Source organism: Cupressus sempervirens, chromosome 3, assembly GCF_028749045.1.
Source record: "Cupressus sempervirens isolate cs-2001-9-10 chromosome 3, ASM2874904v1, whole genome shotgun sequence".
NCBI lineage: Eukaryota > Viridiplantae > Streptophyta > Pinopsida > Cupressales > Cupressaceae > Cupressus > Cupressus sempervirens.
Window position 1 is genome coordinate 438,665,022 of NC_143120.1, and position 72,089 is coordinate 438,737,110.

General features: G+C 36.8%; 1 protein-coding gene across 2 annotated transcripts; it reads left to right on the top strand.

The window, feature by feature from the left end:
- The first annotated feature begins 5,057 nt into the window (after positions 1 to 5,057).
- Positions 5,058 to 55,647, top strand: LOC149566941 (transcription termination factor MTERF4, chloroplastic-like). Of its 2 annotated transcripts, none has more exons than XR_016362317.1 (4): positions 5,058 to 5,249; positions 24,859 to 25,034; positions 25,464 to 25,550; positions 55,412 to 55,647. XR_016362317.1 is itself a non-coding variant. In XM_089820159.1 (4 exons), the coding sequence occupies exon 1, from the start codon at positions 5,487 to 5,489 to the stop codon at positions 7,290 to 7,292; it is 1,806 nt and encodes a 601-aa protein (XP_089676285.1). In that variant the 5' UTR covers positions 5,058 to 5,486; the 3' UTR covers positions 7,293 to 7,582; positions 24,859 to 25,034; positions 25,464 to 25,550; positions 55,412 to 55,647. The 2 variants fall into 2 exon arrangements, 1 of the variants encoding a protein (XP_089676285.1); XM_089820159.1 differs by having other exon boundaries at positions 5,058 to 7,582.
- The last annotated feature ends 16,442 nt before the right edge of the window (positions 55,648 to 72,089 follow it).

Sequence of the window (72,089 nt, forward strand, 5' to 3'; positions counted from 1 at the left end):
AATTTCCTATAAATAAGCTAAGTTGTTGAGAAATAGTCCCTACACATTTGTTTGTTTGGCTTCTAGTTCAATTAGTTTAAATGATTAAATCTTTGCAAATCTTCAACATAAATGCAAGTTTGTGTCAAAAAAGTTATCATGTGTGTGAAGTTGATGGAAAAGGGAATACCATTGATCATGACAAGACATCTATTTACTATCCATTGCAAGTGGTATAGGGTGGAAGGAAATATGTCACCATTCTAGAGACCTGAATAAGGTTGAGGCTTCATTCTAGATGTTTGGCCCAAAATAAACCTTCAACCATTGATATATTGTCATTGGATGATAGTTTGTAGATGGATGTTATCGGTTACACATGTATGTTGAAAATATGAAATGTTATTAGAAACATTTCCCAAAAAGCCATTACTTCATACATCAACTCCTACTTGCATGTGGCATGTGTAGTACATACTGTGTATTACTACTAACCAGTAAGTACTTACTAGAAAATGAAATCACGATTCACAAAAATTTGGAAAGTAATAATTAAATACATCATCCAATTATTGTAAAATAATTAGAGCCAAAAGAAAACACCATGCCCACTAAAATATCAAATGCCAACAAAAAAGGGCTTACTTTACATTATATTCTTTGTATTTGTTTTATATTTTATCTTCATATATATAGTATACCAAAAACAGTTGTGGTTTCTGTCAAAAAGGGAAGAGACAAAGCTTTGAACCCTTACATTTCAAATTCATACACTTTTGATTATATGTTTTACAAAATGAACCCTAACTAAACCAAAGATTCTTCATGTAACACTTCTTTTATCCTTCACAACATCCCAAAAAGTGTTGAAGTTCCAATTTTGTTGTTCTGTTGCATTTGCAATTTGTTCTTCAAAATTAATAGTGTTGAGACCCATTTCAATCAACATCACTTAGAGGTTTATCTTTTCTTGCTCCTTTTCAAGCTCTTTAATGTGTCCCTAGGATTAGCAGAGAGAACCTGCAAAGCTGCAATAAGCCCAGTAGTAAGATCACTTTGTTCCTCATCCTCCTCCATAGTCAAATTTGGGTTGACAATAGGTCTTGGATTTTCATTCAATGATCCCTCTTCTACAGGTAGTCCCATTTTTGGCAACCAACTATGTTTCTGATAATGACAACCACTGAGCAGGATGTTTGCAATTTAAAGAATGTTTTTTTAAACCAGATTCCACTATGCCATAAATGCAATAGGACATTCACATATGTGTCATCCTATAGAAACCTCAATTTCTTATCACTCTTTGATTTAATATTGAGTGTAATCTCTTGATAATTTGACAACTAATTTGAAAAATATACAATTAATTTCTAGTCATTGATTCATTGAGTAATCACATCATTTTCTAACACATTCACCAACACATTACATATGTTTTTTCAATAGACGAGAAGAATCACCTAATGAAATATTTTTTTTCCAATAAACGTGAAAAATCTCCTAATCATTTTTTTTTCACTAAATGGGAAAAATTACCTAATTCAATTTATATGTATATTTCCAATAAATAGGAAAAATCACCATATACAATATATATAATTTTTCTCTCAAAAGGACAAAATCACCTTGATTTTATGAAATTTTGTAATGGTCGGAGAAAAATCGCATCTAACATTAAACTTTTCCTAACATAAAAAAAAATTCGCCAATAGAAATTAAATTCCTCCCCCCCTCCCCAAAAAAAAAAACTAATGTTGGATTCGCCACGAATTTATATTTTTTTTCTAAGAGGGGGTTTATTAAAGTTATCCTTGGTCTCATCCTCCGGGTAATTTTGTTCATGCAATTGTACCAAGATGCCCTATTCTACATATCAGGGATAAAAACCTTTACAACAAGGAATGCCCAAAGATGGAAACAAGCATTTCATTTCTTCTTAGATGGAGGGGTACTATGGAGGACTTGAACAAGGAATGACTTCTTAATTACCTTAGAGCATTCGATTCTTTCATCAAACTAGGAGTAGACTTCTCAGATCTAAGCAAACTGGAATTCTCTCTGCCAAATTGTAACAAGTCCATCGGGAGAAAACTACCTTTGTTCTATCTCCAAAGCCTAAGGAATTCGACATAGAAGAAGTGGAAGACTAATCATGGTTTTTTGGAAGATTGTGGGATGCTCCTGATTGTATTGGATTAGTTCTTAACTCTTTTTGCTTCTCTAGCATCTGATATATATGTTTGTTTTTGTCTTGCTTATAAATACTTCTCGTATGATTGATTGTTTTTGTCTTGCTTATAAATACTTCTCGTATGATTGATAGGTCTAGTTTTTGCTGTTTAGTTCCCTTTAACAAGAAGCTATCCAAATAATGTATGTAGATCTTCTCCCCAGATTAGGTTGGGCAGTTGATTTAGACCTCAATACAAATGAAAAGGAATTTGTAAGAATCAGGAAAGCAAGTTGTTTGCTAACTAACTATTTTCTTTATTAGGAATTTCTTATAAATTTGCTTTCTTATAACATGAATCAGATAGTATAAATCTTGAAAGATTGGGATTTTGCATCTTTATAGTGTCTTGGTGGAAATTAGATAGAAAAATTAAAATCATTTTGTTGAGAGATATAGTAATTCTACTCCATATTCAGGCTAAATATCGTACATCGTCATTTGAAATATATCAATTGAAAAATGAAATAATAATATTAAAATTGAGTAATGGCACCCCTGTGTGTAACAATGAACATTAAAACATTAAGTACTCATTTAGGCAGGTTTAAATGAGTATACTATTCTAAACATGAGGCAAAAAGAAACACTAGTGATATTTGATTATGCTAAAATTTCAAATAGGAAGCTTTGGTTATAAATGTGCTTAACTAATATTTTGAAAGACTAATGTGTTATTTGAGCTTGGAGTTTCTTAAGATGTAGGAAGATAGGGAGAAGGTCTATATTAAGAACATCAGGTAGAATGGAATAGGACCAACACTGCAAACAAATTATTAAATAAAGGAAAGAAATGCCCAAAGTAGAAACTTAAAGGTGGAAAACTTAAATTGGTTCACACAAGAAAAAATAAGGTGAACACTTTAGGATAGAAAGGGACATCTTTGGAATAATCTTAAAATCGAGGTATGCCCATTTTAAAATTGTATTATATAAGACTTTAGTCCTGGGCAAGACTTGAGGTTTTCATTTATGTTCTTTCCTACTAGTGCCTATTTCAATGGAGACTCTATCATTTGATTTATTAATTTAAAATAATTTACAAGGCCTCGACTGTTTACCGATTTTAAAAAGAAAAAGAAAAAAAAAGAGCACATGCTAAACTAAATATAACTTGAGAGTGATTTTATTTAATTGACACTTTTTAAGGTCCAAATGTGAAAAATCAGCCATCATGTCTAAAATTGAAATTAGACAATTTCAGTTTAAATTCTAATTCATTTACAAACTAAACCAATAGAGTTCAAGAATATGCATCTCTTACGATAATTGCCATTAAATCTCAAAATATTTTAGCATCATAAAATAAAACAATAATTTTTTATGGAGCAAAAGATTAAATGACCAAAATCCAATTAAAACTTCAAATTACTAATCAAATGCATATAGGTACATAATATATTGTAGGAAAAAACTATGGACAATGTAATGGAGAATGACCAAAATCTAATAAAAACTTCAAAATAGACACAACAACGACAACAAAAGTAAAATAGAGTAATCAATGAAGAAGAAGAAGAATTAAGCAACTAAGATGAAATTCCTAAATTTACAAAATAAGTACTAAATGTCCTAACACAGGATGATAGTTACAACTTACTAGCATCAAGAATGGCCACAATCTAATCAAGGATGAGTAGTGACACTTTCACATAGATTTTCAAACAACACTAGTACACTTGAATTCACTTCTAAAAGTAATCTACTAAATGCGATCTCCTTCATTCATTCAGCCTTTGACATTGATATAAGTAAACACATATCAAATTGAAGAAGAAAACAATGGAAAACAAAAAAAAAAGCTTACAATACATTTTGCCAAAATGATAAGATAATGGATTTGATGTTCATATGGTTTATTTATATTTTTATTATAAAATGTTATTTTATATTTACTTATAGTTGTGATATTTGATTTATAAGTCTCAGCTTTTTCTAATTTTGAACAAGATGAAAAACATTTAAAAAAGAGAGGTAACATATTATTTTGAGATTGATTTTCACTATTAAAAACTTCAAATTAGTAATCAAATGCACACAAGTACATAATATATTGTAGGAAAAAACTATGGACAATGTAATGGAGAATGACCAAAATCTAATAAAACTTCAAAGTAGACACAACAATGACAACAAAATCAAAATAGAGTAATCAACGAAGAAGAATAAGAATTAAGCAACTAAGATGAAATTCCTAAATTTACAAAATAAGTACTAAATGTCCTAACACAGGATGATAGTTACAACTTCCTAGCATCAAGAATGGCCACACTCTAATCAAGGACGAGTAGTGACACTTTCACATAGATTTTCAAACAACACTATTACACTTGAATTCGCTTCTAAAAGTAATCTACTAAATGCGATCTCCTTCATTCATTCGGCCTTTGACATTGATATAAGTAAACACATATCAAATTGAAGAAGAAAACAATGGAAAACGAAAAAAAAGCTTACAATATGTTTTGCCAAAATGATAAGATAATGGATTTGATGTCCATATGGTTGTATTTATATTTTTATTATAAAATGTTATTTTATATTTACTTACAGTTGTGATATTTTATTTATAAGTTTCAACATTTTCTAATTTTGAACAAGATGAAAAACATAAAAAAAGAAATGAGGTAACATATTATTTTGAGATTGATTTTCACTATTTTGGAGACAAAGCCGATTGACTTAAAATTAAATCATTTAATCACTAAATAAAAGGCTAACAATCTATTAAATGATGCAAGTACTAATAAAAACAAAATAATATACTTATCGACTTGCATATAAATTTCTAGTCTTACAAAATAATTTAAAACCACTAAACCCTTTTGGCAAACGCAGATATATTGTTAAAACCTTTGGTATGGATATATTGTTAAAACCTTTGGTCTTTCAAAATAATCCCTCTTTGCGAACAGAGAAATATTGCTAAAACCCTGACGGGTTCTCGACGGTGTTTCAGAAACCAGAATGATGGGGATCGAGTTTTGCTCCTCATAACTATAGTGGAAGATTGGCATTTCACGCTAACTTCACGATCCTGGTATTTCCCACCTATATACTGAATCTCTGCGTGTATTCTCTTTCTCTATTTGTTAGCTAAGTAATGCTCACGCGACACGCAAAAAATGGATTAGTTAGAAATGTAAAGTACACATAATGCGCTTGAAGAGTTTACTGTTACGATAATTGCGCATATCGGAGTATATTGCATAATGGGAGTGGAATATATGGTATTTGTTATAATGCTCGAATAAAAATTCTGTCCTAGACTGCAGTGATGTTAGCAATTTGTCAATGTTGTTGGCATAACATGGCTAAATTCCGGCGATGGCTTTTGCCATATAATCTAAGTGCTTACAATCATATTGCCTTTCGTGCAAAGTCAGGTTTGGAAGTTTTAGCATATAATTTCAGTTCAGGCCCTTTTCCATTGTCAAATCCTCACCCAAATGAAGAAACTAAATATATAGCCGCATTGGCGGTTAAATCAGGAAATAAATCTATTTGGGTGTTAGATACAGCAGACATGCCAGGATCATCCACAAGAATAAGCATGCCAAGTAAAAGTTACCCACTTCAAACACATTGGATGTCAATACCAGGATGGAACATTCCAACGAACTGCACTTCAGCAAGAAAAAGATCAATTTGCAGCTTGCAAAGCAGCCTGCTGGATAGAAAAAATGTCGTTTGTAGATTAATCAGTAGAGCAGCTTCTAGCCAGTCAAAGAAGCCTACTGAGTATAAGCTGCCATCTGTCACATGGGGTGTTATATTTGGGCGGAAAGAGAAGCTTGTTTCTAAGGTGATTATTTGCGATTACTTGAAAAGCCTAGGAATAGTGCCGGATGAGTTAGAAGATATAGAGCTTCCTTCAACAGTAGATGTTATGCGAGAGAGAGTTGAATTTCTGCAGAGAATAGGTCTCAACATAGATGATATTAATCAGTATCCTCTCATGCTGGGCTGCAGTGTGAGGAAAAACATGGCCCCTGTACTGGACTATTTGGATAATAAAGTGGGTATACGAAGACAAGACATGGCCAATTTTTTAAGAAAATATCCTCAAGTGTTACATGCTAGCATTGTTGTAGATCTTATGCCAGTTATCAGATTTCTTAAAGGTCTTGATGTCGAGCGAGATGACATTCCATATGTCTTACTCAAGTATCCTGAACTTCTTGGATTTAAGCTTGATGGGACAATGAGCACTTCAGTTTGTTACTTAGTTAGTAGTGGGGTGAGGCCTAGAGATATTGGACCAATGGTGACACAATATCCTCACATCTTGGGTATGCGAGTTCAGACAGTGATCAAACCATTTATAGAGTACCTTATAAGTCTAGGACTTCCAAGACAAGTTGTGGCCAGAATGATTGAGAAAAGACCATATATTCTTGCATATGATATGGAGCAATCAATGAAACCCAATGTGGAGAGCCTGCTTACTTTTGGTGTACGAAAAGAGGCTCTTCCTTCTGTGATAGCACAGTATCCACAAATTCTTGGGACCACATTGAAGCCAAAATTGTTTTCCCAACAATATTTTTTCAATTTTAATATCAAGGTAGATCCAGCAGACTTTGGTAGAATTGTGGAGAAACTGCCACACATTGTCAGCCTTCCTCAGGCGTCAATTCTAAAACGAGTTGAATTTTTGAGAGGGCGTGGTTTCTCAGATGATGATATAACTAAAATGGTGGTTGCTTGCCCCCAATTGCTTGTCATAAGTGTGGAAGTCATGAAACATAGCTTTTATTATTTTAAGACTGAGATGAAGAGGTCTCTGCAAGAACTTGTAGAATTTCCTGCTTACTTTACTTACAATCTGGAATTCAGAATTAAGCCGCGTTTTCATAGAATGTCAAGGAAGGGCATCAGTGGCAGTCTAGACTGGATCCTCAATTGCAGTGATCAAAGGTTTGAAGAAAGGCTAGAATCTAACTACATTGAAATTGAGGAAAACGGCCCATCATTCTGTATGGGAGGACTCCTGAAGCTACCAGGGGATGATGTTGATTCAGGAGAGGAAGATGAGGAAAGTGAGGAGGAAGTATTCTACAGACGGACAGTTACTCTTTAGTGATAGGCGAATTGCTTCCTGTTGCACTTGACAAATTTTGTAACGGATGCTTTTCTCATTTAAAAAAAAAAGAAAATAGGTTATATCAAGTTCATTTCACCATAGTTCTATGTTAAAGCCTTTATTCTTGTGCTCCAGGATATCATTTTAGTGGCAACATCATAGGTGTAAGAGCTCAGATTATAAAATAAAAATGTCTGATTGTCTCTTATACCATATATAAAAAAAGGAATCAAGATTCTGAGCCAGGTGGGATTGCCTGTAGAAAGTAACCTTTGTTGTTCAACCAGGTAATTCCCACTAAATTCAAGCTTCCTGATTTTCTTTGAGGAGTTGTTAGACCGTACTTCTTATATCTGTGTGTGGAGTTGAATGGTTAAATTTAACACTCAAATCTTTTGTGCTGATGCTTATTGACAATTTAAATTTCTACTTCTACTGCTGGCAGTCTTCACACTAGTCAAGCTCAGATGATATTTTCCAGGAGATCTTTTATTTCTTTTGAGAATTTTTTTATTAAATTTTGTGTTTACAGATAAGGATGATATGAAACCAGATAGGTTATAAAGCGGGAAAGTTCATTAATATATTAAGAACGAAGAATTTGTTAAATTAATTGAATTTTTATTGTTTTATGAGTTTAAAAAGATGGGTCATGCTGGTAAAGAAGACAATTCATGAAATGATATTAAAAAGGTAGGTTGCATTCCTTGTGAATTTTCATGATGGTTAGTCATAGCTTTGTATAATTGGTATAATACTATAACTAACTTCTGGATTTTACAATGTGTGACAATGTAGACGTGACAATTGTTAGTCACAAATGCTGGAAACTGACATCAAGCAACTGAGATATAACTTGTTGGTGAATCATAGCCATGATATGTGACACTTATGAGATCATAAACACTATTATTGTAGCTGCATTAATATTAGTTTAAATTTTCTTATCATAAAGCCGTCTGGAACAAGTTAGAGTTGTTAGCTTTTGTAAAATATAGAAACTAATGGGAGTTGAGTTTGTCTTCTAGCAGGGTTGATTTAAGCAAGAAATTGAACTTACAGTGAATTTGATGAGAATCACTAGGGAATATCACAAGAAGAGCAGAAGTGTGAGCCTGTCACTTTCAGCATTTGCTGCTAATGTAGTGCTATGCACGATTAATTCTTTAAAGATCTCAAACCAGTCGTTTATCTACTCTAGATTATGTTGCCTGTCTGGGTTCTTGGCTCTTGTGAAATATAGAAACTGGCGGGAGTTGAGTTTGTCTGCTAGTGGGGTTGATTTAAGCAAGAAATTGAACTTACAGTGAAGAAAAAAATTAGTCCTTGATGAGAATCACTAGGGAATATCACAAGAAGAGCAGAAGTGTGAGCCTGTCACTTTCAGCATTTGCTGCTAATGTAGTGCTATCCATGATTAATTCTTTAAAGAACTCAAACCAGTCGTTTATCTATTCTAAATTATGTTGCCGGTCTGGGTTCTTGGCTCAGCAATTTTTCCACCCCAGGTGGTTGTTTTTGGCTTTACGATATATGGAAAATATTACCATAGCATCCCTTGAACTCTCGTCATCTTGATGATGGATCATGGAGTATGATCCGAAACATAGATGTTAAAAATTGTCACCTATCCCTCCCAGAAGCATATCTGCATTACAAATAAATATGTTAACTATAAATTCAATATAGAAATATTCGAGTAAAATGAGAAACATTATATATATATGTATTATTGAACGGAAATACTGTTAGAAAAATATGACTCATGAACATTTGATGCAACGAAGGCTGCTATGTGAACCACCCACAATAATTAGCATCAAGTAAAGGCTAAGGAACCAAAGAGCCATATGCAGAGGTATCTGTTCTGGTTGCAGCTGTATTTCCCATGTTAATGTCTATGTATATTTGCCAGTTGAGTATATTGTCAAATCTTTTTGTTTTCAGACAGTGCATATTAGCTGATGTAGTGATTGAATGATTAGTACTAGATAAAATACACCTATACAGTTTTGAGAAGAAAATCACCAGAGCTCAACTGCAATTAAAAAAGGAAACACATTTATTTGGAGAAAATTGACAGTGCTCAACTGCAATTAAAAAAGGAAACACATGAGCTATATTTTGTCCTAAAACTCCGTTCTTTTAAAACAATATTTTTCCAGTGTTTGCCCTTTGTATACCTAGGATTTGTCCCGTGTATGTTTGATACATGCCTGGGTTGAAACCAATCTCAGATACACTGGAGGGGTGGGGGGTACCCAGGAAGGACCCATACCCAGATAGAATGGGTCATAGGTACATCCCAAGGAATGGGCAAACGTAGTATCATAACTCTAAAGATTAAATGCATGTGTATTATTAACCTTTTTTTTCTGTTTCAATTTAATGAATGGGACAATGCTGAAATTGCCATTGCTGTTGTGCCCCCTTTTTGGGATTAAAATAATCAATAAAATATTTTTCGGATTGGCCTGGTCATTTGTAAATTTTTGTTAGGGCTTGAAAATACAACTTTAAAAGGACCACTGTTTTTCATTCATGATCGTTCTACTCATCTTCTGTATCCAATTTTCAGATTTGAGCTGTGTTCAATCTAGTTATCCAAGACAAGAACCTTTGTACCCAAGATTGAGTGATTTCATTTGAAATCCACAATTATGCTGATTTGTGGAGGATCTGAAGACATTTTCATTTTTTTTCAGATTGCAGGAATTGGGTATAACACGCCCTATAGACTGCAGTACGCTGGGTAAACTTTTTAACATGACAGCATGATATGTCCTTTGGTACCACGTGAGTTTGGAGACTGGATCTCATGACCTTGTGCTTTACCACAGAAAGCTCCCACCAATCAAGCCAGGCCCCCAGCCTGAAGACAGTTTCAAGTTGCTATAGTAATGTTGCAATGTTTTTTGCAACTAAATGCAAGTTTTGGTTTCAAGGCATGATTGAGAGTTACTAGGTAGAGCTCTAGAATTTTGGCGGATTTTTGAACTTCCACTTGGACAGATCTGACTTATATCCCCCATGACAGTAGTGCATCATTATTGCAAGGTGGAAGTCAGTCATATAGGGCAGAAATTCAGTTATCCAGCTGCTGCTTTTTATTAGAGTCTGTAGATTTATTTCTATTTCTAACGGTCATTCCTCTTCTATGCTTCAAAATTCTCTCTATGTTCATTATATTCAGAATGTTTCTATTTCTCTTTCTTTGTTCGTTATAGAAACATTCTTGTGCATACTTGTATACATAGATCATGATCTTTGTTTAATAACACATTCATTATTTTACCATAACATGGTATTAGAGCTACTTTTTTCGAAAAATAATAATATCATTATTGAAATTTCTTGAGTTAATTTATGAAATAGGTTTTGAAAATCTTTAATTTCCTAATGAAATTTTCTTATAAGATTTTTGACATCCTTTGCCTAGGTGTGTTCAAAGATTTGTTTGCAGAATTTTTTCTTCATATCTGATGAGGGTTGTTTTGTAATCATTGTCTCTTAGAATTGCAATCTTGATGTTAATTGCGTTGCTCTCTCTCTCAGACGCTCCTTTGCTCAAAGACACATTTTTTGGCTCTTTTTAGTATCTAGGGCACACACAACTCCCTTATTCTGCTAAAACCTTGTGGGCATTTCATAGCTCAACTTGGTTGGTCTCAAAATTTTGTAAGTGCATTGTTTCTATGCCTCAATTTTTGACCAACGGGTTCAAAATTTTACATGAGATTCTTTTTGGGGTTTTTAATCTCTCTTTTAGGTGTTCATTTTTTCTGAGTCTTCTGTCAATTTGCCTCAAAATTCGTGCCTTTTCAGATATTCACATTTTTTCCATCAAAATGTGTCATGGCATCTCTCACCAATCTTCTATTGGAAGTTAGTCAACGATCCAACGAAAAGAACTACAACACCTAGATGCAAAGTGATGACAAATTTTTGAGTACTGTTGCCTTGAGGCGATTGTTCTAGATATCGAGACTTGTCCTACCGCCGTCGATGCTACTCAAGAGAAGTTTGATGAGCGTAATCATAAAGTTGTTATGCTCAGTAAACTTTCAGTTACTAATGATAGGCTATCTTAAGTGCTGTCTGAAAAGATAGCCATAGAGATTTTGATTACACTGAAGGAGTCAGACAAAAGTAGAGCTTTCTTTCTCAAGCATCAACTATTCTATTATTATGGATGAGCACATGTCCTTATAGGAACATCTTTTGAATATTAAGGACCTCGGAGATCAGGTTGAAGCCATTGACCATACAATAGAGGAAGAGGATATGGTTGCCATTTCTTTGAAAAATCTTATACAATCCTATGAGCACTTTATTGAGATGCTCAATATTACTGCAACTTGATGGAACCCTAAATCTTTGCAAATTCAGAAGTCCTAACCCATCACCATAAAGCAAATTTCTCCATATTTTCAAGATCAGGATGAAGTAAATAATTACATATGCACCATATCCAACAGGTCATTATTACTAGGGAAACATTGCTTGATGAAAAGAGTAAGCAATTGCTAAGAAGGCTCATCGAAGAAAGTCATATCGAATAGGTTGTCAGCATAAGAATGATGCTCAATATGACTAGCTTTGTATTTTCCCAATATTTAATGAAGTTATCAGTGTACCTATTGCCGATAGGAATTCATTGGTAAAACCTTGGGCAATGAAAAGCATTAGAGTAACCTGGACAATGAAAGAGTAAGGAATTGACATAACCTGGCTCTTGTGCTGTCCAATCAGAATAAGGAGATATCTCTTCCAAATCAAGTGGACTAGGTAGTGCTGAACTCTGTGCCTTTTTTATGCACAACGTAAGATTATAGTGCACATAAACAAGGTCATTAAGTAGTCTTTGAATCATTTGTTACTTTTCTTTGTGTGGATGGACTCAAATAAGCTCCAATTGCGCTCACAATGGGATGCGCTACAAGGTTGACATAGGACTCTGAGAGCAAAATTCTTTAAATTGGGGGTATTGCCACCCCAACTTGCCCACCAACTATCTACAAAACAAAATATAATAAGTTATAAATCAATAAAAAAAGGTAATAAAAAAACACAACTTATCAATTTGTAAAAGTTTTAAAGTTTGACACTTTACTTGGTGCTTAAGTAGCTCTTGCTTTCTTTGCTAGCATAGAAGAGAACAAATTACCCCTTGATTCCACAGACTTCTTGTTCGGTCACAACAAGGTCTCTCTTCGCTTCCTTAGATATCATTCTCCCAATGCATTTAGAGAGACCTTTCATGACCTGTCCGTTAGGCTCTGAGTAGGAATCATCAACCCTAAAACAAATAGAAAATGATATCAAGTCTTACTACACAACCTTTAAAAGTAAAGTAAAACGAAGTTTTAGTAAAATCTCAAGGACGATCATAGTATCTGAATTTGGGGTTGAGGAAGTAGCTTGCTGCATGAATGGGTTGGTGGAGCATATTGTTCCACCTCCTATCAATTATTTCCCAAATGGGGTCAAATTTGTGTCTTTCTGCATGATAGTAATTTCTAACAGCCTCTTTGGCCTTATCCACGGCCTCATAAAGACCTCCCATTGGGGATTGTTGCCCATCACATATGCGCACGACTCTAACCAGAGGCATAGACATCTACATTTGAAATTTGAAAAATACAAATTAGTTAATAACATAGTAAGTTACAAATTAATATTGAAACTTGAATCATGCTTTTGTGCAAGACTCTAACCAGGGGCATAGATATCTACATTTGAAATTTGAAAAATACAAATTAGTTAATAACATAGTAAGTTACAAATTAATAATGAAACTTGAATCAACTAAAAATATAATGTTTTGATTCTTAAAGTTACGTCCACAATCTCCGTAGCCTTTGCAAAAAAAAATATCATCAAAGACTATTTGTGCCATAGCCTCTCCTTCGGGCTTCTTTGAGTAAGGTGAAGCAACCTAATTGACACACACAAACATTTGTTTCAGAGCCAATATGTGGTCGAGAATACTTTGCAACGTCAAGAACGCCGTTGCAAACCTTGTCATAGCGGGTCTCACCAAATCTTTTCCTATAGTGGTCTTTCTCATCAAATTGAGAACCCATGGGTGATTATAGATATATTTGGTGACTCACCTAGCATCTTCCACACCCAATCAAGTTTTCCTATGTCCTTCAAAAGAAGGTCAAGGACGTGATGCACAAGGTGACCAAAAAAGTGTGGGATGCCTCTCTTGGAGGATTTTACCTAAAGATTAGTAAAAAATCAATAATTAGTCACAAACTTTCCATATTTACATCAAATCTAAATTGAATAATACCATAGCATTACATTCATGATTCATATTGTAATTGAACATAAAAAATTAAAAGTACTTGCTGCCACATATGCTGCAGCATTATCTGTGATGGTTTGCACCACATTCTCTGCTCCCACCTCCACTACAACATTCTCCAACATTAAAGCCAATGTATGTGCATTTTTCACTTTGTTGGAGGCATCAACAGATTTCCAAAACACCACATCATCTTTACAAGCAACCAAGAAATTAATAATGGTTCTACTTGTTCCATTTGTCCACCCATCAGATAAAATGGTGTAACCATATTTCTTCCACTCTTTTTTTGGGTCATCTATCAATACTCTTGCCCTATCAACCGCATTGTCAAGCAACCTACAAAATTTAGGTGTAATAAAGTGTTAGTAAAAAATAGGAAATAACAATTAAGATTTAAAATACAACAACTAATTGAAGTGAATCACAATTATTTACAATTACTAAATAATAAAATACTAACCTTTTACTCAAATCCTTGCAAGAAAGTGGCTTGTACCCTTTGCCTAATATTGATATGCATTCACCAAATTCAACCAATAGGGACTATCAGCCACATACATTGAGATATTGTTGAAAAACCAAAACTCAGTTTTTGCAATATCAGTTTGGTCATGCGCGTCCTTCTTCCATCCAGTGCCCTCTAATGATGGTTGTGATCCAACTGTGTTCCTGGACACAATATAACTCCCTATCCCTGATGCAGATGGTGATGAAGAACTAGGAAATGTAGAAGAAGTGGAAGTGGCAAAAGAGACACTTTGTTTGTGGATCCACGGGACATGAAAAGATCCTGGTATGTTCTCAAGTTTTTCTTCTTGCATATCAAAACTAGCTCCTTGAGATTCAGCTATGGCTGCCCTCATAGCCAATTTCACCCTCTCCCTATTCAATTTTTTCTCTTTAGCAGCTGCAAGTAGGGCATTGATGAATCTTTTTTATTCTTCAGTCACCTTGAGACAAGGATTTGAATCATGTTTCTTTATGCCTGCAAGGTGGTATTTGAAGTGGTTTATGCCTCCAGAAATAAGTTTTTCACATGGAATGGATATAACCTTCCCAACATCATTTGGAGCTTTATAGGCAAACCACTATGCCTTATCTCTTGCATTTCTAGGCTGAGTGCCTATATATCCAGATGGGCATGGTGTTTGTGGCCACTCTTCTTGCGGATTTATCATGCTTTTTTAATGCTTAAACACTGCCCTACACATAAATTTATAGAAAAATGAATAAACAAAGTTAGAACTTAGAAGTTAGATCTATGAGTATGACGTAACAAACTAAACGAACAACTAGGGTTTGTTTTTAGAAAATCTTACATATTCTTCAATTTTTTTTTGTCAAACATAGAGCTAAATGGCTTTCAAATGATTCAAACATAGAGTTAAAATGCTTTTAAATGATTTGAATTCATTTACAAGCAACAAAAAACAATAGAACATTTTTTAAACTTATAAAAAGTTTTTCAACTATGATAAAAAGTTAAAACAATCTCAACAAATCTACCTGGAAAGAGATTTGTCTTCTAAAACCGGTTAGAATCCTCTACAAATCCACTCAAATCCGCTTTGAATCACTTGCAATCACCTAAAAATGCCTCCAAGCCATCTTCTCTCCATGCCTCAAGCCTTTAGAATGCACAAATGCAATTGGCGTTGCAAAAAGACCTATTTTTTGCCCTATATTGCTGGGCTAGCATGCGGGCTACTGTCTCCACGAGTATTTAAAAATAACTCTCTGAGTAATCGGCGGGCGAAGTACTCGACTGAGCTCAAAAACTTGGTGAGTGTTGGAAACTTGCCAAATACTTGATGAGTGTTCCAACTATGCATCTGAGATTTGTTTAGCCTATTGTGTCTTGTCTAATTGGTCTTTCGCTGTGAGAGTTAAATTCAATTAGACTAGTTGTGAGGATTATTATATAATTTCATAGCATTAGAAGATGGCTAGTCTAATGTCCCCTTCTCCGCACTAGGCCTTATGGCGCCTTGTTGGTCTATCTTTCCATTTGGATAGGCTAACAACATTTAATTTGAGGATGCCAACCAGTCACAGGATTCTATTTGGTTTCATTGGGGAGATATTTAAGTGTGGAACTTCTATAGTTAAGTCACTTTATTTTATAAAGTTGATTTATAAAGTTACTTTATCACAACTTAAATGACTAAAAGACGAAATTGGCTTTTATCCCACATTGTCGAATTGTTTGTATTTCTCCTCACATCGAGGTTATAAAAACAAGGAGCTATATTGGGATTCACCCATGAAATATATCAATATCTTGAAAAACAAAAGCTTGGTTGCTTAGATGTGATTGGTTTTCTCTCAAGGATGAAACCCCTTAATGGGAGTTGTGGAGATTGGACGTAGCCCTAGAAATCTCTACTAAGTTTATTAGAATTAGGTACGAATTGTGCAGACTCTTTTATTGTGTTTAGTTGGATTTACTTCAGAAAGGAATGAGCTAGTTGTGGAGACACATGTCTCTCCTTACAATAGTTGGATAGCCGTATGAAGGGTTCATTTATAGAGTGAATGTGGAAGCTGGCATCACCACATATAGTAGACGGTAACATTGTAGACTTGACCCACTTCAAAGGATATTAGACATAATAGTTTAGGCCTAAACGTAGGATACAGGGCATTGTGGCTCACTTTCCTTCATCGCAGAGTTAGAGGGAGTCGATAAGGGCAGTCAGCTAACCCAAGAGAAATTCGGTGTGATACTGGTGCTTTACAGAGATAGCGGGTGTATAGGCATCCATCATAGGTGCAATAGTATATAGACATCTCACCACAAGCTGACAGGATAACTCTCACGGTATAGATAGTTAGTTACAATACTCCAAAGGGCTTGACCATCAACATTGACAAGTGTGCATGACCTTTAATCAATCAAACCCAACACCATGTGAACTGTGAAGACTCTCACGTGAACATCATGTGCCGACATTTGCACTTGTATGTCCACCGTTTACCTTCAATATTTGTTCTACTATTTAAAGCGTTATTTAAATGTGTTATGTCATGCATTATTAATGTAAACCCTTATGAAATGAAAGGTCGAGAGTGAGTCTAAATTAGTGATTAGATGTATGACTGTAGTACATTGTAAATTCTGAACTTAACATCTGAAACTACTCAATTATTTTGTACTATTATTGTTATATTGTGAGAGCATATTTAATCTTGTTGAGAGCCAACTGCAACAATTCATAGATAGTTATCTATTCATTTGATTGAGGCTAGTAGTATATGGGCTAGGATCTTTACAGTGGTATCAGAGCCACAAGACCTGCCTACTTGTGGGTAAAGTTTTGAGTTATAGGCTGGTTTAAATAGGAACAATGTCAGATAGGCATGAATAGGAAACATTATAAATTTAGTCAAATCCGACCTGAACAGGTAGGATCTTCATATCAGATTGACATTGAGGATAGTTATATAGTTGACGAGGAGCTAACCTTTGGGACAAACATATTGGTTGAACAGGTTTAGGTCTTTGAAATGGCTCACGAGAGGAATGAATAGGAATGAGAAGTGAGAGAAACCTTGTGGGCTATTAGAGATGGACCAAATAACATCGCTACTGCGCTTCAACAACTTACAGGTGTTATGCAACAACTAGCTCCGACTCACAAGAGAGCATCGAGTCATCACAGTGGAGGTGGTAGTGTGGCAGGATCACCTCGAGCTGCTAGGGCCCCCACACAAAACATTGACAGGCCACTGATGCCCATTTTTGCTGAGAATAATGCCGAGGAGGAAGTAGCACAATCCGTAGCACTAGGGTTACTTCCAGATAATGTTTATGGCTATGTACGATGAATGAGATCTGTTCCTTGATTAGATTAAACAGAATCTGACTTTTGTTCAATACATGAATCACAAAAGGGAGACAAAGAGACCATAGTAGGACATGAGGCCTAGGGCACAAAATAGGGACTTGAAGCATGCCATGAACAAGTTATCCCTTCCCACTTTTGATGGCAACAGTAAGACATCTGCTAGAGCTTGGATTCACAAGCTAGACGCCTACTTGACACTTAAGCCCATGTCGGAGACAAAAGCCATTAGATTCGACACAATGCATTTAGAGGGAGCAACATATGATTGGTGGCATCATGGGTTGGTCACGCAGGATTATGGTCTCATCACATCTTATGAGATTTTCAGCACTAAGTTGATCGCCCATTTTGATAGGAAGGACATTGAGGTCTACTACAGGGATTTGGTGTAGTTGCAACAGGGTGGATCTCTAGATGACTTCATTGATGAGTTCCAACAGATCTCGGTGATGGTTTCGGATATGATAGAACACCGTAAGGTAATGCTGTTCACTGAGGGCTTATAGGACAGATTTAGAGGTTTGGTCAAGGTCCTTAAACCAAACACTTTGGATGATGCTATTAAGATCGCACATGATCTATACTCACCTTCTTCGATACTACAACCTCCTAAGAAACCTTATAAAGGATCTATTTCGTTCTAGAAGAACAAGAACCAGCATAAGACTACCTCTCCCAGCTTGGACTTTGAGACACGGAATGAACTCAGGAGGAAGAAGCTATGCTTCACTTGTAGGGAGCCATGGACACAGGATCATAGATGCCTTGGCAAAGGTAAAACACATTATGTCGAGGTTCTGTCGGAAGAGGAGGATAAGCAGCAGGGGGGCAGCGATGTTGATGGTAGCGATGAGGAAGAGAGGAGCAACCTCCTAAAGAGAGGAAGAAGAAATCTACTTCGGAATAGTCTCCTCTCATAGCTTCCCTTTCTAGTGATCCCACGGGTCACCCCTTTCATTTGAAGGGTATAGTTAGAGGCCAGCATATTGTGTTTCTTTTAGATATAGGTGCATTACATAACTTCATAAACACGTGCTGGGTTTCAAAGAGAAAGTTATAGATCGATGACATACTCGAGTTCAAGGTTAGAGTGGCAGGAGGCGATAGACTGAGGTGCACAGGGAAAGTGGCAGGGCTATTGATTCACTTCAATGACTTTCTTCTAGAGGTAGATTTTTATGTTGTCGATTTGGATGGACTAGACGCCATGTTGGGAAGACAATGGTTGTAGACTATTGGTAGGTACACAGTTGATCATGATAAGATGCAGCTGGACTTGTTAGAGGACGATTGATAGGTGATTCTGAAGGCCATGCCAGAGAGTGAACCCAGGTTGATTTCAGCTTATAGGATGGAGGCTATTATGAGGCATGATGACATGGAGTGGGCAACACACTGTTTTATTTCCTCTAAGGCTACATTAGATTTAGGATAGCAGCTTCAGGTTGACATTCAGCCAGTGCTTGATAAGCACAAGAGGGTTTTTGAGGACATATCGACATTCTCCCAGATAGAGGGTTTGAGCATATCATTGAGTTGGAGGAGGGTGCCAAACCTGTCATTACCATTCCTTATCGTCATCCTAGGCACTATAAAGAAGAAATAGAAAGGACAATTAAGGAACTCTTAGACATGGGACATATCAGACCTAGCTCTAGTCCCTTTGCTTCTTCGGTAGTTTTGGTGAAGAAGAAGGATGACACTATTCGCATGTGTATTGATTACAGTGCTCTCAACAAGAGTACCATTAAGAACAGAGTATCCTATCCCTTGCATTGATGAGTTACTAGATGAATTACATGGGGTAGTCCATTTTCTCAAAGATAAATCTTAGATCTGGACACCATCAGATAATGGTTTGTGAGGGGGATGTGCATAAGACAGCTTTCCAATGTCACTATGGACACTATAAGTTCTTGGTTATGCCATTTGGGCTCACCAATGCACTTGCCACGTTTCAGTCATGTATGAACCATATTTTTAGAAAACAATTGTGCAAGAGCGTGTTGGTATTTTTTGATGATATCTTGGTTTTCAGCAGAACTTGGGAGGAGCATTTGCAACACCTAGATGAGGTACTTAGCATCATGGAGGAGCACTCATTGTTTGTGAGGAGTTGAAGTTTTAGGTGGACAGATGATGCAGAGGTGACCTTTGATAAACTCAAGAAGGTGATTAGCACGTCCGGTTTTGGCAAATTCCCGATTTCTCTCGCCCTTTTGTCCTCGAGTGTGATGCTTCAAGGAGCGGAATAGGCGCAGTTCTGATGTAGGATAGGCATCCGATAACTTATGAGAGTTGGAAGCTCAAAGACAGTGAGAGATTGTACTCCACCTATGACAAGGAAATGTTAGCCATTATGCATGCTTTAACCTAGTTTAGATTGTACTTGGTGGGTGACAAAAAGATAGTTTGTGATACTTTTTAGAACAAAAGGATCTTAATGGAAGACAACAAAAGTGGGTCAGCAAGACTCAGGCAAATGATTTTGACATCGAGTATATCAAGGGTAAGAACAATATAGTTGCTGATGCGCTTTCTAAGAGACCTTCAATAGTAGAGTGTTCGTCATTTTCGAGATATCAGCAGATTGGAAGTCCCAGTTGTTGGTTGAGTATTCTAAGAATACTCAAGCTTGTTAGATCATGGATGGGCAGCTCCAGGACAACAGGTACAAGGCAATTGATGATGTGATTTTTTATGATGGGATCTATTTCGTACTAGAGTCTAAGCTCAAGGGAAAAATTATAGAGACTCTTCATGATGCACCATTAGACAGACACCCAGGTTTCTTCAAAACTTATAGGCAGGTTAGGGAAAGGTTTTCATGGAAGGGCTTTAAGGATGATGTCCTTCAGCATGTCAGAGAATGTCGGACTTGTTAGCAGAACAAGTCGGAGCACGAGTTTCCGACCGGATTATTACAGCCTCTTCCTATTCTAGCACAAATATGGGAGAGTATCTCCATGGACTTCATTATAGGATTACTGAGAATGCAAGGCAGAGATTCCATTTTCGTTGTTGTGGATAGATTGACTAAGTTCGCTCACCTTTTTTCTATAGTGGCAGATTGGTCAGCCTCTCAGGTAGCCAAGTTATTTTTATGAGAGGTTTTTCGTTTACATGGTCTCCCTCAAACCATTGTGAGCGATAGAGAGAGAAAATTTCTCAACACTTTTTGGCAGGAACTATTCAGATTGGTAGGTATGGAATTGACACCCAGCATGAGTTACCATCCACAAACAGATTGAGATAGTAAACAAATTGGTGGAAGGTTATCTCCATAACTATGTAGTGGGGCAATGAAAAGCTTGGGTTAAATGGTTATATCTAGGGGAGTACTGCTACAACTCCTACCACATGTCCATCCGGATGACACCGTTTCGAGCTCTCTACGACAGCGAACCTCTGTCGTTCGTAGATCTGGCTTTGCAGGATAGTAGAGCATCGCTAGCTGGAGATTGTATACTGGATCAGTAGGTCATTCTCAGATCTCTTCGAGAGAACATTCTACAGGCCCAGATTCAACAAAAGGTGTATGCTGATTGTCGTAGGACAGAGCAGAGTTTTGAATTAGGAGACATGGTTTACCTTCGTCTCCAACCTTATAGGCAGAGCTCCTTGAAGAAGAGTGGGTCCAAAAAGATTTAGCCTAGATTTTATGGTCCCTATCGCATTACTCGGAGGGTTGGAGAGTTTGCTTATGAGTTGGACTTGCCAAATGACAAAATAATTCATAACATTTTCCATGTTTCTTGCCTCAAGAAGGTGATTGGTCAGCATGTAGTGCCCTCTAGTGGATTGCCCCCACTTGATGTGGAAGGGAAGCTAGTTTTGATTCTAGCAGAGGTGATTGAGGTCAGAGAAAGGAAGTTGCGTAATAGGTCCATCAAGGAGTATCTAATTCACTGGAAGGATTTGCCATATGAAAATGCCACTTGGGAGGGCGAATCAATTCTGCAGCATCCAACACTGAGATTGCTTGAGGGCAAGCAATCCCGGGAAGGGAGGGCTGTAATGTCCCCTTCTTTGTGCTAGGCCTTATGGCGCCTTGTTGGTCTATCTTTCCATTTGGATAGGCTAACGACATTTAATTTGAGGATACCAGCCAGTCACAGGATTCTATTTGGTTTCATTGGGGAGAGATTTAAGTGTGGAACTCCTATAGTTAAGTCACTTTATTTTCTAAAGTTGATTTATAAAGTTACCATATGACAAAAGTGACTTAAGTGACTAAAAGATGAAATTGACTTTTATCCCACATTGCATAATTGTTTGTATTTCCCCTCACATCGAGGTTATAAAAGCAAGGGGCTACATTGGGATTCACCCATGAAATATATCAATATCTTGAAAAACAAAAGCTTGGTTGCTTAGATGTGACTAGTTTTCTCTTAAGGACGAAACCCTATAATGAGAGTTGTGGAGACTGGACGTAGCCCCAAAAATCTCTACTAAGTTTATTAGAATCAGGTAGGAATTGTGCAGACTCTTTTACTGTGTTCAGTTGGATTTACTTCAGAAAGAAATGAGTTAGTTGTGGAGACATGTCTCTCCTTACAATAGTTGGATAGGGTTCATTTACAGAGTGAATGTGGAAGTTGGCGTCACCACATACTGCATATGGAAATATTGCAGACTTGACTCACTTCAAAGGATATCAGACGTAATAGTGCAGGCCTGAACGTAGAATACAGGGCATTGCGGGTCTCTTTCCTTCATTACAGAGTTAGAGGGAGTCGGCAAGGGCAGTCAGCTAACCCAAGAGAAGCTCGGTGTGATACTGGTGCTTTACAGAGATAGCGGGTGTATAGGCATCCATCACAGGTGTGGCAGTATAGAGACATCTCACCACAGGCTGATAGGATAACTCTTACGATACACACAGTTGGTTACAATACTCCAAAGGGCTTGACCATCAGCAGCGGCAAGCATGCGTGACCTTTAATCAATCAAACCCAACTCCGTGTGAACTGTCAAGACTCTCACGTGAACACCACGTGTCAACATCTGCACTTGTATGTCCATCATTTACCTTCAATATTTGTTCTGCTGTTTAAAGCATTATTTAAATGTGTTATGTCATACATTATTAATGTAAACCCATATGAAATGAAGGGTCCAGAGTGAGTCTAAATTAGTGATTATATGTACGAGTGTAGTACATTGTAAATTCTGAACTTAACGTCTCAAACTACTCAATTATTTTGTACTGTTACTGTTATGTTGTGAGAACATTTTTAATCTTGTTGAGAGCCAACTGTATTTGATTAAGGCCAGTAGTATATGGACTGGGATCTTTATAGCTAGTTGACAAGTCCATTCAAGGGGTGGACTTAAAATTTGTCCTTAAGAGTTATACATGGAGTTGGGAAGTGGAAGACTCTATTGCCTAAACAAGGAGGAGGCACTGGTCTATTATATATAAAACATTCAAAATTAAGTCAGATCTTCGTAGGAAGATATCAAATCAAAAGATAGTTGTAGACAAAGAAGTGCAAATAACTAGGCTCAAAATTGAAAGGGGCTTAAGACTATCTTCAATTCATATGCCAAATTGAATTGGTCAAGTAACAAATAATACACAATAAATCTACCACTATATTGTCAATCAAAAGGAGAGAAGAAGCTTCAAAATATCAGGTATACCTACCTTGGTTTGTCAACTACAAGTTAGTTACTCCTGTTCGTTGGCCAGGTCAAGTGGTGAGTTTGAATATAGAATCAAGCATAATCTTAGAGCTTTCCAAGCTGTTGATTGGGGAACCAACACAACTAATGTTGACCTCTAATTTTCAGATTTGTGCACTAAACTCCTGCAGCAAGACTGATGGAAACAACAGTTTGGTAGGAGTGCTACTTCATCCTCCTCTGAACAAGCAAACATTTACAGCCAATCCTTTACAATGATAAAGGCCCATCCCAATTATCAACTCAGTCTCAGGATAGCTAAGAAGAGGCACAATTGGTGCAACTACTGCCACAAATTTGGTCATGTAATCCGAGATTGTAGGACCTGCATTGCTTTTGAAAAGTGGAAGCAAGGAGGGTTTCAGGCATAGGGCAATATTGCAAAACATGCAGAGGTCACTGATCAGCCTGAGTCTGCCTTTTATGCCTTCTGAGGATTCACTTGCAAACATTTGTTTTGAAGTTAGATTGACCATTAAGGGAGGATATTTAAGTTAAATCTCTCTATTTTTCTTTGTCTCTCTTTCATAGATTTATTTCTATTTCTAATGGTCACCCCTCTTCTATGTTTCCATATTCTCTCTCTATTCAATATGGAAACTCTTTTCTATTTCTCTCTTCATAATGTTTCTATTTCTCTGTCTTTGTTTGTTATAGAAACATTCTTGTGTATACTTAAGCTATCATTGATCAGAAAACAGTCATTTCAGTGAGGTGCCACCTTGCAAGAGAGAGAATTCAGAATCATTTGCCTTTTGTAGGTGTTTCCAAGGCATAGTAGGCCTTAATCAATGAATGCTTATGAAGTTATGAGTTAGCTTGCTGTACCATTAAACTAGGCTGGCATACCATTCAAATTTTTTAATTGATTGGTGATACAATCAGCAATTACGTCAGCATTTTTAGTCATTGTCAGCATTTCCAACAGCATTTTCTGTTATTATTGCCATCTTGGGAGCAGTCATTCAGCAGGATAACCCGATAACCCTCAGCACATTTCATACAAGAGGCTGTTAGTGTAGCTTTTTATTTTCCTAGTGCGATATTTATTTTCCCTTAGTCTTGGTCTTTTCCTACATTTTCATTAAGTTTTCTTAGATTAATAAAGTGAGTTATGTTAATTAATAACTAGGATATGACGAGGTGTACCATCCTTAAAGAGTGGTGCATTCCTTAAAGAGTGAAGCTTTTTCTATTTTTATGCTACTTTGGTGGTCACACTCAATTGGTTGGATTTACCATCTCTATCCTCTCTCTAGTTCTACATAAACCCATTACCTAGCTTATATTTTGCATTCTTGTTATTTTATTCTAGATTTTGAGATGCTTCTGCATTGCTGCAAGTAGCCATTTATTTGCAGCCTTTCCTTGAGCTCTTAATTAAATTTTGACATCTTGACATTTGCACCTCTCTTGCGATTGCAGGTTTGTGATTGCTTTATTATAGATTTATAGCTTCTCTATTATGCATCTGTTCCTGTTTCTTAAAATGCTATCTGAGCTTTGGTTTTGAGAGTTTTGAGTACTTGTAAAAGATTAAGATATTGAAGTTTCTTGTATAATGTTGTGAATTCTCTAATTTTTTTCTCTTGCCTTTTCATATGATCTTGAGAATTAGAAAGGTCAACAAAGACTGATTATCTTATATTTTCATGTGTATTTTGGCAAGACCTGACAATTGCAACTATTTTGGGTACAATGGCAGCATTTTCAATCATTCCATGGCATCTGGGAGGCTCAAGAAAATCAGATTTGCTTGTGTTTTGCTCAATTGAGCCACCATATAACACAGCAAACAAAAATTTGAAGTTCAGTTTCGGTGAACAACTTTTTTATGGGAGCATTTTTGGCTCAAATAAATGCAGCCATTTCACTTAGGAGGTTGGTTAGACAAATCTTGACTATGAAATTGTTTTTTCAGCTTGATCATTTTTAGGTAATTTCTATGGCTGGGAGATTGCATGGTCCCCATAACTATAGTAAAGTATGGTTGGGTTGGAAAATATTTTCAAAAGAAAAAAGTGCTTCACTCAACAATTGTCTATAGCATAGATTAAGATCTCTCTGAGAAGTGGCCACATCTCTACTTCTCGTGAGAACTTTTTCAAAACAAGAAAACTTAAGGTTTTTTGGCGAGAAATTCAAGCGGAGAAGATCTCAAATTCTCACCAATAAGTTGGCCATGTCTCTGCGATAAATCACGAATTTCTCGCAATAACTTAATTACTACTCTTGGGCAACATTAGTAAAATTGGGACACCCAGCGACTTGCCCATCCATTGTTTGTTTTACGATTTTGAGTGTTTGCAGGAGAGGAGAAGGGTTTCAGTAGAGAGAGTTTTTGGCAGCCTTGTAGATAGATCACAAGTGGATTAGAGGCAGATTTTGGATTCACAAGTAAGTTTTCTAAATTCTTTTTCTTTTTAGTGGGAAGGGGAAGAGGAAGATGTAGATTAGTTTCATATTTTACTTGACATTTGTATTTGCTTATCTTTTTACAAAGACAGCAGCATTCCACATGAGGATGCAACTTTGTTACATATTACATTTATATATATCTAGATCAGCTTGTTTGGCTTGTTTATTCATTTGCTGGCTCATTAGATGCCTATCCTTATTGAATTATGCCAAAAAATGCATTTCCAATTAAATTTACGTCATTTTAAAAATTCCCCATATTTTCTCGAGAAGTTGCTGATTTATCTCCAATATTTGCCGAGAACTTCATTTTTTGCCTTGCCGATAAGTCATAGAGAACAAGATTTTGAACTATGGTCTATAGATTGGGATCAATGCTTAACATACCTAAAAATTGCAAAAATTGCCATGAGTAAGCATAAGAACAACTACTATCTCTCTAATTTCGACCTTATGACCATAATGTCAAGGGTCAACAAGCAAACCACCAATTAATTGCAAAAAATGCCCAACCACATGTCAATGACAATTTGTTGACTAGTCGCCATACCACTTCTTAGTAGTCATTCTTGTTAGTGGTGCTGCCCAAGCACCACATCGGGCCACCAAGGATAGGCCATATTGGACATTATTTTCAATTTTGTATTATCTTTGCCTCAATGGTCAAGATTTGGCAAATGAGATATTGGCAAAAAGTTGAAGGCGAGCACTTCCCTTCCATGCAAGTCTCGATTCAAATTTTGTCTTCTTGGCGTCTCTTTTGCATTTCACTCTCCTTTTGTGCATTCACAACTAATTTTTCTTTTTGGTTAAAATGAATTAAACAATTCCAATTCTAACACCCTGCAACTATTGTGATTGGAAAAATAAAATGACATTCTTCTTGAAAAAATAAGGATTTTGTAGGGAAACAATGTAACTAGAAATTGAACCATTTAAATGTCAAAATGATTTAGTAAGTGCAATGAAACATTTGGAACCGTGTGTATGTCTAGATCTCCAGACTTGCTCTTTTATGTTGAGCCTATCTACACCAAATGAAACTTTGGACAACAACCCTTTAGTAAAGAAGATGAATTGAGAGATTATCAATTTAGTCCTTCAAGTTTTGATACTATATAAGGATTTCCTCACAAAACTAAATGCTCTAGGATTGCAATTGAAATAGTATGGAGTTGAGAAAGATGATTTATAGTTAATCTAGATATTTTCTCTAAACTCCTCACGACTGAACTTTGTTTCTACATTCTATGCTACTACTAAAAGTGCTTTGAGAGCTACTTGCGCAATGCCTTCCTTGATGTATTTGCTAATGAACTCACACAAGAATAGGATAAGTTGGTTCAAATGGGAACTAATAAATCTTCTATGTCTCATGCTTTGGCTGCAAATCAAGGCTCTAAAGATTAAAAAGATAATGAAAAACAAACTAAGAAACAAGGAGAGAACAAATAAAATGAATCTTTGTCCATGGACACTAATTCTTCTTCAAATCTAGGGAAACCCAAGAAGTAGAAGATTTAATGTGCATAGTAAACAACCTGGTCTTGATGAACATAAATGTTTGAATAACAAATTGACTACCTTGCACATCTTTTTGAGAAGATCAATAAAGGGGTCACCGAATCTCCATCTTCATCAATAAGAATTTACAAAGGAGAAGGCAAAAGGCCATGTTGGTTATGCTTCTACATCAAACAAAAATAAAGGATAAACTCTTTTTGATTCTAGAAGTATTGGATCAAGGAGAGGGCTTCTAAATTTCAGAGGTTCCCATCATGTGACTTCTATGCTATCCATGTTCACTTCTTTGTGTTATGCCTCCTATTTTGATGGGTAGTAGTAGGCTATAGCTATATGAATGTAATTGAGAAGGGATTTGTTGATGTTGGGGATATCACTTCCAATGATGTATTGTGCACATTGCACATCATTTGTCCAATAATATTCTTTGGACATTTATTAGATTTTTATGGTGGAGTAGGGAACATTGTTGAATTCACTCTTGATTGAGTTCTCATCAGAGATTTGGAGAGCATCTAGATTATTGCTATTGGGATGGTTAATTATGCATTTGGTTGTACAACTTTTTAGACATTATTCTTGATGTTTTCTCCTTTGGATGATAGTCTCACTTCTAATGGGTATCTTGATTTTGAGGGGACTTTGGTCACTTGAATTTGGGCCCTCTCACAAATGTTCTCGTTCTTGGACCTTGCATTCCATCTAGCCCATCTATTGTCGCTACTTCAAAAAGTTTGAAGTTCCTTCATCGAAAACTTCTAGTAACTTTTGGCATCAGGTAATACACACTCTTTTAGACATAACTTTGTGGGATGATGTCTTCATAGGTATTTTATGCTTGTTCGTGGAGTCTCGTATTGTAGATCTAGGAGCCACTATTGATTGCATGCATTTTCTCTTTGATGTGGATAATTATTTTTATAGTTCTTGCAAGGGAACACTCTAACCATCTTCTTGTGAGGGAACACTCTAACCATCTTCTTCATTCTCTACATGGTCATTCTTCACAGTATGACATGACTTTGGATACTTTGGAACAACATATAAAGTGTCATAAATGCTTTAGAATAACTTCGGGGGGGGGGGGGGGGGGGGGGGGTGAATCAGTTATTCAAGGTCCAAATGTTCTAATAGAACTTTTTCACTAATAATAGTGAGCCCTTCCAAACTAACCATGCATCCAAGTTGCTTAGTTATTTTAGCGAGTTACTGAAAAATCAACATGCAAGAATGAAACATGAAAGATCAACACATAACACAGTGATTTACGTGGAAACCCAATTTGGGAAAAACCATCAGTAACATGCTACTCCTTTCTCACTCTTCTGAAGTGATGCCTTGTGAAAGGCCTGCCCTGTCAAAGGCTACAAAACACACTATTAAATGTGACCCTGTTAAAGGATTTCAACCACCCTGTTAGAAGTGGGCCTGGTTAGAGAACTTTAGAACATTCACTTGGAATGCCACCCTGTTAAAGGATTTACAAATGATTATTAAACCAACCTAAGTCCATAGGATTTTACCCTAACTGATACAATTGCTAGAGAGTAACAATAAGGGCTTTTGACTTGATACAACTCACAACTTAACTTGCAGATTTCAGATCTCAATTCAGCTTCATCTCCTTGAGTCTCTATGCTCACTGTGCCAATGCAATCACCTCTGTGGTCACCTATCGAAGCAGAGTCTCTATACTCTATTCCTCTCTCTATACTCTGTTCCTCCCTCTCGATGTCTTCTCCTTAACACCGCATACTATCTCCAACCAACCACTTAACCACTTGGCAACTCTTGCTTCTTGACCTGTAACTCCTTAAATATAAGTTTGGAATACTTTTCCCTCTCTTCTTTTTAGTTTGAATGGATTAGGCAAGATTCAACGAATCTACCCCTTATCTTGTTCCTTCTAGAAACATCATGAAGAATTCTCCTGAATTCGCCCAAAAACGGTTTACCTAATATTCTGTGCCACCAGTTCATCATCCTTATCTTCCATCTGGTTCACAAACTTAAAGGTAACAAACTTGTCGGCCCAGATCTGGCAAATCTTTGACTTTTCAAATAATGCAGCAGCTCGGCACTATTGAGTTTCTGATGCTCGGCACATACTGTGTTACTCGGCACCATGTTTTACTGATGTTCAACACTTACTGTAGGTTCACTCGACATCAACTAAGTTTTCTGATACTCGGCACCTATTACTTGCTCGGCACCCTAACTTGCTTGACTCTTTCTGTTTCACTCGGCACACACTAGATTTTTTATTTGCTCGGCACTTATTGAAAATTTGCTCATCATGAACTAGCTTCCTCGGCACTCACTGATGAATTTAGTCAAGCTTTGCAGACAACTTTGTTAGAACTTATCTTTCTAGAGTTTCTAAGTGTGACCAACCTCTGTATCTTCAAGTGTATTGTCAATACATCATTTTACCAATGTCTTAACTGATCTTTGTACTTCATTACAAAACCATAACTCAACCTTTCCCTTAGGTGCTTTTGTTACATCTTATTGATTAAATCCTCTTCATCAATTAACTAAGTGATAGTACTTGGATCTTATAAGCAATTGTCAATTCCAACAAATAGCAGGTTTGACATCAGTGACAAAACAATGATTGAAAACATTATTTATCAACTATTTCCCTTCTTCTCAACAATCTCCCTCTTTGATAATGATCTTTTCAATCAGATTTCAACATAAAGGTCTTTTTTTCTTTTGAGAAGGTGCGTCTCTTAGAACTACTAATCTGATTGTGACAACTTTCAACATTCACATGGAGACCCTTGAGCAATTTTTAAAGACTTCATATATTTTGAGCTTTCTTCCTACATATTCTCTTAAGGAATGGGATGATCTCATGCATACACCTGTGGTATTGTTTCATCCTAATGGGAGGAACATTGTTTGAAATCATGGACCATCTTCTACATCCAATTTAGAGTAGCTACCACTTGCTGTACACATTATGGATGGGGGCTACTTGGTCTTTTCATTTCTTTTCTCTCTCTATTTACAAGGGAGGTGTCCTTGTTGTAGGAGGTTTTTTTCTTTTCTTTTTCTTATTTAGGCGGTGGGTGGGGTGGGTTGGGGGTAGGATTGGTGGGCATCATATTCTATACATGTGGGTACCTACGTGGCTTCATTTGTGGGGACCTATCATTATTGTTTCACCACCTAAGCCACATTAAGGAGCATTGTTAGTGTAGGTATTTATTTTCCCAATGGGATATTTGTTTCTCCTTAGTCTTAAGGTTTTTCTTAAGCTTTTATTACTAGGAAATGATGTTGAGGTGTCTCCATCTTAAAGGTGGAGCATTGCATTTCCTATTTTTAAACTACTTGGTGATCACACCCTATTTGTTGGATTTGCCACCTCCACCCACTTGCTAGTTCCATTTTTTTCTCAGTGAAGCTTCCTTACATCTTGATGATGGATCAAAGAGTGTGATTTGAAACATTGATGTGAAAATTAAACACAATCTAATCCAGAAGTAGCATTACCAACTAACCTGTATGTTGCATTCTAGTCATTCTATTCTGGACTTGAGACATTCTAGATATTCTTGCATCATTGTAAGCAGTCATTCTTGTGGAGCATTTTTGAGCTCCTAATGCAATTTTGTGATCTTGACATTTGCATATCTCTTGGAATGACAAGTCTGTAACTGCTTTATTTACATTTACTATTTAATAGCTTATCTCTTTCATAGAAAGATCTTGGTTATTCATCCGTTTTTTTTTTCAACACTGGCTATATAGCCTTTGGACATATAAAGGTGAAATAATGCTCTGAGGGTTTTTCAATGAGATTGTCATTCACCTAGGGTTTTCACTTTTGCAATTTCTGATTTTATCAGCAAATGAAGGTTTGAATTTGGTAATCAGTTGACTGTTGTTTGTTTTGTTTCAATTTATATCATAAAAATTAGAGAGTAGCATAAAATATTGTACTGGGGACATTACAATCACTCTAGCGGAATAGTATATTTTCTCAATTATTTCAAAAGCATGCATAGATACACTAAAATTCCATTTGTGGAATTATTACATACTAAGCCAAGCCTCTTACTTGAAATTCTTCATCACATAGTTAAATCAGAAATTCAGTTGCTGCATGTGTCAACTGCACTTTCATGAATGAACCAGGGTTCCAATATTCATATGAGTTGATTAATTTATTTGAGCCACATTCATAAAATATCAAATATTGTGGAAGAAATTATTAAGGTTGATTGTGGTCAGGGAGTTGTATGCTGATGACCGGGTTTTGATGAACACTTAGGTGGTTGTAAATTGATCTCTAGGTTGCCAAAACATTCCTACAGATAATATGGTCGATGTCATTCTTTACAAAATGTCTTTATGAAATTCATTTATCTTTCTACCGGAAATATTTTGAAGTTACATGGGATGCCTCATTTTGTCAAGTAGGTCTTGTGGTTGAATCATAAGGGATCTAATTGGCAAATGCTCTGAGGTCTAGCAAATGTTTTTAAGCATTGGGTTATTAAAAGTACTCAAGACAAGACTTCAATAGAAAAAGATGTAATAAGTACTTGACAGGACAGCTGAATTGGGATACAAAAGCACAAATCTGTTCCAGAAACAGCTGCTTCATCATCTTCCTCAAAAGTTGGACAGGCCTAGTGAATTCTGGATTGGAATGAACTAGTAAATTCTTTCATTTTTCTTTCAATACTTGGTCACATGGAATTATAGATGGTTTATTTGGTTTAATATCTGCAGTAACAAGAGTTGAGTATCTATGCACTAGTTCACACTTCGCATCCAATGTCTTAAGATTGCACAAAACTAGTAAATGATTTAAATACATTTGCCAAATTTGGCACTACAACTGTCTCCATGTGTCATCCTATTTGTTTTGTAGTTGGATCAAGGTTATAACTTTTTGGATTAAGTAGACCTTAAAGCACCCAATTTTCATTGAAATTTGTTGCTTGACTATTTCTGCCACTGAAGTATTAAGGCATTCTGCAGTAATATGCCTTTCTACAAGTATGAAAGAAACTAAGATTTTTTTTTTTTTTTTTCTTGGCTGTTTTAAAAACTTCTGGGCACCTAAGATCTGCATAAAAATGACATCTGAGCACCAAATTCTGGCAACATAAAGTTCACAAGATCCTTTCTGTAGGAGAGGATGAATTAAATTGATACAGCTCCTATGGGAAAATCTGTTTGGAGTTTTTGGTGGGGTTAGCAAATTGCATGGGGCATTCTCAGTCAATGTCAAATTTGGATACAATTCTTTCTTCATTAATCATGAACATCTATTTCTTCACTGGCCTCTCCAGGATCCTCAGCACACGAGTATCTCTCTTTTATAATTGAAGCATGTGATTTGTGTAAAAAAGAAGGAAGGGATGAACAAACAAGAGAGCTAAATATTTCAATTTGCATATTACCAGCCAAGAGTAGCTCAAGATGTTGAGCTTCCTCAGTCACAGATAAACTAATTTTGAGTTTCACAAGTACTTGGGTTTGAAAATCAGTCAAGCAAACCTGTACTTAGTGGGGATAACACCATTTGGAGTTGGGCATGAAAAATTGTTTGAGAAAATTGAAACAAACAATCTTCAATTCTGTAACTAACGCCATCCTACAAGATTGCTATTTTTGGTCATATGATGTATAGCACCTCTGTTTCTGTAATGTATAGCAACATCTTGGATGTAATGATGTCTTAGAATCATCCGAAGTTTAGATGAAAGACCTTTATATGATGTCAGTGTTGGTGCTTTTCTGTATAGACTGCATAGAATCTATTAGTACTTTGTTGTCATTTTGTGTGTGTTACCGTATCCTCAGGATCACCTTAAAAGATTAAAAGGGTGAGAAGGCTTATAGACGAATTTATTGTCTTTCTAATAAAAGAAAGTTATTTAGCAAAAAATGTTCTAACCTTACCAATTAACCTAAATCTTTATGCACCTTTAAACAATTTATCAAGCTCACAATTACATAGTCTTTTTAGAATTTCACTTCATTTTTCTGACATTAAATAATAATTCATCTGAGCCTCAATGTTATATAAATCAAGTATAACCATATTGCGCATTTCAACTATCAAAGATCAGATCTAGAACTCCATTAGGGTCTGTTATTCCTCTCCAAACTCTGTATCTTTGAAGATGAAAGACATTTCTAAAAAAATCTGGTTCAAAGCTTCAATATCCTCTGTACAGTTTTATCCATAGAAGCACTGGCATCCTCTGTACCAATCAGCTTACCCTGGTACACTACTCCTGCATGAAATAGTTTCAGATAGGCATAAGGACTCACTTCTAAGATCTCCCTAGCTTCATTGTAATTTGGACTAGGGTTTGGAACTTGTAATTGTGATGTTTTGCTTGATTCCATGTGTGTATATGCAAATCCATTAAGGATCATATTAATGAATTTAGTTATAAGTTTCTGTACAAGGTACATTGAATGCATTTGATTATGTTTTTGACTATCTTAGACTAATCCCTATCAGGCAAATTGTGCAAGGGACGTTGTCTAAGTTGTAGGCATTAGGGAGCAAAGTGAAGTGGATTTTGTTGTTCCACAGAGAATAAGAGAGTCTACTACTAACTTTGTTCAAAGACCTTGAAATGAATGTCCTGTCTTGACCATAGGTCTTACTAAATTAGATGACGTTTAATATGGTTCATTCATTGATCAGTTGAGATTGCAGATCTTGCTTAAATCCTTACTACTGACACGAGGAACCTATTCCCTGTCTATTTTGAACTCATTTGCTTACGGATGTGCCTTAATTCGTTTGCAATAACCTCAAATAACAAATAATATAGAATTAAATAATCAAAACATTTTTATAATAAATATTATTAAACACGAATATGTAAAGAAATAAATCTACTTCTCTCTCCAGTGATCCCCTTTTTAAAAATCAGAAAAGGGGAAAAAGGAACTTTTAGGGGCTGGGGAAGGATAATGGCCTTAATTAATGGCTTGGCTGACAAACACTATGGCACCCAAGGGGAGACCATGCTTGCCCATTAAATGTACCTTTGTGCCTCTGCAAACAGGATGCCTAGCCCTGGGAATAAGGAAAATTGACTTGGGTGCCAAAGGAGGATGTGAAAGAGAAATAAATAGGTTTTTGGAGGCATTATTATTTGGAGCTGAGGAAGCAAGGTGAGAGGAATGGAGCCATTCTTCTACAGCTCATTCAAAGGTCATCTTCAGGTGCCAAGTAGCCAAGTTGGGGATGCCAATACAGCAGATTCCCCTTCTTCCTTTTCTGTTTCTTTATTTTATTTTAATTGGTTTGCTTGGAAAGGGCTGTGCCCAGTTTAAATGATTGTTTCATGATGTATATATATGTTGGAGGGATGGGGTCTATTCCATAGGGTGAAGTAGTGGAAATGTCATTGGATGCTCATACCTAGATTGTTTGGACAAGTAGGCTCTATATTAGCTGTTTTGAACTACCTAAAGTTATATGCTGTGCCACTCAGAATCTTATCAAGTTAATACTTTATATTTAAGTTGCCAATTTGGGTGTGGATGCAAATGCACAACTTTTTTTTGGTTTTGATTATACATGTGTGTGTGTGTGTGTGTGTATGCAAAGAAATGCAAAAAGTATACAAAATTAAATCATTTGATAGGACGACACTTCATCATTGATCAAGATAAATCTTAAATGCCACTTGATAGCTCACAAATATTCAAATTAAAATAAGTAATAAGCCATATCATATACGTCTATGTTCATGATTCTAGTGCAAATCAGAAAATCATGACAACTACATAATCAAAATCTAGTTCATGATTCAATGTTCATCAATCAAGATTCAAGGTTCACCAATTAGAATCATAAGGATTCTTAAAAAGATTCTCATCATCTTGGATTGCTGCAAGTTCAAGTTCATCTGAACCCATAGCAGTTCCACTTGTACTAGATGCACCTTTTGTCATCATCATCACCATCATCTAGGATTGTACTTAGATTTTGAACTGTTGCATCCAAGTTGAGACACTTAGGGGCTACATCCCAAAGCTTGGCTGCCCCTTCCTTGTAGCGATCCTCCTTAGATCCAAGTTGGTATGTGTCATGTCCCCAATTTTTGGTGACAGTTCAATTTAATTAATTTAATTAATCTGGTTGTCCAAGGACGACTAATTAATTATTTTAATTAAATAAATAAATATTAAAAAATAACCTTATATTTAATAAAGTGACTTGGAAAATATTTAATAAAGTCACTTAAAAGATAAGATCAAAATTGTTCTAGAAGTCTCTGGAGAGGGTGGAGAGAAAAGAATAAATAGGCACCCCGGGGCTCCATTCGAATCAAGCAGTTGTTTATCTCTCTTTTGATTTTAAGATTGTGATTCAATCTCAGGTGCATTGTGGAACCTAGGGTTTTCGCAATTGTCACAGTTGGCCATTGAGAACGAAAACTCTCATTTGGTACGCAATTTTGAGGGTGTGAAATATCATCTGAATTATTGCAAATTGGAGGTGACACTCAGTCATTTCATCAGGGACAAAATCTGTGGCCTAAGGCCAAATCTTGCGATTCATTGATCATTGGAGGTTTAGTTAGGAAGGAATTAACTTATTCCTTATCAGGAATTAACTGGAGAGAGTCGAAGGGAAGCTGGAAGCACATTTGTGGTCATAAATTATAAAATATTCATTATCAGGATTGAGGGCCGAATGGAGGAGTTGGTATTGTGATAAGTTTCATAAGGAGTTCGAAGAGTAAGGGACATTTTTTGCATTTTATATAGACACCAGCAGTGAATCGACTCAGGGCAGAAGAGCGAATTGCTAGAATTATCCCCTCTAACAGCGCTGCCGAATACCATTGAGGTCATTTCAAGGAGCATGGAAGATTAGTTAAGGAGTTCGTGGGTCACCATCCAGCACCTCTGTATATTGATCAAGCCAGATTTCATTCACCTTGGACAGTCGGTGATGCTTATTACCGTGAGCTGTCTACCAATCCAGATGATTGACTTCAAGGAAACATGGCCGGTGAGTATCGAAAGGTGGAGCGTTTGCAAGTGCCAGAACTGACTTCCGCCTAAGATTGAAGAGGAACACGCAAAGGAGATCGAAACAGGAGAGCATTATAATCTGCGGTTTAGACAATACCAACAACGAGCATGTTATAGGAGATAATTGCCAAGTGCGGGTTTCATTATTGATGGCAAGGTTTTTGTTCTTGGGAATCTGAGGTTCTGTAACTTCTGGAGTTTGAATTGGAGGTGGTCCAGGTCTAATAAGCGGAGATTTGTCAGACTTCCTAGGCTCTCTGGGACTGCTCCATGAAAACTGTTATTCTTCATGTCCAGAGCTTGCAGGCTCGTTAATGTACTCAGATCTGGAATCTCTGCGTTTAGTCTGTTGAAGCTGAGATTCAATGTTTGAAGTTTAGATAAAGCGCCAAAGTTTTGGATCTGTCCAGTGAGCGAGTTATTGTGCAAGACCAATTTCTGTTGCATTTGGAGACCTTCTAGATCTTACTATAATTCATTACTTTCAGTCATTGCAATCAGTGTAAGACCTTGTTATTACATTTGAAGTTTGATCTTCTCTAAAAATTATGGGTTTCTCGATTATCATTATTACACTCATAATTTAGTGGCCTTTAGAGTAAGGGCTTCAGTGCTTGTTGGCTAACTGTTTGACGAAATGCCTAACCGTTGAAGTTTAAGTTTTGGGTGTAAAAAGGAGCAATACACATTGGGGTTATTTCAGTGGTATCAGAGCCTGTTTGCAAACTATTCGACGAACTTGAAGAACGTATTGGCACCTGTTGTATCAAAATCTGATTTGAATGAATATTTCTTAAAAGATTTTGTATTAAAGGATTTAGAATCGTTCCAGAAGTATTATTTTTTGGAATACCATAAATACTATATGGAATTACAAAGATACTCTTTGGAATTACAGAAAGTATTGAATAAGAATAAATACTCTTTGGAATTACAGAAAGTATTGAATAAGAATAAATACTCTTTGGAATTACAGAAAGTATTGAATACGAATAAATACTATTTGAAATTACAAAAATACTCTTTGGAATTACAGAGAGTATTGAATACGAATAAATACTATTTGAAATTACAAAAATACTCTTTGGAATTACAAAAAGTATTGAATATACTGTGGCAATTCGTCGAATAGTTTGCAAACAGGCTCTGATACCACTGAAATAACCCCAATGTGTATTGCTCCTTTTTACACCCAAAACTTAAACTTCAACGGTTAGGCATTTCGTCAAACAGTTAGCCAACAAGCACTGAAGCCCTTACTCTAAAGGCCACTAAATTATGAGTGTAATAATGATAATCGAGAAACCCATAATTTTTAGAGAAGATCAAACTTCAAATGTAATAACAAGGTCTTACACTGATTGCAATGACTGAAAGTAATGAATTATAGTAAGATCTAGAAGGTCTCCAAATGCAACAGAAATTGGTCTTGCACAATAACTCGCTCACTGGACAGATCCAAAACTTTGGCGCTTTATCTAAACTTCAAACATTGAATCTCAGCTTCAACAGACTAAACGCAGAGATTCCAGATCTGAGTACATTAACGAGCCTGCAAGCTCTGGACATGAAGAATAACAGTTTTCATGGAGCAGTCCTAGAGAGCCTAGGAAGTCTGACAAATCTCCGCTTATTAGACCTGGACCACCTCCAATTCAAACTCCAGAAGTTATAGAACCTCAGATTCCCAAGAACAAAAACCTTGCCATCAATAATGAAACCCGCACTTGGCAATTATCTCCTATAACATGCTCGTTGTTGGTATTGTCTAAACCGCAGATTATAATGCTCTCCTGTTTCGATCTCCTCTGCGTGTTCCTCTTCAATCTTAGGCGGAAGTCAGTTCTGGCACTTGCAAACGCTCCACCTTTCGATACTCACCGGCCATGTTTCCTTGAAGTCAATCATCTGGATTGGTAGACAGCTCACGGTAATAGGCATCAGCGACTGTCCAAGGTGAATGAAATCTGGCTTGATCAATATACAGAGGTGCTGGATGGTGACCCACGAACTCCTTAACTAATCTTCCATGCTCCTTGAAATGACCTCAATGGTATTCGGCAGCGCTGTTAGAGGGGATAATTCTAGCAATTCGCTCTTCTGCCCTGAGTCGATTCACTGCTGGTGTCTATATAAAATGTAGAAAATGTCCCTTACTCTTCGAACTCCTTATGAAACTTATCACAATACCAACTCCTCCATTCGGCCCTCAATCCTGATAATGAATATTTTATAATTTATGACCACAAATGTGCTTCCAGCTTCCCTTCGACTCTCTCCAGTTAATTCCTGATAAGGAATAAGTTAATTCCTTCCTAACTAAACCTCCAATGATCAATGAATCACAAGATTTGGCCTTAGGCCACAGATTTTGTCCCTGATGAAATGACTGAGTGTCACCTCCAATCTGCAATAATTCAGATGATATTTCACACCCTCAAAATTGCGTACCAAATGAGAGTTTTCGTTCTCAATGGCCAACTGTGACAATTGCGAAAACCCTAGGTTCCACAATGCACCTGAGATTGAATCACAATCTTATAATCAAAAGAGAGATAAACAACTGCTTGATTCGAATGGAGCCCCGGGGTGCCTATTTATTCTTTTCTCTCCACCCTCTCCAGAGACTTCTAGAACAATTTTGATCTTATCTTTTAAGTGACTTTATTAAATATTTTCCAAGTCACTTTATTAAATATAAGGTTATCTTTTAATATTTATTTATTTAATTAAAATAATTAATTAGTCGTCCTTGGACAACCAGATTAATTAAATTAATTAAATCGAACTGTCACCAAAAATTGGGGACATGACAGTCCGCCCTTCCTGAAATTGCTTGTCCCCAAGCAATGGCTGAACCATGAACCAATCATACTTCCTGGATCCCAAATGTAAATCTGTGTATCATCCCAATCCTCATCATACTCCCGTGGAGAAATCATCAATACCAGTATTTGAGAAACTGTACTCAACATCCAAACAACTGACAACTCTGATGAAATCATCTGAAAACCAACTGTAGATGTCAGTAGAAGAAACCATTCTGCGGAACTCAAGCCAACTGAAACATCAACTCTATCAAAACTCAAACCCCTGTCAGAATGACCCCTGTACCCAACTGCACTGTAGATATGACAGCAGCCATAGGTACCTGAAACACTGCTATCAGATCCAATCTCTGAAAAACTGCTCCGGGCGTGTCGATGCTGCAGGCCGAGTAACTTGCTACTACCAGTTTTATTTTCAAAAGATGGTGCTAATCTATCCCCTAATGGATGGTAAAAAACTGGAGCCAATCTACATCTGCGTGAAATAAAATCTTCTATCTTTGTGTCAAAAGAAAAATGATGAGCATACCCTACCGCATAACGTCGATAAGAACCTCCAAACTTTGTTGCTGGCTCATCATCACTGAACTGGGAATCAACATATGGCTCCAATCTCTGACTCTGAGTGACTGTAAGTCGGATAGGTCCCTGTGCACTCTGCTCAACAAACCCCTCCTCGAGATCCCTGTGAGGTAGCATAGTAGAAAGGACCCCTATAATCTTCTCAACCAATCTGTAAATAACACTAGTATCTTGGATGAGAACACCCTCTGTCACTTTATGCGAGTCCAAATGAACACATGCACTATCCAACAAATACTCCATGAACGGTTCAGTGCAGTAAAAATTATACGAGGAAGCATCAATATACTTCCCTGCACACCACAACTGATCCTCCTGTGAAGGTGGCATACCCAACTGTACCACACTGTCATTTATCAGAGAAGAATCAATCTGGAGACTTGACTCTACTGGTATCCCAAACTCATTAGGACCAACTTCTTCCAAACCCTGAACATGTGTGTCAGTCTCAACAATAAGCTCCTCAAAAGCAACTGTAGGAGTGTACTTACTGTCATCTACCTCAATAGACAAATGAACTGGGTCTGGGGCTAGTTTTGACCGCAAATGCTCCAACTCCACGGTCACCTCCTTCAACTGAAACTGCGACTTTTGTACATCTTGCCGTGTGTCCTCTAAAGCCTCAGTAGTCGCTATGAGCTCCTGGGAAAGCTCACTCGCCTCCTCTTCATGATCCAAGAGTGCCTCATAGGCTGTACTCCCCCACTCAACCAAGTGATCACGAACGGCTACCAATCGTAAATAATCCTGCTTCAAAATCCGAACAGCTTCACGCAAGGCATGAATCTCTGCCAAAGAAAAGTAACCACCACTGGACTCATCTATCATAGAAGAACTCCAACCAGTAACAGCCAACAACTAATGAGCAGTATCAAAATGCTCACAAGCGATAGCAATGTCTCGTTCACTAACTTTCAACTGGCTAATCACATGATGGCTCTGGCTAGACTGTCTTCTATAAACTCCCTCTGACGCATTGCCTAAAGGAGTATCTTCAAAGATACTGGTCTCTGGATTATTACCATCCATATTTTGCGAATCAACTCCAAAACTCATATCAACATCCAAAGTGTCAAAATTTGTAGTTCTGCTGTCAAGCTCTTCTGTACCTGAAGAAGCTGTCAAGGAGGCTGAATCTTCAAAACTGTTCACTTCATTCTCCCGGATGCCATCAAGGTCAAAACGATCCTGGGACTCATCTGTACATGCTTCCAAATATGAAAAATCTTCAACACCCTTCAGAAAGAATGGTCGTCTACATATATAAACCAAACCTAACACCGGTGTATAAAAACTAATACCAACTTCGGATGTTCTGCTGGCACAAGGAAAGACAACACCGTGTATTCCGCTGATCAAATCCATGATAGCATCCAAATAATCACGGCTACCATAAAGTGCTCTCCAGTCAACTAAATCCCAAATGCCCCTGAAACATTCTCGAGTCCATATCCGTAAACAAGGAACAGCTAGTAACTCAAGCAAACTCCTTACCTGAGTAATGTGACCAACTGGCTCTACGAACCTGTCTGACCTTGTCCTTGTATCCTGGATGTGAATGCTAGATGAATGCGCAACATTATCAGCAACCTCATATGATCCCTCTTCTGTCAAAAACTGAGTGCAAGATGAACTTAAGCTCAGCTCCATGTCGTGCTCATTCCTATGTCTCTCCCAGTCCAGTAATGCCAAAGTTGCTCGAGTGTCCTCAAGCTCGCAAGAAAGCTTGACAACTTCCTCCTCCTTCCTCCTCAAGGCATCTGAATAGTCTTTGGCAAGGCTTAGAAGATGGTCACGATCTGATAGAAGATGTAAATAGCTCAACTTCGTCGTTCCCATTCCTTCACCAATTGCATGTAAGTCACAACAAGAAGATTTTGCCTGAACTCCCTTATGTCTTCCTTGTAACTGAATCATCTGGATGTGCTCTTCTAACATCTCCCGCATCCTGTCATGATGAGATAAAGAAGCCACAATACTATCTTTGCTTACCTTCAGCTGGCTGGACAAATCATGTGAAGTATTGCCATTCTCATCCGCATGTGATGAAGCATCTAACTGAGCCTGGTAATCTCTCTCAGCAAAATCATGAATACTCAGTGTTTTCTCATTCCTACCTGGTATCTCATCATCAACATCCTTATCATCATCTGAACTCACTTCACTGTAATCATTGACTGTCGGAACCAAACTACCTTGAGTACCTGAGACATCACCCTTGGGAAGCTCGTATTCAACTGTCTCAACTTGAGTGTCAAGTTGACAGTTACTATCCATCAGCGTAATATCCTTCACCACTTCTTCCTGTGACCGAACTGAAACCTCTGATCGGTTGCACACTTGTTTCTCGAACTCCTCATTAAGGTTCCTAGTAACATCGCCCACTGTATCAGCTAGTGCTTTGCGAGAAGATTTTCCGAATCGAAATCCAGTTGACTTATTCACCTTAGTTGGGACAGACAGCCTGTCAATCATACGGTGGTGCTTATCCAACAGTTCAGACATGTTATGTCTGATTTTTCTGAGCTCATCCTGAATGTCTGAATAGTCCTCCTTTCCACAATTCCGACTCTGAATACGATGTCTATTACTTGTCCGAGATTGTGTCCTTGGAGACTTTGTGCTGTACCTGTCCATCTCGGTTGAAGTAAAGCGCTGATCACTCATGTAATTCGGTTCTCACCCCACAGGATGGCAAGAAAACCGCTCTGATACCACTGAAATGATCCTAGCTATAAAGGTCACTAAATCCTAATATTGTACTGTGGCAATTCGTCGAATAGTTTGCAAACAGGCTCTGATACCACTGAAATAACCCCAATGTGTATTGCTCCTTTTTACACCCAAAACTTAAACTTCAACGGTTAGGCATTTCGTCAAACAGTTAGCCAACAAGCACTGAAGCCCTTACTCTAAAGGCCACTAAATTATGAGTGTAATAATGATAATCGAGAAACCCATAATTTTTAGAGAAGATCAAACTTCAAATGTAATAACAAGGTCTTACACTGATTGCAATGACTGAAAGTAATGAATTATAGTAAGATCTAGAAGGTCTCCAAATGCAACAGAAATTGGTCTTGCACAATAACTCGCTCACTGGACAGATCCAAAACTTTGGCGCTTTATCTAAACTTCAAACATTGAATCTCAGCTTCAACAGACTAAACGCAGAGATTCCAGATCTGAGTACATTAACGAGCCTGCAAGCTCTGGACATGAAGAATAACAGTTTTCATGGAGCAGTCCTAGAGAGCCTAGGAAGTCTGACAAATCTCCGCTTATTAGACCTGGACCACCTCCAATTCAAACTCCAGAAGTTATAGAACCTCAGATTCCCAAGAACAAAAACCTTGCCATCAATAATGAAACCCGCACTTGGCAATTATCTCCTATAACATGCTCGTTGTTAGTATTGTCTAAACCGCAGATTATAATGCTCTCCTGTTTCAATCTCCTCTGCGTGTTCCTCTTCAATCTTAGGCGGAAGTCAGTTCTGGCACTTGCAAACGCTCCACCTTTCGATACTCACCGGCCATGTTTCCTTGAAGTCAATCATCTGGATTGGTAGACAGCTCACGGTAATAGGCATCAGTGACTGTCCAAGGTGAATGAAATCTGGCTTGATCAATATACAGAGGTGCTGGATGGTGACCCACGAACTCCTTAACTAATCTTCCATGCTCCTTGAAATGACCTCAATGGTATTCGGCAGCGCTGTTAGAGGGGATAATTCTAGCAATTCGCTCTTCTGCCCTGAGTCGATTCACTGCTGGTGTCTATATAAAATGCAGAAAATGTCCCTTACTCTTCGAACTCCTTATGAAACTTATCACAATACCAACTCCTCCATTCGGCCCTCAATCCTGATAATGAATATTTTATAATTTATGACCACAAATGTGCTTCCAGCTTCCCTTCGACTCTCTCCAGTTAATTCCTGATAAGGAATAAGTTAATTCCTTCCTAACTAAACCTCCAATGATCAATGAATCGCAAGATTTGGCCTTAGGCCACAGATTTTGTCCCTGATGAAATGACTGAGTGTCACCTCCAATCTGCAATAATTCAGATGATATTTCACACCCTCAAAATTGCGTACCAAATGAGAGTTTTCGTTCTCAATGGCCAACTGTGACAATTGCGAAAACCCTAGGTTCCACAATGCACCTGAGATTGAATCACAATCTTAAAATCAAAAGAGAGATAAACAACTGCTTGATTCGAATGGAGCCCTTGGGTGCCTATTTATTCTTTTCTCTCCACCCTCTCCAGAGACTTCTAGAACAATTTTGATCTTATCTTTTAAGTGACTTTATTAAATATTTTCCAAGTCACTTTATTAAATATAAGGTTATCTTTTAATATTTATTTATTTAATTAAAATAATTAATTAGTCGTCCTTGGACAACCAGATTAATTAAATTAATTAAATCGAACTGTCACCAAAAATTGGGGACATGACAGTATGAATGTAAACCAAGTCTTCATCGTTTTTTGAGCCCAATCGGTTGCACTTCACCGAGTGGATAAATGAGTATGTACCCCCATTTCGTTCAACAACTAAAGAACTTGCAACTTGAATAGTGTTCACAAAGTGAAACTGAAAAATGAAAAGCAAATTGCAGAATGTTTAGTGCTAAATTGTAGAATACAAGTGGTACACAAAAAGTCAAAAACTACTTACTTGTGAGAGGATTTTAATTGCGAGAGGTTGTAGATGCTTAAATGGTTGACCATACATGTACCCCCATGTGATAGCTCCCATGTTGTTTTGGTTCTTTATTGCAATTGGACTAAGTTTTCCTCCCAAAGCAAATAAGTCAAATTTTGTCAAATCTTTTTTTGTGCATTTCATCATCTTGAAAGAGTCTTCCAAAAACTTTGTAGCACCCATTAGCAACTTCTTCATCTGCATATGGTGCTGCTCTATTTGGCATAACAAGTATTTTCTCACCATAGTACCTCAAAGATAGGGCTTATGTAAGGAGGTGCAATGAGGTGGTCATCTTTTCCCAATGATGATGAGTGATGCTTTCCACCTTATTGCACAAGGTGTCACATTATGTGGAGTCATTCTCATGTGTTTGTATGACAAGTTTTATCTTCTTTGCCATTATGTCCATGCCATCATAGACATCCGCCAAACAAAGTTTATTTGTATTAGCAAAGGAAAGCATAGTCACGAAAGGCTTGGTGAAATCCAATACAAACTGCAGACAAGCCCACCAACTGTCATCGAAGACCAATGCCTTGACCTTTTGAGTCCTCTCTAAATAGCCTTCCATACAACCCTTTTGGTTGGAAATAACCATTTAGCTCAATGCCCCTTGCGGCTCGACAAGTCATCTTTTAACAATAGTATGAGATGCAAATTGGGTCTCAACAACTTAAGCAAGTTAATAATAATATGTCAATAAGTATAAGCAAAGTTATATACAATTTGATAATTGAAGATGTGACGCAGTGCAAGGCAGAGTATCTCTAAAGGAGATGTCCTAGCCCCCAGCTATACAACCACACAGCGGAAACACAACACCAAGAAACAACAAAGCAAGATCTGAAAATAATATATTCATAAAATATAACTGATTACATGCAATGTGCCGGGCTATAAGGCCTTCCCGGTTACGGCCAGATATAAAGCAAGTAATAGTTCTGCAAGATCCCTCAAGATCCAATCCAAACACTAGCTAGTCTAGATCCACACTTTGGTAGAAACCCCCAAGGAAGATCTCAACTTGTGCTCGCAAGCCCACCAATCAATCCCCTTGTTTTCCAAGCTGCAACTACTAGTTCTTCTCCAAATTCGCTCATCAAACTCCTCTTCTCCACGATGGATGAATACTAACTAATGACTTCCCCCCAACCCCTACTTATACCAATCTAAGCCACAAGTCGGCCCAGAACACAAATTAAATACAAATACATAAATTAAATGCCACAAGTCGGCTTGCAACAACAATTAAATGCCCAAAATCGATATCCGAGTAAAATCGCAATATCTCCTAGCTTCAAATGAATTAGAACTCATGCTTCGAACCATAGTTAGTACTCTAGGCCCTCTTCAATCCCTGAAATTTTCATCCTCTAACTCATTATAGAAAATTAGTTATACGGCTTGCAACAGGCACCAAATTCCTAAGCAAGGCCACGCTTCTCCTAGACCATGCCGAGCAACCAAAGACCATGCCGAGTAACCAAAGACGATGTCGAGCAACCAAAGAGAATGTCGAGTTCCCAAACCATGCCGAGCAACCAAAGACCATGCCGAGTTACCATAGACCATGCTGAGTAACCAAAAACCATGCTGAGTTCCCAGACCATGCTGAGCAACCAAAGACCATGCCGAGCACTAGTATCTGCCAAGCTCCACAACACTTAACCAAAATCCCTCCAAACATACATGATTGAAAGAAAACCCAAGATGCTCCTGCATCAGACACCCTAGGTTCAAAAAGATGTTCTAGTAACTGGAAGAACATCTTCTGGGATTCAGCACATAAATCCCAAACTGGTTCTTCACATACATATCCTCTGAGTCTTCAACTTGTACACGCCTTCCCTTGCTTTTCTTCTTCTTCACATCCACCACAGGTGTTCCACATGTCTGCTTTCGATGATGATCTCCATCCTTCTTAGAATCTGCCAACTCAACTCCGCTGCCAATACTCAGGTTCCTCCTACTGAGCTCTTCATTCTGCATAGGAATCAGGGAAAAATTTCTACTACCTTTCTCAATAGTAAACACATTCCTAACACAATCATGCACAACCCTGCAATCATACTACCAAGATCTACCAAGTAACACATGACAACTGTTCATATCCACAATATCACACAATACTTGATCCTTATACTATCCAATCTGAAAATCAACAAGGTATTGCTCCTTCACTCCCAAAGCATGCTCATCTTGCAACCAGCCAATCCTATAAGGATAAGGATGTCTCATTCTCTTCAAACCAAGTTTTTGAACCATCTCTTCAGCAACAAAGTTATCAGTACTATCACCATCCACAATCACTTTGTAGACTTTACCACCAGACTTACAACGAGTTTTGAATAAGCTAGTCCTCTGACAAGAATCCAATATCCTCTCACCAACTAGTACTTGCTGAGCTAGCAAACTCTCTCCTTGCTTAGGCTGACTATCCTGGATTGCAACCTCATTCACAAAAATAGCTGTCCTACCAATTGGACATTCAAAAGATCTATTCCCTTCTTGACCACACTTGAAACAATTGCCTTTGAATCCGCCTCCACCTGTCCTCCTTTTTTGATCAACGGGTTTTGGTTCACCCTCTGCTTTTGGTTTAGCTTGTGCTAAGCTATCCTGCTTATCCTTCCCTCGGGAACTACTTTGATTCTTCCTCTTTAGCTTCTCCTCTGCCCTCAAAGCATACTGATAAGCATCCTCAACTGAAGAAATATTTAGCATGTCAACCTCATCCTGAATATTGAATCTCAAACCATTAATATACCGAGCTACCTTCTCTTTTGACAATTCTCTATGCCTAGACCGAATAGTCAACTTGTAGAACTCCTCTGTATAATCTTTCATAGTCATATCCTTCTGTTTTAGATTCTGCAACCTCTTAAACAACTCAAGTTCATAATCAGTAGGAATAAACTTAGACTTCAACTTAGTCACCATCAATTTCCATTTAGTGATCTTCATTTCACCTTCCTCTTCTCTGTTTCTTTATAGTTCCTTCCACCAAAGAGCAGCATGTGCCTTCAACTTAGTTTGTGCCAACCTTACTCTAAGTGGATCCTCAATATCCTCAAGCTCAAAGTATGCTTCCAATTCACCTATCCAATCAATCGGGTTTTCAGAATTCAAAGTACTCGAAAAATTAGAAACCTCCATCTTATGCTTCAGCTTCAACTGAGATCTAGGTCGAGCAAACTCACCAACCCTATTTCCCATAGGTCTTTCCACATGATCAGTTCTGGCCTCACCACTTGATTCAACAAATTCAAAGTCTTCAATAGCTTCCTCATAACCATCTTCAGTACCCACATGTCTAGGCACACCACCCAAAGCATTTACAATTTCAGCAATCATGTCACTCTTCATCGATGTAATCTCAGATCTGAACTCTGCTCTCATCTTCTCTGAGATCCGTTCTTCTACAGTATCAGTAAGATCAACAATTGCCCTAGGGTCCAATCTTTTTGGAGGCATCTTCCAAATTTTAGCAAACCCTAAGCAACAAATCCACCAACCAAAAGTTCAATCAATCGCAAGATCAACCTTCGTTAACCCAAGTCTTGGTGCAAACTGCTTTAGCTTCGGCGATCTATCTACACACTCAGGAAAAACCTTTGCTCTGATACCACCTAACGCAGTGCAAGACATGAGTATCCTCAAAGGGGATGTCCTAGCCCCCAGCTATACAACCACACAACGGAAACACAACACCAAGAAACAACAAAGCAAGATCTGAAAATAATATATTCATAAAATATAACTGATTACATGCAACGTGCCGGGCTGTAAGGCCTTCCCGGTTACGACCAGATACAAAGCAAGTAATAGTTTTGCAAGATCCCTCAAAATCCAATCCAAACACTAGCTAGTCTAGATCCACACTCTAGTAGAAACCCCCAAGGAAGATCTCAACTTGTGCTCGCAAGCGCAACAATCAATCCCTTGTTTTCCAAGCTGCAGCTATTAGCTCTTCTCCGAATTCGCTCTTCAAGCTCCTCTTCTCCACGATGGATGAATAATAACTAATGACTTCCTCCCAACCCCTACTTATACCAATCTAAGCCACAAGTCGGCCCATAACACAAATTAAATGCCCAAAATCGATATCTGAGTAAAATTGCTATGTCTCCTAGCTATGAATGAATTAGAACTTGTGCTTTGAACTATAGTTAGTACTCAAGGCCCTCTTCAATCCCTGAAATTTTCATCCTCTAACTCATTATAAAAAATTAGTTATATGGCCTGCAACACGCACCAAATTCCTAAGCAAGGCCGAGCTCCTCCCAGACCATGCCGAGCAACCAAAGACCATGCCGAGTAACCAAAGACCATGCCGAGTCCCAAGACCATGCCAAGCAACCATAGACCATGCCAAGCAACCAAAGACCATGCTGAGTTCCTAGAGCATGCCGAGCAACAAAGACCATTCCGAGTTACCAAAGACCATGCCAAGTAACCAAAGACCATGCTGAGTTCCCAGACCATGCCGAGCAACCATAGACCATGCCGAGTCCCAAGACCATGCCGAGCAACCATAGACCATGCTGAGCAACTAAAGAAGCTCCACAACACTTAACCAAAATCCCTCCAAACATGTAGGATTGAAAGCAAACCCAAGATGCTCCTGCATCAAGATGACACAAAATTTGTTAAAATTAATGAAGAAAATTAAATTTAGTAATTACAATTTACCTTCAACAATTGCTCTTAATATTGATTATGACATTTGATGTTTTGTCACAAATATCTATATCTCCTCTCCTTTTTGGTATATTTGTTTCAGCTGATCTAGTTGAGTGCCAATTTGTTGCATGACCAAGTTCAGAATATACGGAGCATGGTGTCCAAAAAATATGGTCATACTAACCCTCAACCATAGCACCTCCTACAATTTTTGGCATTGTCTATAATCATTTGGACCACATTCTCACTACCCACCATCTCTACAACTTCAATGAGAATTCTGGAATCGAACTATGCATATTTCATTTCACCTTCACAATCAGTCGCCCTAAAAAACATTGACCCTTTGGGAAACACTGCAATCACATTAATCAATTGCTGATTTTTTTGTATCCTTCCATCCATCATAGACAATAGAAACATCCAAAGTTTTCCAAGAATTTCTAATTGGTTGAAGAGATCTTTTTGTAGAAGTTCTTTCCTTTTGCAATAGGTTGGTATGCATCTTTTCATACCTGAGACTTGTGTATTCTGTAAAGACCCTTGCTCAAACTGATCACAATTGCCCTTATTTGGTACTTGCTATTTTGTCAAACAGTGCATGTGCAACCTTGTGACTTGCTGATATAGCATTTCCGTTTGAAGTTGCTTGATAGAAATGGTTGCTAAGATTTTTTTTTTAAAAAACTTCTATGATTACTATGCAAGCTCCTCAATATGATGCTACCTTTTTATGCATAAAATACTAAGGAAATATGATGCATTTACAGCCAAGACATTTTTACAAACACTTGACATGCAATCTGAACTGTGCTGCTGAAGATTAAGACTGGATATGTAAAATTTCATTAAACATTTGGCAACTATACTGCTGGAAGTAAATAACTGATTTTAGGAACTGTTGAGCAATAAATTAACTTGATGAAGCAAAAACAGTGCCAATATGTAGCCCTTCTTAGAACAATTGCATCTTCAGATTTGGCAAACTATTTGGTACCAAGAAACTACTTACAAAATTATGCAATGCTGGGACTGATTACAAAGATCTATCAAGCTCATTGAACAAGGTGTACAGTGATTATATAGCTGGGTACAAAACTGAGACTGAATTCAACAAACATTGCAAACCCTCATTATTCCTACTGATATTTAGCTATTGCAATGATAATAGAAGAACCTGGTACTGATGTAACTGTAGACGGTCATATGCTGATGAAGAAGAACAAATTTGCACTTCCCCAAACTGTCCTTTGCTGCAGGTCGTACACTGTTCTGAAGCAGGCTGTACAGTACGGCACTGTAGTGAAAATGCATTAATTTTTGCCTTAAACACTAGCAGTCAAAAATGGTACAGACTGAAATGCCCAGGCTATTGGAATGCTTTAAGAATGATTGCATGAGATTTGGACCAATATTGATGACCCAATGATGATAAAATGTAATCCCAGCTAGACCTCAGAAAATCACCAGTTGATATCAGATTTGTAATGAATCTTTCCCAGCTAGACCTCAGAAAATCACCAGTTGATATCAGATTTGTAATGAATCTTCTTGTGAAGCCCTCCAATTGAACAATGATGCAATCCCTCACCAAAAAGAACTCCAAAAATATCAAACCTCAATCCAAGTCGGAAACTCAATGAAGCTCAACATGAAATGGCCGAATACCACTTCCAATGTGCAACCCTTCAAAAGGTCTTTCACTTCCTCAGTTATGCAATCTCTTGAGAGGTATCGTTCTCAAGGATTATGCTGAATATTTGCAGACCTAGATGGTGCCACAAATGCTCATAGAGAGAGGTAGTAGAATCATCAAATCCAATGTGTCCAAATGAGAGGCCAAACCCTCTATTTATTCACTTTCCTAAGAAGTTACTAAGAACTTCTAGAAGCATCCTTATATAATCCCATTATAATGCACTTTTATAATAAATAAATTTAAAAGAAAAGAAAAGAAAAGAAAAGTGCAATCTCAACTTAAAATTATAACATGTAGGTCGCGAATAAAAAGTAATGATAAAATAATATCTCCAAGAGCATAATAAGCCATCCAATCCTCAAATAAACGCCAGAATGACTCTCTCATCACAACCACCGGTCTACGAGAGTGATGTCAACCAAAATGGGGACATTACATATTCAGATGGTGCTTTATTGATGGTTGCCACTATCTCCTTCCGTTATGGTGATCTCACCAAGTTGAACAGAAGTCCATTAGCATAAAGGCAACATGCAATGGCTTGATCAACAAGCTCTTTTGTCTCCATTTTAGATGCTGTGTCCATTGGACCTCTTTTGCAGGCTCTAATTTATACTTCTTCCTCTTCCTCTTTTAGTTTAGGTATTTGCAAGAATGGAAGTTTGGAGGATACAATTGGTTCAGTGGGCAATTGCATTTTTCTCCTTTCTGGATAGAGGTTGATAAGAAGTTTGTTTTGATCTTTTAACCAATTTATCAACCTGTTCTTGTTCTTTTAAAAAATTCTCTATTTGTGCAGTAGACATCCCCTTCCCATCTTTGCTTCCTTTGCACATTCCGATTCCTTTGCCAAAAAGAACCAAGAAATGAAGTTTGACCTGAGAATACGAGCTATTGAATGGCTTACTTGATTTGCTTACATTACACTTCTAAAGATCTCTGAAACCTATGATATTCTTGTGGCGTGTGTCCATAAAGCAGATCCTACATCAATTTTTGAATTTGTTGGCTCCTTGCACTCCCATTAAACTTTGGCTACCACTAACAACCATTCTTACACAATACAATCTAATTTCTTGCAATTATAAAAAATTAAAGAAATAAAAATAAGAAAAAAAACTATGAACTTTAAACATACAAGTGCAAAAAGGGATACAAAAATATTAAGATAGTTAACCAAACTTGTTTCTTTATTTCCCATTCTTTAAAAAATACATCAAAATCTCAAAAAAGTTCATTATAGAACTCAAGAATGGGAGCAACTGCTTACCTTAGATGCTTAGATCTTCTCTATGAAAAAGCAATGTGGCACCTCATGAATGATCCTCAAAAATAATCTCCTTACCCTCAAAATGCTCAAATGAGGACCAAATGAAAAGAGAGCCTAGCTGAAAACAAAATCAGATGAAAAAACAACGAATTACCTCCATTAGAGCCATTTTAGGGTTTAGAGGAAAAAAATGATATAGGCACATGTTTTAAGTCACTTTAAGTTGTGGTTTTTGCTTTCTAATGTCAATATTGGAGTTTTTTGTGGCTGGAAGCTTCCAGATGCACACATGAAGCACATCTAGGGCTACAGTGCATCCATAGGCCTTGGATGCGCCCCTTGGAGGCATCCAAGCGCTTCCGCGTCCGCCTCCATGCACCTCCCCCTCTGTAGCTAGTCTTCCAAGGAGTGCATCGGCTACTAAGCTTTATATTATAAGGCCATGGTAGTTTAAGATTCAAGGTTGCCTCTTAAGGTCTAATTGTCAGTTAATTGATTCTGCTGTCCTACAAAGTTCAACAAGGGATTCCTTTCGCAATCTTGTATCATTCCAAGGGATGGACCTTTAGATTAAAATTACTGTAATGCCCCTTTATTTAAACCAGTGCTAATAACTGAGTGAACAGTCCTAGATGAAGCAAGCCATAGGACTTCGGTTTGGCATATCTCATTACAAGAGAGTTTTCCCCATTTGTAGAACAAGTTGCTTATAGGAGCCAATTTCCATGGCAACTCAAGATGGTTGGAATAACAGGCTCTAAGTGTTGTATACTTAAATAAGATGTAGCTTGCGTCTTTCCTTATGAAATGATCATCGAAACAGTAAATTTTGTGACGTGCTTAAAGATGAGCTTATTGCTGCTCCAGCTTGATGACAGCTAGAAAGCACATTCTATAGGCAAACTGATTTGGCCATATCCTAGAGTTAGTTTGGCTTAAATGTGATGGATATTGGGATCTACTCATGAGCCTTGGATGGTTTTTACCAGTAGCAAGCAAGTCATAGAGCCGGTGGCGTGTAGGTGATGAATGCCATCTTCTACTGCTTAGCAGTCCTATGGACTACTGGTTGAAGACAACTAAAGATGAATAAAGTGAGTTTGAGATTGGGCTATTTCCTATATCCAAAATTTAGTATTTTTTTTCTTGTGTGATTGGGTTCCAAACTAGTAAGGAAGGAATATCTTAGCAAGGGTCAGTTATTGGTCAGCAACTACCCTACACTCATTAATAACCTCTCTCTCGGAGGTTCATAAAATCCACTGGATTGGGTGAATAGTGGCTCTTATCCATGCAGTTGAGATCACATTGCCTCTAGCCTGAACCATTAGCAATACAAAAAAGCTAAGGAACTAATTTTTAGGTAGACCGCAAAGGTGAAGTTTCTTTAATTATTGGTAACTATTATACATTATCTGAATATGGTTATGATTGTTAATTGGATATCCTACTTATATCCTTAAGTATTCTATTTGTTGCAGGAAGGTGTGAAATGTATTGCTTCCTATGGCCCAAAATGGGAAGGTAATGAGCAGGTCAAATCCTTGTATAAAAAACAAACCTTGTACTGATGATAAGATCAGGTTTAAAATTGTTGTACAACTGGAATATACATTTTCTTTTGCTAAATATTCTTCTTGTCAGTTGCGTGTTGGGCTATTAGGGAGGTTTAACCCGTATAAACCTTGTCAGGCTGCTGTAATAGAGCTGCAAGTGCACAAACTTCTGTTCGGGATATTAGGAATGTAACCAAAAAAATAGTAGTAACCAAGGAGGGGTTATTAGAAAGAGATAGTTTAGGCGTGGCATGTGAATTAGCAAGAAGCACAATTCTAAAGATAGGATCCCAACTCCAGGAGTATAAAAAACACCAAATTTAACTTTTAACATGTCCATTTGAGCGTGTTCATCCAATATGACACAATTTGTGACCCTTCGGCATCCGATAGAAAGCAAGGAAACAAATACAAAAAATTCCTACCCTCCCACAAGTTTCAGGGACAGGGATGGCAAGGGAGAACAGGGCGTGTTTCCAGTACAGGGGTACTATTGGACCATCTTTTAGGGACAGCAGGGGACTGCTATTAAAAAATAGGGGGCTTTTTAAAATTTTAGAGGAAATTTAAATATTAGAACTATAACGTTGATAAAGCATTCATCATGGACATTACAGAAACTTAATACATAACATTAGACTTAGTTGAGATTTCGCATAAGAATGACGAAAAGAATATATGAAGTTTAAATAGTTCATTGTCAGTGTGGATACATATTGTATAATAATTATATAATATGCATAGTTACTATACATATAAGAATTCTTCTTAGTGCTTCCAGAAACCAAAGAACACTAAACTGATAATTGAAATCGTTATATATATATATATATATATATATATAATACCAACAAACTGCTCTACAGCAGCTGTTGGCACTAACAACAATTATCAAAATTGAACGTTTGCCAGAATCCAAAGTAATTAAATTTCATATGTCAACACTTGTGCTATTAATAAAAATAAAGAAGGATGATTAGACATTTTCAGTTCATTTAATGTTTATTCTCTTAGAAAGGAATAAAAAGGGAGCAACTCACTCAAAACTCGACTTATCCATAGGCATTTATGATATCATCTGCTGGTATCGATTTTCCAAAGATATTCCATTAAAAACATGACAATTCATTCCAATGATTATATTGTTCTTATTTTGACATGGGATACATATTTCTTCATTTTATGGACGTTGATTATCCCCCTGCAAATATCAGTCATGTATTTTCAATTCTTAAACGACAAATTATCCTGTACAGCAAATCGCTTCATAAATTGCACCTTTTTTAAATTTAGAAACGTGTTTCACCTTTTTTTTTAAAATGCTAGTGCAATCGTTGTTGGGCTGTGGGGATGTTTACTTGTTCTTTGGACATGGGACACCTGGCCACCGCCCGGCCATCACATGCTGTACTGATAAATTCAAGAAACCCCAAATATAGAAGAGGATATCATTAAATGTTACGAAGTTTTCCTTTAGTTGGATTTTATTGTTGTTCGGTTGCAGGTATAGAAACGGAGAACAGGAATGCATATTGGGAATAGGAATGACTATTCCAATAACAACTATTTTTTGGATTGGGTATAAGCTCATTTTAGAGGCAAAATGGGAATACGTATTCTTATTCCCTATTCCAATTGATAAATCGAGCATAAAATAAAAAACACATTCCAAATTTTCTATTCCTATTCCAACAACCATACGGAAAATAGAAAACGTATCATCCCTACTGCTTTGGATACTTGAATTAACATCCATTTCTTGATTAGAAAGTTAAATTTTTATCAATAAAATTTTGTATTTATAGAGCTAAAATTTCCTTGGTGACTTTTTAAATTGTTTTGGTGTTTTATAAATCATAATTAGATGTTGCAGTAAATTAAATTGCAGTTGTGATTGTCGAGTCTATTGCTGCTAATACTAAATCTTTTGCTGTTTATATAGGAGGCTATCGACTATAATGGAGAAATCAGACACTAATAATAAGAAATCAGGCTCCCGAGAGCGTTGCCTCTTATTCAGCTTCAGATCTCCAAATTGTTGTGTGAATGGGTTCAGTAAATCGTTAGTTTTTTAATTAGTCTCAAAGTGATAATGAGCAAACGAATAAAATATCTATTGAAATTTGGAAAATGGTTGAGATTTCAAATATTTAAAGATAATGCTTTTATATCACAAAATTGACTTGGTATATTTTAAAAGGTAGAATTCAAGACTAAGATTAAAAAAAATGACATTGTGAAGGGACAATACATAATTCAGGTATTAAAAAATGACAATTTAGCTTGAGATTATGAAATTTAATCATCAAGAAAATTATCTTGAAACTTTAATATTTGTTGATAGCAAATATTACACTTTTTTGTTTACGAAAATTGATTTTGGTTTCAAAATTTGAAGTCCACTCACCACAACCGTTACCCTAGCTTTGTTGTTAATTCAAAAAATCATCAAAATGAGCTTAATGACAACTTAAACTTATGTTGGGAGAAGATAATCTTACCATTTCATGTTTGAATTCACACACGCACGCACGCACGCACGCATGCACGCCCGCCTGCCCGCCCGCCCGGAGCACTGAGCACTTGTATCTTTGAGGGATGCAATGGTTCTCCGGATAATCACACACACGCACACACATACAAAAAATCTTAACTAGCACTTGTATCTTTGAGGGATGCAATTGTTCTCTGGATAATATAATATATATTATAAATGTAGGGGTAGGGGGCCGACACTCGGGTTGATTCTGTTGACATGCTGCATGCACCATGTTATGCCTTGCCCCCTACAATAATATAGAAGGGGCCCTATATTTTAAGGGTAAGGGCCCCAAACAGATTATAAGGGATAAAGGAAGGGAAATCCCTAAGAACATGTTTATTATAATATATATTAAATGACAATATTGCATGGTAAAAATATGAAAAGTTGATTCCTTCATACATTTACATTGGACAACACAATGACACACATAGTTCATGTTTTGATTAAGAACTATTTGGATATTTTTAGAAACATGCCACATTGACTACTTTTCCCAAAGCTAAGTTGTTGAATAAAGAATGATGATAGTTGACATTGATGATGATTTTTTATAGTATGGAAATCATTGTTGGCAAACCATCTGACTAATCATTATATCAGTGACATTGTTTTACTCAAGTATCCAACCAATAAGCAATTATACCAACTAGTACACAACTAAGTGACTAAGGCAATTGGTGAATACACCAAACCATGAAAGTCCAAGCGGTAAAGGGCAATAGGTTTTGTCATTGGTGAACATGAAAGACATCAGTGAATAGTGAACTACCAGTACATGCAAAAGTGACGAAACTTGTCATGAGCCCTAATAATGATAGCTAATAGATAATAACTATGAGACATAAATTAATATGATATATCCTTAGTCTAATGATATAATATATTATTATAATAATAATATATTACTATTAACACATAATTGATGTATATATACAAAGTATTACATATAATTAATATACAATAATACTATTATAATAAATTGATCAAACAAATTCATTTACAAACATGTAGGCAATAATATATGAGACATAATCAATTAGCTAAATGAACTATGAATATAAGAAACAACAATTAATTGATAATACATATGAAACTTAATTTTATAATTAATTAATAATAATAGTCATAATCAATTATATAATTATAAACAAGATATAAGAAAGAAGAAATAAGAAATAATAATAATAGAAATTACAATCAATAATAAATTACTAATAAGCAAAGTAATATCTAAATTAACCCATATATTATTGATTGGTAAAATCAAATTAACAAAATATTAATTTAAACTAAATCCCCTAAAGAGTCACAAGGGGTTGCGATTGCAACAACATATAAATATTATATTAAAAAGGAAAGACATACATCACTCAATTTAAAGATTAAAAAATAAGAGATTGGAGAATGAGAAATAAAGATCCACTAGAAGTGAACAAATTAAACAAGGGGCGCATGTGCTAAAGTTCCTGCCTTCATGTTTTCATGGTTGACTAACTCGTGTTCTCATATGACTTTGTTTTAGATTGTTTCTTATTTCTCGCAGAGTCGTTACACCTTCGTAGCTTTTGATAAAATTGACATTTTAAAAGTATTTTTACCCCTCATTAGCTTTTTGATAAAATTGATAGTTTATGAAGTAATATAGTTTTACTCTTGTATTTCTAGAAAAAAATTCGAAAGGCCAATCAATTTGCATGCATTAATTACATTGAGCGATGTTCCTTACAACAACTCAGTGTAAATGAACTATTTGTGTACATGAAAAAGAATCAATTACAAACATTGATTTACGTATCTCTATTTCATGAAAAGAAACTAATTTAGTTATTTAATAACAATTAATCAATGGTGTCAGCTTTATAAGGATTTGAAATTTCATGGTAATGTTTTCAAAAAGAATTTTGTACAATTCCTAATCCAAAGTTTGCAGATATAAAATATATGATCCTCTCATCATACTACTTTTATCCATAGAAGAGTAGATTGTTAATAGGCATCCAAATACACATCTTCTCAATCATCCTATCTATTTTCATCTCCTTGCTTTGGAGGTAGGGCTTTTGTGTGCTCATTTTGTATAATTTGAAAGTTTTTCTTTAGAATAGAGCCTCTTCTTTCTATTTTATTTATTTAATTTGTTGACTTTCAATTTATGAAATATGAGTCCTCTTCCTAAAATCCATCCAACCATACATACACTAGTTTAAATATGCATGTACGTATGTATGTATATGTATATGTATATAACACACTACATCAATGTAAAACTAATAAGAAATATATATAACATAAGAATTAAGAAATATTTAACTCTGTATTTGAACTTGGTAAGGTAGTTAGTAAAATATAGTAACATTAAAGAAATAATATTTTACAAATTACAAAAATAAACATCAATGTAAAACTAATAATAAATATATTTAAAATAAGAAATATAAAACGCTTAACTCTATATTTGATTAAAATATCTAAATTATACAGCTTAAAAAACGTTTGACTCTATAAATTCATATGAGTTCTTCTTCAGAAACTATCTTGAATAATAAATATATTTAAAATAAAAAATAAAAAACATTTAACTCTATATTTGAACTTGGTAAGGAAAATAGATAGGGATAATTAATATTGATTAGACATTCATTTGTGAGGTGGAAGATAAAAATGATTTTTTTTTAAAAAGTTAATCCACTTGTTACAAATGTGGAAAAGATAAAGTTGTAATTAATGCATTCATTAATAGAGTTATTAGAAAATATTTGTATTTTTGTTGGAGAAAATTGAATTTTTTCATTGCCTTTTTTATCATGAGTCAATACAATTTTCAAAAAATTGGATTTTTCAATTTAAAAAAAAACATGCAAATTAATATAGCTTTTGCAAACATTAGTATATTTTCAAATTTTTAGATTAATGTAACTAATATGGAACTTCATGATTCCATTAGTTTCCTACCTTTGGGAGGAACTAATAATAAAACAAGAAATAGATAAATACCAACATAAAAAGAGGAACCCATATCCATCAAGCCATGTTTTTTAAGGAAGGACTGATCTATAAACAAGGCTAAATAAAAGGAAAGCCAAAATTATAAAGAGAGTAACTTTATGAAAGATAAGTAACTTTATTTTTTGGTTTACTATATTTTTCTCAATTTTATGAATAAGATAAAAATAACAAGACCACTATTTGTATAAACTTCAAATAAGTTATGAATCATTTTAATATTAGTAGACATTAAAATTATTATATAAAGAATATTAAATATGTTATTATTAGAAAATAAGTCTATATATAGTAGAATATGGTGTGAAACTATATACATGGTATGGATATTATATATACACATATATAAATTTATGTATGTTCAAAGTTTGTTGTAACATAATATATTAACTATAATGAATTAATTTAATATGTTGTATTCATGATGAACTATTTTAAGTATGACATGTTAAATAGATAAACATGCAATAGGAATTATGCGAAAATTCATGTAAAATAAGAATGTTAATTAATGAGGAAAAAGTAATATAGGTGAATTTAATTTGGTAATTACAAATTTTACATTAAAGAACAAATGGTAAATCCAACCCTATTCCATATTACTAGGAGAAAGGTACATTACAAAACTATCCATCGGTTAGTGCAAAGAATAGGTAAAGGTCATGAACCAATTTTGAGTAATTAGTAAATTGGTCATGAAGGAGGACAATTCAATGAACCTGGACAACATAAAAAATGTGTTACACTGATCAAGGAATTGAATGTGTCAATTCATAGAGAATTGTGTACATATTTGCATATGAATTCAATACATGTTTTGGTAAATGAAAATGGAGAAATATTTCACATTGGTAATGATAAATATTTCTAGGGATACCTCTGGCCTAATATATACTAGTTAGTGATAACAAAGTTGAAAAAGAAGAATCATCCAATTTCTAAGGATTATAGTAGTTCACAAGAAAAGAAGCCTAATAAGCCCACTTTTTACAATTGTGGAAAGCCTAAACACATTACTAATGTTAAATAACTCAAGAACTACTCATTTTGATGGTTATTGCTACGATTGTGATAAGTAAGATCATTGAGCTTATGAGTGCAGATCAAGACATAATAGTATATCATGTGAAGGGAGTTTCTATGGCTACTGTTACACATGCATCTATGGTCACATGATAGAACATTGTAGATTAAGAATATCCAACAAATTGGTGGGTATTCTAACAACAACAATAAACATGAATGTAATGTGCACTATTTTTGGGAACTATGGACACATAGCTGTGAAACACGAATTAAGAAACCCTAGAGTTGATGTTGGACCCTGGAGAATAACAATTATGACATGTTTTATTTGTCACAAGGTTGGATATCTAGCAAGAAATTGTCGATATGGGAACCGGTTAACCAAACAATAAAGACATGAAAGGTAAACAAATTGTTAACGATGAAGAAGTGAGAAATGAGATGAAGAAGATATGGGTGAAGAACGAAGGAAGAAAAACATCGATAGATAACTCACCATCCTTTGGCTCAAGGAGTTCATCTTCAAACTAGGAAAGTAAATTTTTTTTAAGGGTTGAATTTCATTGTTATATGTAACTGATCCCTTATAATAAAGAGTGGTAACATCTATTTGCATAGCGAGATTCGTGATAATTTTGATGAATCACATAAAGAGGAGCTATAAAAAGTGTTTGGTCATCACTTATTTTATCATTTGCAAAATTTATGTACTAATGCCATCAATTAGTATTGACAGTGGAGATAACTATCAATAAAAGTGTGATATTGGTAAACTCCATTCAATGTTATTTACCACCTAGCCGTTGAAGAACTTTTTGGAAAAATAAATAAGGACGCAGCTATCCTCCATCCAAATTGTACAGTTGACCAATTTTCAAGAAATCGAAAACAACATAGATTTTTCTGAAAATTTCAGCGTTTGATCTTCATGATCTGTGTAGTTTGTAGTTGAAAACAACAAAAAATATGGAAAAAATCACTACATTTCCCTGAATCTTGAAAAATAATAATTCAACTTTGTTTTGTCTTTAGTGTATTTTGGGTGGAGATTAGCCTATCCCAATAAATAATGGATCAATCTACTCATTACTACCTCGCATTTTCAAGAAGCGGCAGAGTGTGATTACCAATTGTGATTGATTGTGCGAATTATCAGTTGTGAATACTTACAGAGGATCAAATTATGAACTTGTGAACCCTAGTTGAGAGGTGACAATGTTTGAAGGTACTCGAGTTTGAGGGCAAGAACTAACTAAATCAACATTAAATCAATTGATACACTGAAATTGATCGAAATCACTAAAGAACTAGAACCAGAATACTAGCTGTATCTATTGAAAGCTGCATAAGTAAATAATACATGTGTCCTATCCCTAATTCCTTCTCGTGTACTGCTGCTTAAAAATATTATGATATTTATCCATTGCAAAATCGTCGAATTAAGTGATGCATAGACACAAGTATTTGGTGATCTGCGAGAATGGAATATTGAAGGATGAGTTGAAACAACTTAACAAATTGATATCTAAGGATATAGTCGAGGAACTTAACAAATCAAAATGAGATCACATAGCCATGACGATAAATGACATAGAAGATCAAGAGGTCTGCTTCACATCAATGATTATTGGTTATAAGATTTACAAGTCAAGTTGGTTAAACAATATACCTTGTGGATCCATTCATATAGCATACCAAATTGTGAAGGAAGGTGTTCGAGATGATCTAGAAGGGATGATGAAAACCCAACTGATGGTTAATTTGAAGAGAATTCAGCCTTGCAAGAAGCAAGAACTACAATATAGATAATTGTTGGTATGTATGTTCTTCTATGTGCAAAATTTCTTCCTCGGTAAAGGTACCGTAACTTGGCAAACAAATAGACCTGCATTATATCAAATCAATGAGTATATACACAAGTTAGGTGAAAACTCAAACAATGTTCTGTGGGGATACTTTGAGGATTTCAAGAAAGAATGCATATAAGATGCAAAATTCCCCCTCACATTATAGAGAAGTACATAGACACTATTTGTTTCTTAGTTAAAACTGAGTCTTGTGGAATCTAAGTTGTACAACCCAGAACTTCATGGGTACTTGTAATGGGATATGATTCCAGGCATTACCTGATTTCTTCTATAGACATTGTAAAATATCTTAAATGTTGATGACTAATAGTTTTGTTTGTAGATTTGGTCTAATTTGCAGGATTTCATTAAAAACTTTAAGTTTCTTGGGGATGTTTTATGTATGCGATTGTAGATTTTCAAACTTAGCAAGCACAAAACACAAAGTGTACATCCAAAATTGTTATATTGGGTCCTTTACAAAGCACACATTATAGGAAATATAAGTAATGTCAGATTTGTCTTTTTAATCATGTCTCTAAAAAGGTAGGCGTGTTACTTTAATAATATTTTAATCAAATGATCCATTTAAGGAGCCTTTGCTTTTACGTCTCAATTAAATAAAGCTTTCCACCATGTGCAAAGAAGGTTTGGCTCAATCCTAATAAGGACTTCTAGAGGAAGTTTTATTACAAATGCTCATTCTCTCACACCCCATAAAACATGGAAGTGTTTCATTTTATAACGAGTTAGACTAACCCTGGAAAAATTAGTTTCTATCTCACTTAGGGTTGTCCCTCACATGTCTATGCTAAAGCACTTGGGAGGAGGTGCCATTCTATGGATCTATTCTACCTACAATATTCATTGAGAGTATTGAAAAGAAAAGAAAAGAAAGTCTAGGAGTTTGATCACCCTAAGAAGGACAAGAGCATATCCCTATTGCCTTCCAATTCCAAACACAATAGACAATGTTCTTTTCCAAGCCTCTAATCTAGTAGAATTAGAGCATGTGTGGGAGTTTGATCCTCCTAAGAAGGATGAAATCATATCCCTGATGCTTTCATTCACAAGAAGACAAGCTTAACTTTTAGCGTTTGGTTCACCCATAAGATCTTCTTCCTCTCAAACTTAGCATGTTTGGGAATTTGATCTCTCCAAGGAGGATGAGATCATAGATCCATAATGCCTCGTCTAAGATACCAAATCACATTTTCTAAATTAAGCTAGGTGTCTCAAATTGAATGCCACAAGTTAAGCATAGTACAAAGGTTGAGGCTTACCTTGTTTGATGCTAGCTAAAGGTTTCACGCTTTTTATGAGCATTTTATAATTTTATTTTCTTATCATAGCACGTTCTAGCTTTGGCTAAGAATCCCCTTCGCCAATGTTAGCTCTAGCACACTTACAAACCAAGTTAGTGTTTATGTTTGGTAGCTTCAGTCAGATAAAACTATGAGACTAAAGTGCAGATATGTGTGTGTGTATGCGCGCGCGCACGCGCGCGTGTGTGTGTGTGTGTGTGTGAGAGAGAGAGAGAGAGAGAGAGAGAGAGAGAGAGAGAGAGAGAGAGAGAGAGAGAGATACTACATACACACATTAAATATAAATGAGATAATCTTGATATAATCTCATATATAAATAAGTCATCATTGCCAATTGGAAAACACATACCAAACATTATGGCAATGCTATTACATTTGCAAATATCCCAAAAAACTAACATGGTATCAGAGTAGGCTACAGATGTAGAAAAGAAGACAAAGATAACAAAATTGATAACTTTCTAGACAACTTTGAGAAAATTATTTATGGAAATTGTTTATGAAGAAACTGTCCATTAGTGTGAACTATGTAATAGACTAAATCATCTTTATCTGTAGAAAAGTATCAACATTTGAATATCAACTTAAATAAATTGAAGTTTGTGGTATTATTTTAGAATTGGGCTCAAAGTTATGAGAGCATATTGGACATTAGACTAATAAATTATCACCAACTCAATCAGGGATAAAATCGACAATTACCAACCATTAAGAAAGGAAACTCATTGAATAATAAAAGAGGGTAGAAATGATAGAGTTCAAAGAGAGAAATATGGAAAAGGAATAATCTTACAAAGGCCAAGTATTATTTGGCACCAGAACTAGAAACAAACATAGATATTGCTAGGTATCTGTATAAAGAACATCAGGTGGATTGTTATCATTGAAGAAAGAGTCACAACCTCTAAATGACAAGTAGGGAATGACATGGAGGTTCACTATATCACAAGGATTCATGTAGTAGTACAAGGGGGAATCAATGACAAGGTTATATATATATATAAAAAATCACAACTCTCATGCAGAATAGTAGACTTCAACTCAAACATGACACCATGTGGAAAATTATAATGATTATGACCTTCACATCACAACACTACAACTACATTCTCAGCCACACTTTATATATATATCTAAAATGCACAATATTTGACACTCATACATGAGATTTTAGAAAGACAAAGATCATTAATTGGCAATGTACCAAGGAGAGCATGGGAGAAATCATCATATTTAGTATTTTTGAAAAAGAGGGGTAAAAATTTATTAAGACAGAAATAAATACAACAAGGAGAGCTCAGCAAGGAGCTCAATCTTGAGCAATAAGATCATCAAATTCTTGCACCATCTCAAAGGAAAGTTACCCCCTATCCATAATATTCCAACCTGGATCATGACTAGAAGCCCATTTGGCTAAACAATCAACAACTCTGTCCCATTCATGAGGAATATAAGTGAACCTAATGAACTAAAAAGAGGTACAAAAGAGAATAATCTAATTAACAATAGTGGCCAGCTGCCAACTAACATCCTCAAGCTCCTGCGAGGAAAGCAAGTTCACCACCATTTGGGAATCAAACTCATAGATAATCTTACTCCATCCCCGCAAGAAACACTGTTCCACAACATATAAGATAGCCCGAGCTTCCATGAGATTGTTAGTGTAATCACCCTTATGAACTGAGAAAAAGAATTTAACATCACCAAAATCGCAACGAGCCACTCCCCCAATACTAGTAGGGCATGGATTCCCTCGGGAAGAACCATCCGTGTTAATTTTTAGAACTCCACAAGGAGGAGGAGTCCAATGCCCATCCCGATTCACCTGACCTTTCCTTTAATGTTGAAGTTGCTTGGACATAGAAAGAAACCTTTGAGTTGCAACCCCATCCTGAAGATGAAAATTGAGGCAATTGCATATAGCAAGATCAACCTAATCATACCCCCATCAAGCTCACACTTCACTTGAATAGTTTCCTGAAGAGAATGTGAGATCTTCCACCAAAGATACAAAACACCAAGCCAAACATCATGGAATATTCGACGATTCCTCTCCAGCTAGATATGCCAAAGCATGAACGATGGGCCAGCAATCCAAGCAACATGGAGAGGAGAAGACTTGCAGGGAGTACTGTCCAAGCAGGTCCAAAACTCAGACAAAGAGGAAGCATGCCTACAAGAGCAACCCCAAGCACTCCACCAAAGGTTCCATCACTGAATAGAATAGGAGCAATGGAAGAACATATGGGAGACAAACTTCTCCCCATTACCACACAAAACACAATAAGAGGGGCCCTGAAATCCATGTTTACAAAGATTATCTCATGTAAGACAACGATTGTGAGCCATTAGCCACATAAAAAAATTGCACTTGGACCAAGAAACTTTATTCCAAACTTGCTTCCACCAAGGGACCTCAACATCCCCAAATAATTGTCTAGTTATCTCCTGATACCCAGTAGAGACATGATATTTACTAGAAAAGGTACCTCCCCAAGCCAAAACATCTAGACCTAGCAAAGAGGAAAACTCTTTAGAGGCTAGAATATGAGAAAGCTCCTGACGATCCATGTCTTTGCCTCCAGGAGGCCAATCAGAAGAATGCTTCCATCTGTAACCAACAACAGGTCCCAATTGATAAGAAGTCTTGTAATGAGCCACTTTATCCCATCTAGTGATATGAAAAGAGTCACAAAGAGTCTGAAGATGAGGGTACATGGATAATATGGATGGGAACCCATCCCAAGCATCAGACCAAAACAAAGCCTCAGAACCTCCTTTACATATCCAGAATAGACCCCTCTTGACTAACACTGCACCTATCTTTAGAGTATGCTAGACCATTGAGCCACGACCTTCAAGAGGAAGTGCAGAAACAGAGCAAGGATCAACACCATGAAAATATTTATGAGTGATAATACGAGCCCAAATTTGATGTTGTCCAAAGCACCATCACCAATAAAGTTTAGCAGCCAATGCTTGACTACTCAAGTGAGCTGATCGAAGACCAAGACCACCCTCCTTTTTAGGCCTACAAAAAATCTCCCAACTAATCAAGCTCCATTTAGTACTACACAAATTACCACTCCAAAGGAATTGTTGAGAAAGAGCATCAAACTCCTTGAGAAAGTAAACAGGAGTAGCCTGAACCATACTTCTATAAGTAGGAAGAGCTTGGATAATAGATTGAAGAAGAGTAACCCGAGCAACAATAGAAAGCCATCTATGAGTCCAATGATTTACCTTATCCTAAAGCTTGGTAATCAAATTTTTCTAGAAGAGATGTGGCTACCTAGAAACAACAATAGGAATGCCAAGATAAGTCAAAGGAAGTGACCCAATATGAAACTGCATGATACCAACAATCCTATGCTGAATAGAATCAGGAGTGTTAAAAAAGTAAATGGAAGATTTGTGCTCATTAACTTTCTAGCTTGAAGTTTCCAAATAAATGTCCAAAGTATGTCGAAAGGCTTCAGCTTCCTTGATCCTAGCAAGACCCACAAGAGCAGAATCATCAACAAATTGAAGATGGGAAAGAGAAGGTAAACCATTATCCCACTGCCACCCCTGAATAGAATCCTAGGACACCTGATACTTAATGAATCTACCCAAGCCCTCAGCCATGATGATGAATAGATATGAGGAGAGAGGGTCAACCTGGCGTAGGCCTCTAGAGGCACCAAATAGTTGAGAAGGTTGACCATTAAGAAGAACAAAAAAAGAGGCAGAAGTAACACAATTCATAGTCCAACTCACCCAGTTAGATAAGATAAGATAAGATAAGATAAGATAAGATAAAAATATTAATGTCCAAAAAAAGACTAGAAAGAGGTCTATGGGACTGAAAGATTACAACAAAGTAGGACAGGAACCAGCAGGAGCACACAAAGGTGTCCGAAGAGAAGCAACAAAACGCAACAAAAATCACTATGATGCTTTCATGGGTAAAAAGAAATCAGTCACAACATGAAACATGTGCCAATGCATAGAAATATCATACTGTCTTAGACCATTCCCAGAAAAATGTCGCTGGTGCATATAAGTAGAACAAGATCTAACATATCTAGAAGGCTCTTCAAGCCGAACAGAGCTAGAGGGCCTTTTCACACCACGCAAGGGGGATAAAGGTGTAAAAAAGGTAGTAATGAGCTGAGTAGATGAGGGTGGGTGTAGAAGCGGAGTCCGAATGATACTATCCCAAATCATAGTAGCCTTACGAAGATACAGTGCAAGGCATCTCTGATCATAGTAGTTGAAGAAATCATAGAGAGAGAAACACTCTCTGAACAAACAAAAGAATCTCCCTCCGATCTCATAGTAAATAGGGCATCGAAAAAGAAAGTGAGTTTCATTTTCCACCTCCCCCGAAGTATAGAACACAAAAGTCTGCTCCTCTCTGGCAATCTGATGATCCAATTGAGCTCAAAGATGGTGAGAACCAACTCTGAAAGAACCTAAAGAAATCCGCAGGGCATGAAACCAACGTAGTGAGAGATAGCTCAGCCGGGTAATAATCCCATCTGAGATCTCCAAAAAGTGTGTTGCATAAAATGACATCCGTGGGTGTAACCCCCCAGGAGGGTTAACCCAGGTAGCAGTAATATAACATCGATAAATATCAAAACGAACATGCTCATTCAACTCCTGCCGAGAAGGGAGAAGATGAGCAGGGGCATCCAAAGAGAACTGAAAAGGAGGGAGACAATCAATATCAATCCCAATAGAACTCAAGAAAGAAGAAACTTGCGCATACCAACACCACGCCCGAGCACTAGACTCAGCAGTTGCTGTGGAAATCGAGGAGCAATAAGCTAAATAGGAGTAACGATCACAATCACTCGCCATATCAATGAACCCACGAAGGCGATGAAGAAACCATACTAAGTCAAAGATGGCTATGAGTCTGAAAGGATGAGCTCCAAACTCAGCAAGAATGATACTGTGGGGAGTAGATCTATGAGATATGATGATGCACCGTAAAAATAAAGTCTGAACCCGCTCAATCGATGCCCAATCTAAGCTAAGGAGAGAAGGGCATAAAACCACAGAGCCATAAAGAACAGTCGGTCGAACAAGGGCATCAAGGAGAGATAGCTTAGACGAGTTATCCTAGAAGTGATGTTTGAAGCACTGTTTCTCAAGCAAAGCAAGAGAACCCATACCCTTATTAACTCTGGGTTGAATAGCAGGTCTCATACTGAACCGCGGTCCAGCAAACAAAACACCCAGATATAAATAGGATGAAGAAATCTCAATCTCCTGGCCCTGAAATATGAAGCAGAGATGAGAAGTCTTTAAAAAATTAAAGACCATGACCCGAGTCTTACCCAAATTAACGACCAGCTCTCTTTGATCACAAAATAAAGCCAATCTACCAAGAAGTCTCTGTAACCCATTAGGAGAGGATGCAAGGAGAATAATATCATCTGCAAAGAGGAGGATTGAGATCAGAACCTGATAAAGATAACAACCATCACCCGGGAGCAAAGACTTCAAGAGGAAGTCCTCAAGCTCATCAATATATAACCGAAATAAAGTCGAAGAGAGAGGACAAACCTGCTTAACCCCAATAGTATTGTGGATAGGATCTGAGAAGCCATTAGGAGTTTGAAATATGCCAACCACAATCTCACACAGTCTCATAATAGCAATACGTAGCATCTCAGAAATATCGATCTCCCTAAGTCTCTCAAACAGAGCCACCCTAGGAACAGAATCAAAGGCTTTATGAAAATCAACAAAGTAGCAATAAACTTTTTCCAATCTGTGTCTAGCCTCCTCAATAATAGCCCGTAAAGTGAAGATATGATCTATAGTTTGATAATCTATCCGAAAGCCTGCCTATCCTCTGGCCCTACAACCAATCCTATCAAGTTTCGCAGATAACATATTATTTAGAGTAGTAGCATAAAGTTTGGAAAAAGTATGCCCGATCATGATAGTTCTATAGTCCCCCGGATCAGAAATAGGCCCAGTCTTATGAATGGGATGAATCAAGTGCCTAGACTAGGAAACTGGAAACCCAGTATAGATCACTCTATTAAAAAGAATAGAGAGATAGGGACCCAAAACAGAGGAACCAAACTTGAAAAGCTCAGCCTGAAAACCTTCCTCGTCAGTATCTCTACTACACTTCATAGATTTGATAGCCTCAGACACATGGGAAATGGTGAAAAGGCAGATGAAAGGAGGTGAGGGGGGGTGAATGGAGGGCTGCCCAGGAATATCATAAAGAGCCATGGTATGTGATGCAAGGGAGTGAAAGTCAAGGGTGGAAGGCGGAGGGGAATGATGGGGGAAAAGAGTACGCCAAAAGAGCTAGGGATTGCGAATCAGAGTGGAGCAAAGAGACTTACACTTAGAGGTAGTGAAATTATGCTTCTTCTTCCGAAGAAAGCGCAGATAAGATGAGCGAATGCTAGCAAAGTCAGTGGAGTGAGCCTCAAAAGAAGAGAAATAACACGATGAAGGGATTTGCAATCTGAATCAAACCACTGGTTCATGGGGCAAGTATTATGTCGTTTACTGCGAAGGAGCAATGGAGAGCAGTGAGGGATGGAAAGGGTGGCCGAATCAAAGATTGTCGAAGTGAGCAAGTCAAACATGGAGGTGGTCTCAGATGAGTCAAAGAAATATGAAGGGCTAAGGAGTCTAGAAAGGTGAGCAGAGAAGAGCTCGCAATCACCCTCAAAAAAATGGAAGCGAATGGGCAAAAGAGTGGTCATCGAGGAATGATGAGGCAACATGAGTGAGGGCGCAGAGAGAGGGGAGAGGCTACAATGCATGCTGAGAAGAGAGTGATCCACAAGAGAAAGGCGCTAGATAGTGAAACTGCGAATACAAGAGATGAAGGAAGGATGGGCAAGAATATAATCCACAACACTACCACCACCACCATGAGGCCAACATGTGAAAAGCTTAGAACTAGGGAAGCAGGAGAGGCCGTTTAGGATGACCAAATCAGAGGACTCACATAGCCGCAACAAATGTCTTCCATACACAGATAACGACCCAAGAGCATCCTTAGAAAGTCTATGAAGCCCTAAAGAAGTAGGATCAATCTTGGTGGAGCAAATGGAGTCTGAGCGACGATCAAAAAGTGGAGTCTGCAGCTCTTTGGTTCTTGCATTGAAATCCCCAAGAATAATGATGTCCCCTAATGCAGTGAACTGAGAGAAAGTCTCGCAAAGATCGAAAAAAGGATCACCGTCTTCGATACCATGAATAGAATAGTGAGACACAGCTGGCAGAAAGTAGCATGCAGCCAAGTAGATATCCCTCTGATGGTAACCCTTACGATCAATATGGACCCACATAAATCTGGCAAATGAATCAGAGTGTACAATAGAAGTGCTACCAAAAATATCATCCTTAATCAAACAGGCCACACCCCCTAAACCCCGCACACCCCCCAAAGTATGAACCTCATCCCTAAAAATTGATAACCACTAATATCCTATGATACCTAGCAGAGGACACACTGGACTCTCGTGAGTTTCAGATATGACCAGAATATCGGCATAACCCAAAGCATCAAGAAGAAGACTAGGTAAGGACCACAAGGATCCATTACCATTCCAGTAGTTAACAAGAAGGGAGCAAGTGGGGGCCTCCCTCTTGTCTGACTACTGGTGAGACCGTCACTTGGCCTTGGGGGCCCGCCTGTCTTCCCAACCACTCGGGGCCGAATCTCTAATCACAGCTCTCAAATTTTTGATAACTGCCCATTTTCCATCAAGTCTCGCTTTAGCGACAATACCACGAGCATGTTTAAGCTTTGCAACCTATGTCTTTGTGAGATCTTCATCCAGGAAGATCTTTGAAGGAAGAGAGAACAACTTCCTCTTAGCACGAAGAGCTTGAAGCCTGTCTGTAAGTGAAAATAATATGATAAAAAGGACATCTCCCTATCCAAAGCAGCACCTATCAAGCTTAATCTCGAAAAGACCAAGCTGATCACCAAGGAAAGAGTGGCCCGCGGCGAGAAGATCATGGGTAAAGGGAAGTCCTCGAACCCGCAGGTTGAGCTCGCAGGACTGTCGCACTCTCACATCCACAATCTTACCTTGTACAATTTTATCAATACTGGCTAGAGGTTGAGAATCTGAATTAATACAAAGGGAGGCCCATGTCTTGACTTTCTGTTATGTTTTTGCAACCATTTTGGTATGCTGATCCTTGATTTTATCCAGTCCAACAAGCTGTTCTATAACTGCCTCAATATTGGATTTCAGCATTGCTGTTTCGGAGATGAAAGTGTCTAAAAAATGTTGGATATTCGATTCAGTAGACAGTTTGAGATTAGTGAGTTCTGCCGTCAGATTCCCAATCTGATCTCTCAATAAGATGTTATCGGCTTCTAACTTGACCACTCTGTCACAAAGTTTCAGAGAGAGCGAGGATGCGTCCACAACAATATCCTTTAGGGCTGTATTGTCACTCTCTATTATCTTCATACGGTCAAGTAGCTATTGGACTGTGAATGGGTTGGGTTGGGAGTCTGCCATTCTGTCAAACAATAAACCCACCACGACGCTGCAATATAGATCTACCTGAGATCAATACAGATAACTATAAAGGTTTGACATTCTGTCAAACACTTCCCGTGCAGCAAGATAAAAGACACAAGGGCTTGTGTGTAGAAGATAAAATCCATGTAGACTTCCAGTTAGCAAAGCATTTAGTCAAACACCTGCCAAACACCTAACACCTGTAAGAAATCAACAATGCAACAATGCAATCTCTAGAAAACCCACAGCTCACTGTTCATGCAGGAAAGCCCTCATCTCACGGCTCAAAGAAGAAGAAGAAACAATGAAGAAAGCCCTGTGCCAGAACACCAAGAACACTGCACACACGGGAAAGCCCTTG

Coding starts and splice junctions, on each gene's coding strand:
- LOC149566941 (XM_089820159.1), top strand. CDS start 5,487: ATGTTAGCAATTTGTCAATGTTGTTGGCATAACATGGCTAAATTCCGG.